Raw genomic sequence first — 50,742 nt, 5'->3', positions numbered from 1 at the left:
GGCGGTGGTGGCGGGGGGGAGGAGGAGGAGGAGGAGTTCGCGGTGGTGTGCAACCACTCGGCACACAGGGACCGCGCGTTTCGCCTTCTTTTCCGATCCCTTTTCACTGAAATTTTTTCTGGGTTACTCCCTTTTCCGCTCCTTCGGCGAATGCTGGTGCTTTTCTTGATCGAGTCTTCGATGCTTTCAGAGATAGGCGTCGTGCAACAAGGAGGAGGAGAAGAAGGCGCTGCTAGGGTTTTGAGAAGGAAAATAAAAGAATAAAAAATTGACTTGGCGTGTTGGAGGGAGGGGGAAGTGACGGGCTGTCAAGTGGTGGGGGAGGGAAAAAAGTGAAAAAAATTGGGGGTGGGGAAAGGGACGAGGGAATTTGGGCGCGGGGGGGGATTTGGGGGTGGATTTCAAAAATAAAAGTAAATTTGGGACAATGAAATAAAAATACCTAGAATCTTACCGAAAGTGTTGAATGATTAGTGTAAATTCATCATATGTTCTTTTTAAAATTAATTAATTATTTATAAATTAGATTACAATTAATTAAAAATAAAAATATTCATTTAATATATAACGTGTCCCAACGTGTCGGAATTTTCTATTTTTGAGAAATAACGTGCCGACGTGTTGTGTCATGTCGTGTCGCGTGTCCATGTCTCATGTCGGTGCAACCTAGCCGACAGGAACTTGTCCAGTTCTAGGTTTAAGATATACAGGGTGGGTTCCAAGTTTAACAAATTGAGGAATCTGTTTCGATGGGTAAGTTCTAACTTCTAAGTTGGTGAAATCTAGAACCTGAAACCTATAACCTAGAGTCTGGAACAAATTTTTATGTTTTTCTTGGTTTATGTCTTCTCGTGATTCTGCGGTATTTCATGCTATTGGATGATGAGTGCATAATCTGAAACCACTAATCTGAGCTTTCATTTTAAGATAGAGACTTTTACTTTGTTGATATTTCATTTTTTTTCGTGTGTTTAAATATAAGTTATGGTCAGTGAATCATAGTAACAAAAGATGATTATTAAAGGTGATAATTCGCTACAATCATTTAATTAATAATAAATGGGAAACTTGGGTAAACTGGAACCGACCTTAGAACCTATGACAAGGTAAGTTTCAGATTCTAAATTATGCGTGGTAAGTTCCAGGTTCAAAAAAATGCGAAACATGTCCAATTGGTAGGTTTCAAGTTTCAGATTTCAGGTTTCAGGTGGAATCTTCACAGAATTTGGAACCGTTCATCCCTAGTCTTCAACCTCCAAGTCAATCGTTAGAGAATCTCTAAGAAAATCAATTAGTAGTTGGAATTTATGAACATAATTACCGTGAAATCCGGTCGTCCATATAATCAAATTTTCGAGGTAATGATGAGGTTTCCCTAAATAAAGTAAGATGTGACTCCTACCAAATTCGAACAAAGATGTGATGAGATAAAACGGATACCCACGAATGACGGACCAAGACAAATGAAAGCTCCAGCGCCATTATGTTCGCAAAAGGTAATCACTCCCTTAACGTCTCTCTTAAGGCCATCTCATGTTCACGTTAGACATTTCAAAGCTAATTTCTCAACCATCCCTTTCCGTTCTTAATAAATTCTTGAATGAATGCCATAAAAGATCCCAAGTTAATATTACTCCAAACTGATTTATAATTCTCCATAAACTGATACGTTTGTGATGTATATACCTTTTATGAATTTATGTCAAATTTTAGTATAAAATTACTGAGTTAGATGATACGTGACATTAACTTAACTGATATGGTAAGTCCACATGGAAATCCATATTAATCTATGATGAATTTATTACTGATGTATCGATTTGAATTTTTTGAGGCGATTTGGGATTTTTTATGATACTAATCCTAAATTCTTCCTATGGAGAGACCAAGAGTGCGCATGATGTATGTGTATCCCTACACATATTAGGCTAACATAATCCTCAGTTTCATGCATTGAAGTGGCACGTTATTTGTGCCCTACGAGAAAGACTCTGCTAATGGCAGTGAACTACATGCAAGTGAGGAGTGTCTTGGTTCCCAAATATTTACTATATTTTATGTCATCATGAAGTGACAAACGCTCAAAGTTAAAAATTTTGGAGCTGGTCTCACACTTAGCACATAAGAAGATAAAGCAAAAGCTTCAATTAGAGATTAATCAAGTAGTCAACGTGAACAAAATCCCCTTCCTTTTTGCAAGAAAAGTGTGTTAACACATGGCAACAGACTGCTGTCTGGCTCTGGCCCGATGTTTTCAATCGAGAATTACTCTATATGCTCTATATCCAACATGGGCTCTTATTGCAAGCATCCCCATGTCAAGAAGGGAGAAGTTGATTGATGGTACACCGGAATTGGACCTTTTCAATGAGAACCCTACTTTAGTCAATGGTAATAATTATTCAGTTGGTCGAAACTACAGCAGATTAGATGAAGGGCATACGTTTAAGAATTGGAGTTCTAATCCCGCAAAACAATGTTAAAACATGATAGGATAAGCTCATACAAAATTTAATAGTGTTACGATATGATACGGGATGAATTATGTAAAGTTTTTTTTTTTTTTTTTTTTGCTAATTAAGATCATGATTCTTAGAAATTTAAGTTGCGAGAAATTGGAGCTTTCTTTTATTCAAGAGGAAGTATATGTTAGATACTATAAAGGAGGAGAGTGACACAAAGCAAACTTAGTAATTTCCAATAAAGCTCAAAAGTTGAAGTTGTCAAGGATTTTTCAATGTACGCGCCGAGTGAATTTATGAAAAACCGAAAGAAGGGCATTTGACATTTAAAATTTCCTATGGGTCGAGAAATTTTCTATCGCCAAATAATGATTTGAAATTCCAGGCATATTACGACAAAAATTGTAGCAAAACTAAGTTTCCAATTACCGTACAAGATAAATAGAACTCGATTATCATCCTGTTGGAGATAAGATGCAACAAGGACCTGAGGCGCCAGGCTACGTGCCTACAAGATTACAGCTAGGCAATAGGAAAGGAGACTTTTGAAGATATTGCAAAAAAGCTTGGCATGAAGGAATTCAAGACAACAGCTTGAGGGGAAAAATTATGAAAGCCCGTTTTGGCTTGTGGGGTCGTACGAGATCGGACGTTTGGCATCCTAACTCCTGCTTTGACTATAGGCTAGGTTCTATAGTGGCCCTTCCACTTCCACTTTGGTGTAGTTTTTGTTTGTATTGACTGCTGTCTGGCTCTGGCCGATGTTTTTCCGACCCAGATTCGCTCTGTACGCTAGACAAACAGCCTACCGTCTGGTTCTATAGGCTCTGGCCGGTTCTCCTTCCAATGAGACAGACCTTTGTCGACCCAGGTTAGGTCAGGTGTCCTCCGAAGAACATCAATTACTAGAAGATGTGGCTCGTACCAATGACCACCCAAACTAGGCCAGGTGTCCTCCTGTTAAAGCCTGCCTCAAGAAACTTTCGTCTCCATTCGAGACACCCTTTGAGCACACAAATCGCTCGCAGATATTGTGGGTTCGTACTAGATTCAGACAATATCTCACTATATAGAGCGGAAAAAGACGCAGATAAATGGGCCCGACAAGACGAATGCACAAGCTTCCATGAACCTTCGGAAAAGAGGGGTCACTCCCTAACGTGCTGTCTCTCTTTACCCTTATTTGATGGATCCTTCTTATGTGATCCCCATGCTTTCCAAATTCTTATGGAATCCATTAATAATATCATGTTGGAATTTTTTTATGACGTAAAGAAAATTTTGAGGTAAAAATAATTTGGGATATTTTATGATTTTTTTTTTTTTTTGCTTTTTTTTTTCTATTGGCTTTGCAACTGTATAACAGCAAACGCCTCCTAGCAATATCAGTTGCAGGACGAAAGAGGGGGATGAACAATACCGAAACAGGTAAGTGTGTACGAAACAAGAACAATTTTTTTGTAAAGTATGCGTGAATGTCACAAATAGGTGCATAAAAACTCTGGGCATCTTGATTGGAAATCACCCAATTTGTCCGTTTATTTCAACACAAGAATCAGCTTTCCTCTAGCATCAACATATCAATTGCTTGAGTTGCATCATTTCCTTTGGCAAAGAAGGACAGTTATTTCCCAAATCCTATTTAACTTGGTTAAATCAGAGATGGGATATGGGTTCTTAGTTTTGAGACTAGCGGTATCACATAGATCGTTCTTCAAATGAGAAATGAACAACCAGTTCATCTGAAAAATTTATCTTGCAAAAGGTGGAGGCACTGACATAAGTTAGTAGATGCCTCTGCTGCCAACTGATCCATTTGTCACAAAACTCAAGCGGTATATATTATATAACAAGGAAAATAACATAGAATAACCTAGGAACCCAACTAAAAAGGCTAAGCTGATAACATTGAACTCAGCAAACATCTAAATGAAACCATAAAAAGGGGGATAACTCGCAAGATCTTCGTTGTCATCCTAATATGATCGATGTGATCATTGTCATGCTAGACACTGGAAATTTTTCATTGAGAAAGTTTCAAGTTGCAAAGGAAGAAATGGAGCCTCAACCAGACTAGTGGTTATATAACAAGGGACTGTTTGAATAAGATATGCTTCAAGAAAGTTCATCTTAGAAGTCACTCTCTCTCTCTTGTTCGCACACAAGCACTCCCCACAAATTTGTAAGATGATGGCCATCGATAGCATGAAGAAAGTGGCAAATGAGTTCCAAAGCACCACTGCTATGTGGATATGAACATCCTGAGATCAATGCCAATGCACCTTCCACCTATGACTCCATAAGGATGTAGGGTATGCAACCCTTTGCTCTGATATTAATTATAGAGTGCACAGTTTATAAAATATGCGGAAGCACTGTGGTGGTTACACAAGAGAATTGTAATAAATAACTCAAGACACTGGTTATATTAAAACTACAGTATAAGTATAACACTCAAAATAAACACTATGACACAACTATTACAATATATTTTCTCTCTCACACCATATACTCAAAATACTCACACTCAAGCACACTCAGCTATTCTATTTTTTCTTCTCGATCACATAGGGATAACTCGCTCTGAAGCTGCAATGCTTCATGAGGCACACACCTTGGTTTCTCCCTGACAAATTCTCTTTTTCTCTGAAACTCTTCTTCTCTTAACTCGTGTGGCCTGCCTTACGTTTGCATTCCCAAGCCCTATTTATAGACTCAAGCTTCACCGCCTATTGAGGCATGACAATTTTGACTTTTTTCACCCTCACGGTACAACTGCAAGACAACTCATTTTCTTCTTCTTCTTCAAGTACTCTTGTTGTCCACGTACAATTTTCTTCTTCAGCCACTATTGTTGACTTTCGTCAAGTTTCTTTTCTTCACCGCCTCAGCCTCTCTTGGACTTCTTTTTATCTTCTTCAATAAGTTCTTGACAGCTGGAGTTTCACGAAGAAACGTGTTTCCCATGCACGTAGACTTCTCTAGCTTGTTCTAGGATTTCTTCGAACCGATTTGGTTCGGCTTTTGAGGAATACATTCATCAAATTATAAATATTTTTGGGTAAAGGAAATTTTTCGAAATGCAAATATCGTTTGATAAAATTTGTATTAAAATACAACTTTGACCAAAATATCATTTGTTGACAACTAAATTTTAACGGCCCGTTTAATTATTAAAATTAGGGTTTAATTTTATCAAAAAAATATATTAATTACATAGCATATAGATTTAGGTGCATTTTATTTTAATTGTCATTTTATTTATTTGGACTGGTACGGATGGGTTCAAATTAATTGGACTAAGTCCATAAAGACTACAAGTTAGCCTGAGCCCGTTTTCTGAAATTAAGATTTGAAATGAGAATTTTTGAAATTTAAGAAAATCTAATTACAATATTATCTTTAAAAATCAGTAGAAGATATTCGGGAGATAAATAAAAGGATTTTTCGTGATCGTAGGGGTTATAAGCAATCTTCGTAAGAGATGAAATATTTACAAAAGATTGCATTTTGTTTTCCTTATACACGGAGTGCACGGAAAAAGTTAAAAGGGGGGCTTTTCGAGGGTTCTTTTCTGTGGAAGTCAAAAAATCGAAAGAGAGGGAAGAGAGTTTCGGTCTAGGGCTTCTCTCCGTTTGGGAAGGCTTAAAAAAAACAAAGAAGGAAAAAGTGCAGCAGGAACAGTGACGAGAGAGAGAGAGAGAGAGAGAGAGAGGGAAAGGTGAAAAGTAAAAAGGCAAAGGTGAGGGGACGTTTACTGTTCATCGTCTCCCTCACGCTCGCCGGCTCTGCTTTGCCCTTCACCCGCAGCCACGAAGCCCGCCGCGCCTGAGCCTTGCTCCGACAGCTTGCTCCGTCCAACGCCGCGCCGCCAAGCTGCGATCCCGCACCCCCCGCGCCGCTCCAATCTCGCCCCTCTGCAACGCCGATAGTCTGCGACCCACCTCGGCCGCACCCTTCGGCCCACCGAAGCTCTGCCGAGACCGGACTCGAACCAGATCCGAGCTCCCACACGCCCGAGTGACGACCGATCGCGCCCACATCTCCGTCTGATGGCCTGCTCCTTTGCCCAGCACCGCGACGCCAGCCTCCACCACGCCTCCTCCACTGCGCCTCTGCCACCGTTGCGCCGGCCACCGATCGCCACTGCAGTTAGTTCACCGACGCCAGCAGACCGCCCTCGCGACCCGCGACCCGACGCCGCCAGAGCCCACATTGCTGTTGCTCGCGTCTCCTCGGTGCTCGACAGCAAGCCCCGCGCCCTGTGACGCCCTCTCGCCGGTGCCCTGCTTCGCCGAAATCCCTTGCCGGCGTCAATTTTCGCTGCCTCGCGCCAGACGCCCACCTGCCTTGCCTCGACGGACAGCCTCCCTGCTGCGACGCCTAGCGAGCACCGCGCCACCACATCGATCCGTGAAGCACCCCGCCATCCTCCGCCCAAGCTTTTTGCCGGCGCCGTGCCTGCAACTCTCCAACCCGCCGCCAGTTTGCCCTCGCCGGAGCTCCGACCGGCAGTGACCGGCTGCCCTTGGAGACCTACGAACAAGCTGTGCTCGAGAAGGCAGAAAAAGAAAACAGAAAAACAAAAGAAAAAGGGAAAATCAATTAGGTAGTTTTTTTTACTTTATTTTTTTATGTTATTTTCATTTATTTACTTTGTTTTTTTAGTAGGATTATTCCTGAATGAATGGTTGAGATTCTGACATGAAAAGTCCCTCAAGCTGAGGGGTTGACAGTCCGATTTTCGCGTCCGAAATCCGATTTGCAATCCCTTATAAAAATCGACAATCCAATTTCAAGCCCGAGATTCGATTCGCGATTTAATTTAAAATTGGCAAACCCGATCTCATGCGCGAGATATGGTTCGTCAATTTTTGGATATCAATCTTATCTTATTTGATTTGCTATCGTCAAGTTAGTTGAGTTAATTTTATTTTAGTAAAAGAAAAATCCAAAAAAATATTTGAGTTAGGATTATATTGCTTTAGAATATTTCTTGTTTAGGATTAAAATTGCAATCTTATTTCGAAATAAGAAAATCCAAAAAAATGTTGAATTAAGATTAGGTATGGTTTGGTTATTATCTTTTATATTTAGAATAAGAATTTTATTTTGAATCATGGAAAAGAAAACCAAAAGAAAAATCACATTCATTTAGGATGTTAGTTTTATCATTATTGCATGTGAGAAATTTTAATTTCGAAATTAATAAAAGCACAAAATGTCATCATGCATATATCATATTGAATTAGGTATTTTTGCACGTCATTGCATACTAGGGTGAAATTGCACTTAGTTTAATTCTAAGTAATATTTTCCTTAATTCATTATAAATTTAGATATTAGATAAATTGCATTTTAGGATTACTTGGATTAAGATAATATTTTAATTTAAATTAGGATTTGGCTTAATTTAATTCCTAATGCAAATTGAATAGAATCTTAATCTAGTTAGATAATTTTCACATTTTACCTAATTCCGAATTTCATGAAAAAAATACAAAAATGTCTTAAGATAAATTAATTTCAATCCCTAGGATAGGTTGCATGCTTTTTTTTAAGAATAAAAATGCCCATGTCATATAGAATTAGGTCCATAAAATGCACGTCATTTAGTGATTGTTGTTAAGTTCATTCTAATTAGAAATTGCCCATCATTAGATTAGGTCATTTAATAAATGTCGCGTGACATATACCTCGCATATTAAATTGCATGTTGCATGTCATTTTGGTTGAAATAATTTTGTACGTCATTGCATTGCATTGCATTGCATGTCATTAGAATTAAGTCATTTTGGTTAATTTAGATTGCATATTTAATTATGGCATGTTCATTAATAAATCACAAAAATTCTTATTCATTCATATAGTTTATGACATATTACCATGCCATATCATTTCATATTAGATTAGAAGCATTGCATTGTATATGAACTATATTTTCATTGAAAAAGAGGAAACAAAAATTGAGTCTAGGGTTGTTGATATGGATTTTAATTTAACATTGCAGATGCTTTCGTAGCTTTGGAGGTAAGTCCTGCATTATTTAATTGTTTCCTTGGGTGTTAAATTGATGGTTTGTGCACCTGCATGAACACCTCACATGTTAGGGAATTAATTTAAAATCAATTCAAGCTGCCTGCCAAACCTTTTTTCAAAATAAAAAGAAAGGTACCGAAAGGGCGTTAGAGAAATCTAACGTAACCAAGTCCCCGTACCCTTAGTCTCTGGTTCGTAGGAGTAAAGTAAATCTCCCGTTATTTTACTAGGGTTTCTAATCGACCCACCAAAAATAGATTAGTGGCAACTCCTAGTTAAAAAAATCAATTGCATGTTAACAATTCAAACCTAAGTCGCGAATTGGTATGGGTTTGGGAGAGCCCGAGTTAAGCCTAGGCTTAACAATCCATTAGCCAAACCATAGGTGGTCCAAATCGGAAAAAAATTGGTCGCGACACCATTTGGTAAAATTTGTATTTGTAAATGACTTTTATTAAATTCAAAAAACAAAAAAAAAATTCTATTTTCTTTTTTGAAGTCCAGCGATCACTAACTACAAAAAGTTACACCAGCATAACAAGCATTTCCAGTCTACGGACTCTGTATTCATCCGAAAGAAGGATGGAACTGTTTCCATCAAATTTGGAAAGGAAAAGGAAGAAAGTCATTCTATCTTCGGAAGTTCTTGTGGCCATGTTTGGATGATTTCTTTATCCAAAACCTCTTGAAGTGCTTCTTTTTCCGGGAAGCTTTTCCACAAGTACCATCGCGGTCTTTCTTGGAACATTTGATTTTTAACTTCTGGCAAGAGCAGGTTGTCTCGAGGCCTTTGTCATCTATGATGTAGGTGCGGACCATCTAGCGCTTTAGGCACAACTCTTCAAGGCATAGATGGATTTCTTGTTATATTTCTCCCAAGGGAATATCTTGTACTCTCCTCTGTCTTCCAAAAAAAGATCTTTTAATCATCTGGGATAGTTCTTTAGGGATGGAAGTTAGGAATACATGCTTCGGATTTGGATCAGCTCCAATATGGTAAAAAAGCTTAAGCATTTCTCGATAGTGCTTATCAAGATATTTCTTCTGGAGGGAGCAACATTTTCTTTCGAAAAATTCTTTTCTTTTCATCTCTATGAGATCAGTGGGTTTTCCCACAAAGAAATGATATAAGAGAGTGATGGCATGGTTGAAATCAGGTGACATGAGAAACTGAATTTGGTCTTGCTCTGACATTGATTTCCACCAAAGTTTGAGACTTCCTGTGAATCTTGTGACAAAGTTGTAAATAATATCATTCATATCATGATTGGTAATGGACTGAGTATTTAGTCAAGTATGAAATTCTTCAAGTCTTTCTGGCCATTTGTGATAGGGGATATCATCAATGGTGAAGAATTGTTTTGATGTCATGGTCACATTTTGTCCAGGATTGTTCTGATTTGGCCGCCTGGGTCACGCGACCCCAGACGACGGTCACCTGGGGTCGCGCGACCCTTGTCCGGTGGTTGCCAGCGCGTCGCCAGCGCGCGTGACCCCTTGGCCGGCGGTCGTCGGCCTCCGATCGGCTTCTCTCCGGTGGAGATGAACAGTGATGAATAGTGGAAGTTGTATTCCGAAAATGCAACTTCCCAATAGACCTCTCCCCCTCCATTCCCCCAAAGGCCTTTCAACCCCCTTGGAGATCTCCCCAAAGTCCTCAAAAAAATGAACCAAACACTGCAGCATTTGGCCAAACCCCTTTAGAGTCCAAATGAGCATTCCAAATGTTGAACCAAATAGGGCCTTCATGCTTATGGCTTCTTGTTATTATATTAGGTGTTGACTCCAACAAAGGAACGCTAAGAGCGCTAAACAAATAATATGCTGGAGCTTGCAAAGAGCATTTATGTAAACAAAGAACTTCTTGGGAGATAGCAATTAATCCAAGGAGGCTATTTACATACAGGTTCTTCATAGGTACATGCACTTTTATTAATAACCGATGGTATTGCAAGGAAAAGAAACTGGGCTTCTCAATCTGCATATTAAAAAGGACAACTGAAGTCGAGGAGGAAAAAATAGAATCCAAGTATCTTACCTCTGTTTTTCAGGATACAACAATCTCATTCGCAGATCATCGCCTGCCGTAGCAAGAGCAAAGGATGCTTCTCCAAGTAATGGTTCTCTTCGTTCGGTCTGTTCCAGTATCTTGACTGTAATTTTTATCTTTTGGTGAAGGCTTTCCTTGCTCGACAGACTTTAAGCAGTCTGCAGCTTTTGTGTGCCTCTTACATAGGTGGAGATTTTCTACCATCCAGCGTGAGATGAGGCGGCTGTGCTTCCTTCGTTAGAAGAGCCAATATAATCTTTGGCTCTTTCCTCATCGCAGCGACGTGCAAAACTGTGAAGTCTATTGCATTTCTACTATTCACATCGGCAATTCCGAGATCAAGAAGTTCCGGTCATGGTCTCCGCATCACAGTATGCACAGGCATAGTGAAGTGCATATGCATCATCCAGAGTGGTATAGCCCTCCTTCGTCAAAGATAGCATGAGGCAAGCCTTTCTCTAAAGTTACAGTTTCGAGATCAGATCTCACAAAAAAACTTCTATACAATGTGCCAGCAATCCGTGACTTTCATCACCGCATACCCGTGCAGCGGATAGCACGAGCAAAATGTCATCTGGGGCAACCTTGTGAGGATGTCAAGTAGGCGCCTCTGCAAACGAACGAGTCTGATTCAGTCATGCTGCATATGAACAAAACAAAAAATATCCAGCATCTCTAGCCGTAATCACCGATGTGGATTTCTTTATCGTAGTCTCCTCAGCTAGTTTCTTTTGCAGCTACTGCTGCGCTACTGAGCAGTTTGACAATGGACAGGATCCCCCTTCAGGCAAATCATCGTATTGAAGGGGATGTCGAAACAAACAATTCTCCCTATGAATAATATCAAATAGGACGGGAACTAAGCAACCGTAAAGTTGACACAACCGACCCATAGAGTCAATTTATACTGCAGAAGGCTAAAATGAAAGAGCTCCAAATTGTCAGGCGCTCTTTACTAAAGTAGGTCATAGATCTAATCAAAATTATCTCACTTTCTAATAGGCCTTAGCATACCATATAAGAATAATTATGGCATACATGATATTATCTAAATACTGAAAAGGCTATGAAAAGTTGCAATTATGAGAAGTTGCAATTTTTATGAAGATAGAATATTTCAATTTTTATGAAGATAGAATATTTTATGATGTGACATCCTGAATTTTGTACGCGCTACAATAATATAATATGATTTTCGTCACCGCAATCACCTGGAATACTTTGCTTTGAGATTAAGAGGATAGATATCATCACTATGTTGGTGAGTAGAATGAAGGTAATTAAATTCCAGCCATAGTAGTTGTAGAGAATGGCCGGTGTACTTTGAGTTTCATATTTTATGATATTCAAGTTTCAATTTCATTGAATTGATATTTTCCTAATTTTTGATATCTTTCATTGATTATTTTAGTGAATTCAAAATATTTTCAAATTCACCAATGTTTAAAATCAAATGTTCAGAAAAAAAATATTAGTAGATGCACAAATTTTTAGAATTAGATGTTCAAAACTAAAATATTTTCAAATGCACGGATATTTAGAATTAGATGTTCATAATGAATATTGGTTAACTAAATCTCTATTTGTCTTCGTTTGCCACACTTATCTTTTCTCTAACAAAATTTTTAACCCTATACTTTGGTTTGAGACATTGAAATTGGTAGTTTTGACGTCATGCATGAAATCATCAATTTCAACTATTGTTCATTAATGTTTTGGGTGACTCATCCCTATAGTTCATCAATGCTTTGGGTGATTCATGCCTATAGTTCATGATTGTCTTGGTGATTCATGCATACACTTGGCCATAGAAGACGAGCTCATCTTCATTTCCATCAAAATATCTTATTGTGGCAAAATTTCATCGGGCCATTTGCGCCCTAGCTACCTACTTAGGGCCACTTGAAGCATTTCTATTGGAACACATAAAATATAATGATTTTTTTTCCCCAAAGTTATCATTTCTTTTAAGTTTGGTTTGTTAGATTCAATTCCTTTGCCCTGTAAAAAGACGTTCTTATGTCTTTAAGCTTGCAAAATGAGAATTCCAAAGAAAGAAAGAAAGAAAGAAAGAAAGAGTGATTTTCTGTTGCTTTCCTCTTTTATTTTCACATTCCAATCTTTCGTACGAAAGGAAATATTCTATTCTTGTGTTAAAGCTTCCAAATTCCATTTTTCAAGAGCTTACAAGGTAAACTTATGGATTATTCTCTTTTATAAAACTAGTTTTGATAAAAGATTAAGAAATGTTAACCTTTGTTCTTGATTATATTGTTTTGAAGGTGATTAAAGTTTTGATTCTACTCAAGCCTTCTATTTGAGGTAAGTGAAAACCCCAGATGCTAAGTTGGATTGATCTACTAAGTGCTTTTGACTTGGATTGATATGTGTGAACTTAGTGTAGTATGTGAAATACGGATGCAAATGTGTTGTGGTGGTTTGATTTATTTTGTGGATTTCATACATGACTAGAACGTGCTTGATTGTTTCTTTTAGGAGTGGTGACATGTGGTATGTGTAAATATGAATATGAATTTGGAAGTGTTATCTTTGTAGTTTCAAATTTAACTATCGTTGGTAATATTCACTTATTAAGTCTAATTCGCTTTTGAGTTTGATATGCTCTCCAAGTCTAATTCATTTTTGAGTCTGATGTACTCTCAGAGTTGATTTACTCTCTAAGCCGATTTGCTTTTTAGTCTGTTATCCTCTATGAGTTTGACTTGCCTTCTGAGTATATTCACTTATCGAGTCTGAATACAATTTCCTTATGTTCAAACTTTTTTGATCAAAACCATCTCCATATGTTCATACTTTCCCGATCAAAAGCATTTCCTTACGTTCAAACCGTCACGGTCAAAACCATTTCAAGCTGTCCGAATCATAACCATTTCCTTATGATCAGACTTTCCCTATCAGAACCATTTCCTTATGTTCATACTTTCCCGTTCCAAATCATTTTATTATGTTTAGATCCATTGTCGAGCATGTTGATTGTTTAGTATTGATTGTGTTTGCGTAAGTAACGAAAAAAAAAGGTAAGCATATGAGTATCACTATATAATCACATGTTGTTACCTTATTTTATTATTTGACTAATGTATTTTTTGTTGAGATAAAATAAGAAAGATTGTGTTGAAGTGCATGAGAAATGGCAAAATATCGTAATGATCATGACAGCTGTTATGTTATATGAATTGCTTGTGAATGATACTATATGATTCAAACCTTTGCCACGGCCTACTCGCCTTCGAGCGAATTCCCTTATATGAGTATGTGGATAACACTCTAGAGTTAGCCAAATGTTCTACTGCATATAACGGTCCTCTACAAGGTTGATATTATATGAAATTATACAATGACATGGTATTGTGGTCATGGTATGACATGGCTTTGTGGTCATGGCATACCATGGACTTGGCTTATATAGTTAAAGTATAACATGGCTCTTATAGTCATGATATGACATGGCCTTATGGTCATGATATGACTTGGCTTGTATAGTCATGGTATGACATGGCTCTTCAAGTCATGGTATGACATGCCTCTTCAGTCCAGGTCCTGGCTAGTGACATGTATGAATTCACTTGTGTGTATAATGGTAAAATGCATGATATGTATGTATTCACTTATGTTTATAATGGTGAAATGCATGACAAGTATGATTTTTTGTGTGTGTGTGTGATGGTGAAATTCATGATAAGTATGAACTTGCCTATGTATATTTTTGTGTATGGTGCTAAACCATTAGGTGATACTAGTGTATTGTGAAATATTATGTCTATGATTACTTATGAGCATATGAACTTGCATTATAGTTAATGACTTGTTATTGGCATATTGTGAACTTGTTTATGCATTATTATTTTGAACACATGTTGTTTGATTTGGTGCCAGGTTGAGTATTAAGATCATCTCCTACCTTAGACCTAGATTTCATTAATTGAGCTTTGGCTCACTCTTTATTTTTCAGTGTGTAGGATGGTCCCTTTGGGATACGTTGGTAGAGGGGACAAGGCAGTGCCTAAAATCATCAGCCTCTAAGTTAGAGGGTAGTTCACTTGTTAAATAGTATGGGAGTAGTGGTGCTAGTTGACCCGACCCAACCTAGGACTATATATTTTGATAATAAGTACTGGTGTTTGTATAAAGAAGAAGCATATATATTAAACTCATGTGACTTTCTTGTATGGTATGTTGTGATGTATTTTGTAGTGCTTTCACATGCCTAATTACAATTACAAGAATAAACGGGAAGAACACATGCCATGCATAGGAGTGTGCCAAAGAACCAGGAACCGCTTGGAACCGGACCGGAATCGGTGATTCCCATTGGGGCCAGTCCGGTTCCCGGTTCTAGGCGTGGAACTGCTCAACCATCCACTCGGACCGGATATATATATATAAATTCCATCTCAATTACTTAATTATTTTGTAATTTTTCAACCAAATATATATGTATATTTATGTAGATTGGTAGTTATTTGACCTTATTGACTAATTTTGTCTCTTGGGTGTGTAATAAGATTAACCCTCCTATTTTTCTTTCCCATTCTAATAATCCATTTACTTGTTTCTCAACCTAAATAAAATAAACAAACGTAAAGGAATGAGAGAATCGATTGGATATGTCCATAAAAGCCAACCGCTCGTTTTAAGATTATAATTAGGTTTCTCCTTAACCATTCCCATGATTAAATTAGGTTGATGTTGAAAAAAGGCAATCAAGCAATTAATAGTTTAAATTTTATGGAGGTTAGGACTTTTAACATGGAGTCTAATTCTCCACATGTTTCTAGTGTCGAAAAACCTTAAAAGGATCACACCACAACCTTCGAAGAAATTAAGTTTTTAACTAACAAGTTTTTAGCTAACAAGTGTTGTATATTTGTTCCGCCTTATAGTTTTCAATCCTTAATTAAAATCAATGGCTTGCAATTAAATCCGAGTATAAGGCCGAACAAGCTTTGTAAGAATTAGGGCTCAATTCCATAGACCCACCCAAGAACCAAACTGGACCGGCGGTCCGGTTCCTAGGTGGATCTATGAAACTAACGGGCGGGTCTTGATTCCAATTTTTTGGAACTAGTCTTTAGTGGGCGGTTCCCAATTCCAAGGTGGGAACTGCCTACCCGGACCATACTCACTCTTAGCCATGATGTCATATATGAGCTTTGATGGAAAGCACTTATTAAATGCATTTATTGATAGCCTATATAAGGAGTCTAGTTGTCTCTCTGCCCACATAGACAATTAAAGTTGTATTTTATCCTTCATCGGATGAAATACGTTAAGAAAAGTGGGTTAAAGAAGAAAATTGGATTTCTTTATCTCTCTTAATTTTGCAACAATCATTTTCTCAAAATTATTACTATGGATAAATATATGTGTATTTATCTCTCTATCGTGAATAAATCATGAGGATCTAAAATTCTTTAATGTTAAATTTCCGCATAATTGAATTAAATCATCGCTAACAATTGGTACTAGAGCATGGTTTAGGATCTTATGATTTTTTCAACTATTAAAATATATTATGACTTCGTTAATTTGTTCCCATTAATGCTTGTTAAAGATATGTACATTGAATTGATTGATACAAGTACTTGCTAAATGAGATCACATGTAAATTATTGTTTGAGTTTAGTGCTCTTAATCTATATATAATTTCACATTTCTAGCATGCTAATTATTTTGCTATGTGTATTCATATATAATTATATATAATCTTCTAAAGTTGATCAAATCCACAAGAACTAACATAATTTTATTCAGTGTCACTTCTGTAATAAAATTGGACAATCTTATTTAGTGTCACTTTTCACTACATCATGGGTACATTATTTCACGGCCCTCAATTTTTTGCTCATTCTATTTTGGGTTTGATAGCTTATTATGATATTGACTCGACTAGTGACCATCAATATTGTCGCTCCACTATGAACCGCCATTTCTTTTTGGGCAATTCACTTATCTCATGGTCTAGCAAGAATCTGGCCATTGTCGTTCACTCTAGTACAAACATCGAACTATTACTAATACCACATCAGAGTTACTATGGTTGCGTCAACTACTAAAAGATATTGGATTGCATCGTAATTCATTAGTTGCAACAACTGTAGCTCTAAATAAATATCACGTAATGACATAGCATAAATGGCTTTGCTTTTGTGCTATTGTTGGTTTAGCTAATCCGAAGGAAGCCAGTATTTCATGCGAGATCCAATTGTTTGTCAACAATCAAGAAATGATAACTCTATAAAAATAGAGTTACTTTACCTATTTTAGGCAGTAGTTAATGCATTATCTGTGAGAAAATATTTGGATTTCCTTATAATTATTTGAATTTTCCTTATTTATGCAGAATAATGAGATATGGAGAGGATAAGGAAAAGAATGGCAACTATCAGGAATTTAAATAAAAGCAGCAGTGGAAGATGGATATCAAATCAAGAAATTCTTGATTTTGTTTCATAATATTATCTGCAAGCGTTGAGAGATAGATATCTTGGATATATCCTATAAATAGAGACAGAGAGAGCAGCTAGGGTTTGAGTTAGATCGATTTTTCATTCTTCTGAGAGTTTTTCAAGTATTTTGAAGAGAAGACAAAAGTAGTGACAGAATTCTTGTTCTTTGATTCAAAATGTTGGGTTTGATTTATATTTTTATTTATTATTCTACTATGTTCTAATTTTCTTTTGTTAGGGCTACGATGTAGCCTAACCATGATGATATGAATTTCATGATTTTTATGTTTTACAATTGATTTCATTTATGTGAGTTATATATTATTGCGTTTAATGCTTTTGAGTGACTGGCCACCACTTGAATGATCTGATGTGCATGTTTGAGACTGAGAGGTGATAATATGCAATTGCTCACAATAATGTATAACCATGAATTAAACGTGGATAGAAAAATACCGCGTTATTTGTATAGCTTTCGGTGATAAAGTGATCCAAAAGACTCATTGTAAGCCGGAAATATTAATAGTTTTTAATGCACTTATGCTTATTTTAATTCACATAGAGATATAATGGATTAATAAGCTGAGTAGGTTTGCTATACCTAGAGATAGAATAGTAAATAGATTAGGAAATTCCGCTATCACATGTTTGATATCGTTATTATATTCACAACAATCTGAAATTAATATCTAGTGGTTATGGTGAAATCAGATACTCTAACATATTTATCTGATTGATTTTACTGCATTTAGTTTTCAAGTTTTGTTTTTAATTTATTATAAATTATATTTTGATTTGTTAGATAAATTTTAGAATTAATCTATTTTAGTATTTAATTAGTTTATTAATCATTGATCTCCGTGGGACGATACTTTTTCTCATCATTATATTACTTGTTCGATACGTGTACTTGCGTTTAGAATTTCACGAACAAGAAACTTACGGTTGTGTAAATTGTTTTTCCTTACATATGGATTTTATATGTTTCACAGCAAATGATGTGGGGATTGGACGCAAAATTGTTGAATCATTGCAGTCAATTTACAATACCGTTTCAAGCATTGGAGGGGAATCGTAGAATACATGGGCGTGTATGGTGTGCAAACAAGGTAAGCAACCAAATGACACAGAATAACAACAGTGTTGATCCTCTGAATTATAACACGAACTTTACAAAATCCCTGTTTGAGGCCGCAAAAGGAATGAAAGATTTTCAGACTCATAATCAGTACACTACAGTTCATAATTAACTTTCTTGTAATTTAGGTTGGGGGTTATAATACTACCCTTTCCAGCGACTTTGACTGAGTGTATTCTCATTGCGAAAATGAGCTTGCTTCCATCCGTTCCTTGCTAAAAAAGTGCGAGGACGTTCCCGTCTAGTCAATGTTCCTAAATTTTCTTGCTGACCCTTGTCACGTCACGTCACGGTCAAACTTAAGAAAGAGAACCCAAAGAACAAGAGAACTAGAATTTCCAAATTGGTCCAATCTTTCGGCCGGAAATTGCGCGATTTTGGTCCTGTGAGGTTATGATTTTTTCGTGTGTTTTGAGAAAGCGTGACCATATGCAAGTAATCATTATTTTCCAAGGCCTTGGGCTGTCGCGTCCTGGCAAGAACGCAAGCGAAGTAGAGACAGATGGAGATGGCAGCAAGAATAAATGATGATTGGCCCACGCGTGGATAACGCACATTAAAGTGATAATTAAGCTATCAGAACGCGTACCAGCAGTCCATCTCCCTTCCCCCAAAGCCTAGGCAAACATCGTAGGGAAAATAAGACAACTTTTTCACTGTTCCTTGCCCGACCTTTCGATATTTTCTGTCTTTTAGTGGTCCTGCGAATGCACCGCCTTTGAGCTCATTCATTGGGCGGCCCGCAATCCCGTCTCCTTGCGTCTCTCCCCCTCACTCTCTTTCATCGGACCACATCAACGTTAGCAACCCGGCATTCTTCATTCAACCCAGCCTTGGAGTATGTCGTAGACAGTTCTAGAAGGAAAAGAGCCCCGCTCGAAATTTTAAACCGATGAAAAGCGGGCCACAGCGAGAATATGGTGTGCATTGAAACTCATCAGACAAGCAATGAGATATCTGTACAAGCGAAATAAACTGAGGCGAAACCCGACTATAACACTGCACTTGAAGTTCAACTCAAAAACTTAAATAGATATATGAACAAACACGATTATGAAGTAAGAAGTCTATTGAAACTCCATTGACAAGTGATATAAGATTCTTTTATAGATAGGAAAACCAATAGATAATAATAAAAAATATTTATATACTTAATGAGAAAGAAATAAGATGAGAATTGGTTAGATAATAATATATTTCTCTCGTCATGTAACGTTAAGAAGCAAATATTGCAATCGAAAATGAGTTATTCTAAGAAGGAATTCATTCTTTTTCTAAATATTTTTGCATGGAATCTTAGAATATTGTGTCGAGTTCTCAAAGCAGGCCTCGATACTTCAAGCACTCCAACTTCTCCAGTTTTTACATGGGTACTCCTTCGAATGGGATTGTGTTTTTTGTCCTTGTTTTTGCTTGAAACTTTCCCCCTTGGTAAGAGCAAACTATTCGTATCAATGTGTATAATGTCTCTATATGTTTATTTTGGTTTCACTCTGTTTCAGCTCTGTTATTTTGATTTGACTCTGTTTCGGCTCTGTTTCTTTTAATGTCGTCCGGAGTGCGATCCTCTTGGGGCATCCAGCTACTCTTCATTGTCCCAACGGATAGTCCCCGGGGCAAAGAGGCTAGGATCCAAGGGACTCCACTCACGGCGGTTTGCTCGTGGCACATGTCCACCAGAATTTGCATCCAGCTGTCAGGGGACAGTGGCTCATCATCATATTCAGGTGATGATGCTTTTGATGGTAGTTTTCAGAAACTACCACGTCACATGACGTCAGAATACCCATTAAAGATTTATCCTTTTACCGGGTTTGTATTTGAGTTCTTTTCTCAAATGGTAAATTTTAATTTGGATTAGAAATGCACTACAGTAGTTCCTTTATAGCTGTTAATATTTTGTCTTTTACTGTTTTGATGCTCAATTTTGCACTTCCTAGCTGAAGATGAGATTACCTGAGCCGTTGCTTTGCTTCTATCCGATGTTTTGGTAAAGCCTTCCGACACTTCTCTTCTTTTTGGGAAAGATCAAAAGCTTAATTCTGCACTTTCGTCTTCTCATATATGAAGTTGACGGATTGATATTGAGTCATTAAATTGACCATACCCTCTGTGGGACTTCTGTTTCAATATTAACTCCTCAACCCAGCTTCCTCCTATTCTTCATGCATCGTGATCCAAGATATGTCGCAGGGTTTTAGGAAGATTGATACCGATCGATGGGAGTTTGCGAACCAAGGTTTTCAGGAAGGGAAGAAGCACTTGCTGAAGAACAAAAGGAGGAGACGCAAACTCCGCGATCATACGAAAACATCGAGAGTAGTATTGTTGCTTCGGATTACCCGGAGGCTGGAAAGGAAGCTGAACTTGAAATGCTTAAGAAGGACCAGGAAGCGTTGAAGGCCGAGATCCTGAAACTAAGAGAAGAGCAAGAGAACTCGCAGCATGAGATCAACCACGTCGCCGAGCAGATTCGCTATGCCGAGTGCAGGTGTCGGCGATGTTCCTCTTCCTCTCCAAAGCAGCCGAAACCCCAAACTTTGTCCAGCATGTAATCCAAGAGAAGAGGCAGAAGAGAGATCTAGAGGCTTGTGAACTCAGCAAGAAAAGCAAATTGCTTGGTCCCGTTAACGAAGCCACCAAATGCTTGCTCGACGTAACGGATCACAAGATTCAAAGCCCGAATGTTGATTGCCTGAGAATCGGTGATGATTTGGCACAGATGGAGTCTTGGCCAAACAATGTTTTACCGGTGGATCTTGAGACCATTCAGATGCACAACCCGTGGCCTCCTCCGGTGGGTGGTGCGGATTTCAGGGTTATGCAGGGTCAGACACCCGATCAGATGGCCGGACCTAGTCCGTCAGATTTGCCTTCGGTTTTCCATGAGATTTCGGAGAAGCTCCTCGGAGACAACATGGTCGTGGGCGACGATGCGATGGATGACCCAGGAATCTAGCTTGAGCTGGAGGGTCTGATTGAGAAGTCCTGTAGTTGGACTGAGTACACAAGTGGGCTGGGAAAGCAAGCAGCAGGACTGACGCCCTAAAATTTCTATGCTGCTCCTGCTCTGTTCTTTCTGTCATATGCTGCCGCTATCTTTTGTGACCCAGGTCACGGAATGCGGCCTTTGCATAGTCAGAGGGAGTATCTGAAGTGACTGAATCCAACCAATGAACTTATGTGTCAATGGTAAATGCTCGTACTTAGTATATATGTTGTAGTTTCTTCCTTTGTCTCCATCGTAACAAAGTGCTCTCTGGGTTCTTTTCTCTTAGTTTGCACTAATTTTTTTTTTGTTTTTTGTTTTTGTTTTTTCCTGTTTCTCCTTTTGTAACCAGTTATATATAAGAGAAGCTGTTTATAGTGCCAAAGTGCAATTTCAGTTTAAGGGTTAATATTGCCATATTGTACACTGTGCCACATCCTTTTCCAATTATTTTTTTCTTAAAAAATTTCAAACCATTACACTCATGTCACATACACTCCAAATGAATTTTCATGTCATAAAAAAATCTCATATAAGTCGGATGATTGGCGTGACGAGGATCCCAATGTGGAAATACAACATAAATGGATCTCATAAATGACGTTATTTTGATTGGAAAAAAAAAAAAACAACAACAACAACAATAACATTGTCATGAGAAAGCTAGATATGAAGAAAATGAAACAAGATTGCATATGATAAAATATGCTAATTTTATTCTTAAAGTACTCTTACGTTTCAAAAGTCTACTAAAATCCCTAAGCTTGTCCCCATTTCACTTTAAGATTTTGGTAATATCATGGGTATGCCGATTTGGATTTTTTTTCTCACGCACAAAGAGTAATTTGGGATGAATGTGATATGAATACATCATAACAATAATATGAGATTAATGTGTCACGATTATACCAATTCAAAATGTTAAGAGATATTAATCCTCGATTTAATGAAAAGAATTTTTCAAAATGTTTGACATGACCAAATTCTAACCACAAGTTGTCCATTTATTCTCTATAGAGAAACATCTCTCTCTCTTTATATTAAATGTGTTTTATTGCAAGCTTATGCTAAGAAAACTAGCCACGGATACTATTCTTAATCAATAAGGTTCTAATAGATTTTGTTGACAAAATTGTTCATAAAATTTTAAGTCTAATAATTGTCTTGAAGTATCTTGATCTAGAAAATTGCTCTACTACGAATTACAAAGTTTACTTCAGATGGAACAAGCTCAGACTTAAAGTCTAGATATTTTATTGAAGATAAAGACCGAGAGAATTACTTTCATTCCCATCTTGATGCAAGTTCAGAACACACAAGTTCAAAATGTGACAAGTTCTGAACGAAGCAAGCCCATAATGTGACAGGTCCAGATTGTGACCAGTCCATGATAAATAACAGCTAATGATCTGGTTTAGATTTCACACTTAGAAAGATTTGATTGACTCAATCTTATTCGATTAGAAAATCAATCTTGAGATAAGTTCGGTCTAAACGGAGAAGCTCTACTTATGGAAATAAAGACTCGTGGCTATACAGACGGCCATAATCAAGTGGGAATCTAGCTTTTGCTACTCAACGGCCATCCAATCTTCTTGATTCAGATATGTCAAACGAGAACATTTGGAAGACAATCCTCTAGAGACAATCCAACGGCTAGTTTGGAGATGGATGACTTGGAGGTGGATGACTATATAAGGAGACCAAGGTGCCGAGAATCATGTAAGAGATGAGACCTAGGATCTAGAATTCCAAAGTCTCACACACTTATCTTTCGCGAGTTTCAATTTTGTGATTGTGAGAGAAATACAAAAAGAGTGATTGAGTGAGATAGTGTGATCTATCACTAAGTGCTTGCACTCAATACTGTAATCTCTTATTGATCATCTAGTGGAACTCAGCCAATAAGCTGTCAGCGTGGAAAAGCGGACGTAACCTTGATTTAAATCAAACCACTATAAACCTTGTGTGCAATTTCTCTTTTCTCTAAACTCTTATTGTTTATTGTTATAATAAATTGCACATTTGTTGGGTGCTTTTAAAGTCTATTCTACTACACAACAAATTCTTAACCTTGTTCCAAAATCTAACCATTGTTCACACTTTAATTTTAACTTGTTCTAATCTGCTTTAAATTGTCAAGATTTCATAGATTCATCTATTCACCTCCCCTCTATGTGATACTTGCTAACTTTATTAGCTTCCACATGTCAAGAAGGGAGAAGTTGATTTTTTTTTTTTTGTTCAAATGAGAAGTTGATCGATGTATACCGTTATTCAAACTTTTTGGTGACAACACTGCTTAGTCAATGGTGATAATCATTCAACTGGTTGAACCTAAAGGAGTTTATTAGACTAAGGGCATATGCTTCAGCATCAAAGTTTGAATCCCTCAAAATGGTGTTAAAATACAACATGACATTGGCTTATACAAAGTTTTTTCTACCAATTTATATTGTGATTCTTAGGATTCATTTATCTAAAAAAATGAATTATTTGAAAGTATTTTTCTAAAAGTGATCGTTCGTATCGATTGAAATAATTAGTCAATAAAATATATTTTCATTATCGATTACAATTTATAGTGAGATATTTTCGTGAATGAAGGGAATATATATCGTTTATTTACTTTTTCAATTAACAAAAGTGATTATCTTTTAAAAAATATTTCTAAATAAATTATTTTTTATGAAATAAGTACATTCTTAGCTTTTCAAGTGAATTTTTTAAGAGAACTAATCTTCTCCCTAGTCTCTGGTGAAGTGGGTAATTCCAAAGTCCCATCACATCAATTGACAAGATGTGTAGTAGATTTGAAGTGAAAAGTCTAAGAAAATACAAATTGCTTACGAAGAAAAATACAAATTGCTTACAAAAGGGAGCTTACTTTCATAATTATGAAAATAAATTCCACTATAATTAGCAGTATGCAACCAAACCGGTTCTACTAGAACCAAGCCGAACCACCCAAAAAACAAGTCCCAGAATTGGGACTTGTTGGAACTGATTCGGGAGTAGTTTCTGAGTAAATATCCCTCACCAAACCACCTTGTTTTCGAAGTTGTTTCGAAATTGGTTTTATAAGCTAAAAAGTTCAAACCGTAATTTTTTTTTTCCCATAAATTCTAACCCCAGCACTCATTTGTCATTTGTCCTTCTTTGGAACTCCTTGCTAGTCTTTCCCCTTCCCTTAAATTTTTATAGATGAATGGAAAACAGAGTTTCATAATTTATGTTTTATGTTATGTGTTTGAACTTTTTAGTGTTTATAATTGTGAGTGACTCCGTGTTCATCTTATAGATTCTTTTTTTTTTTTTTTTTTTGGCGGATAGGGATTTTTGTTGTTCATCTTTTACTTTGAACCATTTTGTTGCTCATAACCTCACATGATTTTACTGTAAAAGATGAACCCAAAAAAGGAACAAAAAAAAAGGGTTCTTGGGTAGACTATAGAACCGGACCTAAAAAACATAGTAGGTTCAAGCAAACAAGGTAAGTTCCAAGGTCTAAAAATTGGGAACCAATTATAACAAGGGAGGTTGGAGGTTCTAGTTCTAGAACCTACCCACCCTGAAACCGATCACCCCTAGGTGACTTAGCTACTTTTTAGGCATGGGATTAATCTGGATTCCTCTAGTTATTATTTGTCACAAGAAAAATATGCTACTGATTTTTTATTTTTTTCGAGTCAGGCAAAGTCGCTACAACTCTTATTGAGACCAAAGCCAAGTTTGATGGCAAAGTCGAGACCCCTCTTTTGAATTCTACACTCTATCAACAGCTGGTTGGCAGTCTTATATATCTCAGTTTTACACAACCTAACATCGCCTGTGTTGTTCACATTGTTAGTTAGTAAATGACCACGCCCTATGCAACCCATTTTGCTATAGTCTTTCGAATTCTTTGTTATGTCATGGATAAATTATTTCATGGCCTTCAATTTTCTACTCATTCTATCTTAGATTTGATAGCTTATTTGATAATGACCCTCAATATTTTTGCTTCACTATGAACTGCTATTTCTTTATGGGAAAATCACTTATCTCATGGTCTAGCAGAAAACATACCATTGTTAGTCACTCTAGTACAGAAACATAATATCAAGCTATTGCTAATACCACATCGAAGTTACTATGGCTGCAACAGCTACTAGAAGATATTGGAGAGTGTCGTAATAGCGGAAAAGTCATTAGTGCAACAACCAAAGTGCTATCTAAATATCACATAATGACACATTCCATCAAAGCACCAAACATATTGAAATAAATTGTCATAAAGTAACTGGCTTCGCCTTTTGTGCTATTGTTGGTTCAGCTAATTGAAAGGAAGTCGGTATTTCATGTAAGATCCAGCGGTTTGTCAACAATCAAGAAGCTTATGCTTGCGTAAATTATTTTTCCTTTATGGAGTCTAACCACGTATATATTTGATAATTTTCCCAGCAAATGATGTGGGGGTTGGTTGCAAAATTCCTGAATCATTGCGGTCAATCTACAATAACGTTTCAAGCAGTAGAGAGGAATGTTGAAATCTGTGGGGGTGCATTCGTGTGCAAACGTGGTAAGCAACCAAGTGACAAAAAGAACTACGATGGCGTCGATCCTTTGAATTTGAACACGAACCCTACAAATAACCATGTTTGAAGCCGCAAAAGGAAGGAAAGATTTTCAAACTCCTAATTGGTACGCTATGCTTCGAAATTAGCTTTCTTGTGATTTAGGTTGTGGGTTATATTAAAACCCTCTCGAGTGGCTTTGACTGAGTGTTTCCTTGTAGGCAAAATACGCTTGCTTCCATCATTTCCATACGCAGAAAGTGGAAGGACGTTCCTGTCTCGTCGATATTCCTAAATTTTCACGCTGACACGTATCACATCACAGCCAAAATCAAGAAAGAGAACCCAAAGAACAAAGGAGAGCTTTGAACAGAGAACTGGAACTTCCAAATTGGTTCAATCTTTCTACAGGAAATTGCACGATTTTGGTTCTGTGAGGTTATGATATATTAAGGTTTGCTTTGACCTTTGTCTCCAATTCACCTTAAGTATGATTGCTCGTGTGTTTTAAGAAAGCTTGACCAAATGCAAGTAATCATATAATTCCCAGAGCTTTCGGCTGTCAACATCCAGGCAAGAACGCAAAGGAAGTAAAATACAGATCGAGATGGTAAGGAAAAGTACATGATGATTGCCCCACGTGTGGATAACGCGTATTAAAGCGGATGATTAAACTATCAAAACCTGTACCAGCAGTCCATCTCCCTTCCCCACCTTGACGAACATCATAGAGAAAAGGGCACTGCTTTTCGACTGTTCCTTTCTCGGCCTTCGGATCTTTTCTGTCTTTTAGTGCTCCTGCGAATGCACCGCCTTTGAGCTCGTTCATTGGGCGGCTCGTTATCCCGTCTTCGTGCGTCTCCCCCCTCCATCGCTCTCTTTCTTCGGACCACATCAACGTCACCAACCCGACATTCGTCATTCAACCCAACCTCGGACGATGCCGAAGACAGTCTTAGAAGGAAAAAAGCCCCGCCTGAAAATTTAAACCAATAAAAAGTGGACCATAATTTGAATATGATGTGCATTAAAGCTCCACGAACAAGTCCTGAGATACTTGTACAAGTGAAAAAAATCTAGGCGGAGCCTAATCATGACAAAGCATTAGAAAGTTCAACCAAAAAAACTTAAACAAATAAGTGAATAGACACGACTATGAAGTGTGAAGTCCGTTGAAACTCCATTGACAAATGATATGAGATTCTTATATAGATAGCAAAAGTCAAAATAGTGATCTAAAAATAGATAATTAATAAAAAAATATTTTTATGTACTTAAAGAGAAAAAAATAAGATAAGAATTATTTAGGTAATAAGATTTTCTCTCATCATATGAAGTGTAACAAGTAACGGCACGAAGCGAATTTTGTGATGGAAAATGAGTTATATTAAAAGGAATTCATTATTCTTCTAAATATTTTGCATGGAATCATTGTGTGTTATTATCAACTTCCTCATTGTTATACTTTTCATAAATTCTCTTTCCCATTTTTTTGACATGGAATTCCTCTAATTCAATGTTTAGGTTTTGACACAACTTCGTCACATTTGGCTTCCCGACATGTTTTCCTACACTAATCCCTGCCAAATGACAACAAATGTTTCTATCAAAAACTCTTAGAACAATGACAAAATAATGTATTTCATGAATACTTTAAAGACACTCGTCTTTCTTTTTGGCTCAATAATTTTAAGCCTCTAATCACTTGATAAAAAAGGTTTGAAATTCTTTCCACGATGTACATGATTATTTCTTTTGGAAATGAATATAATTTAAAAACTGCATTAGCATGAACAAACACGAACCATATATTTTGACTATTATATAAATGTTACATCTAGCTCAACAATTTTCCGATGGAGGGCCAAGGAAAATTATGCAAAGCATCGCTATCCCGGCAGTTCCAATTCGCTGGTCGATGCATTGTATGGCGCGTACAATGAAAACGGCGTACACACAACAAGCCAATTGGAATTGCTGAGATGGAGAAGCAAAAGATGGAAACGTGCTCGCGCGTGGGACGCACTTGTTAGAGGATCAAGATCAAGACCGTTAGAGGATCAAGATCAAGACCGTACTCTGCTACATCAAAACGATCTTACTCTGCTACGCCAAGAGTCAGCCACAAGAGATCCTCAACTATGATAGATATAGATCACCAGAAGACTATTGTGAAGTAAATGAGCTGAAGACATGGATAACGAGTCTTATCAACGGTGGAGATTATGCAAATACCGAAGACGTGGATTGTCAAGACTCGGATTTGCTTTCTGTTATAATCAGCTGTAAAGTTTGTTAGTTGGAGTCATTAATTCGTTTCAGTTGGTTATTAGTCTTCTAGCTTCTATTAGTATATAACGAGAGAATTGAGATCTAAAGAAGGTGTGAAAAACAGAGGATTCAGAATTGATCTGTTGTATTCTTCTTTGATTTCTCTTTGTTCAAAGAACTCATATACAATGAAATAAGAATCAAATACTTCTTGTTTAGATCCTTTTTACAACACTACTGAGTTTATCCTCTATCTTCATCATCATTCTTCATCTTCATCCTCTGTATTCTTGGATTCACAAATTCTCATGGTATCAGAGCAGGAGTTCCTCGTGCATCAGAATAAAGAAAACCGTCCAGTAATCAGTTCGTACATCAAGTCAGAAGAGATGAACGAACAATGAAGCTCTCTTGGATCAAGGTAAACACGTAAGGACTCATAGCATTACTGTTGTCATCTTCTTCAAGCCAAAGGATTGTTATAATGGCAATTAGAACTCCAAAGTACCCTTTCCCGATACATGTGAATATCACAAACTTTGTCACAATCAAACTTGTTGAGGGCAACTTCCTGTTATGGCAAGCTCAAATCCAAAGGTTTTTGAAAAGTCAGGATTTGTTTGGTTTTGTTAATGGAGATATTCCTTCACCTCCTCGAATGCTGCAAACAGAGGATGAAGGTTGCGAAGCCCGATCTTATCAATCCAGATTATGCGATTGGACTAAAAACAGACCGAGTTGATTTCATCATGGATCTCTAGAGCGATTCTTGAAAATATTCTCGAGCACGATACTTGGATTAGAAACATCTTCCGAAGTATGGCAAACTCTTCTGAAAAGGTTTACACAGAAGTCAATTGCTAGAGAGTTCGAACTAAGGGGGAAATTACAAACATGTCAAAAGCATGAACAAACCCTTGCTGATTATCTCAGGGAATATAAATCCATATGTGATTAGTTGAATGCAATAGGCAAACCTGTGGATGAAATAACCAAAATGTTTGGTGTATTGGAAGGTTTAGGTCATGAGTATGAAAACTTTCGGACTACCATATATTGTTTAAAGCCTCAGCCTGAGTATGATGAGGTTATTGCTCAATTAGAAAGGTTTGAATCAAGACTCAAGACCTTTTCCAGGAATCAGTTCAACCCGAATCTTGCCTATTTCGGACAAAGACAGTTTCAGGTACAGTCTAAAGATATCACAAATGAAGACTACATCTCTCAAGCTTCTGGATTTATATCTCAAAGAGGAGGTTACAGAGGTGGTCGAAGCTATGGTCGTGGCAGAACTGGTAACAATAGGGGTCGTGGTTTTGAAAGATATCAGAATTACAGAACATATATCTCCAGTCCAGGACAAGGAAATCAACACCTCAGACAGAGAAATGTTATCTCTACAACAAATCAAGGGTTTAGACCCTATGCCACTTACTCACAAAGGTATCAAAATGTCAAGACTTATCCATCTGCAAACTCAAGTAAGAACTTGCAGGATGAAAAAGAAACAAGTAGCATTCGGCTAGAATGCCAAATATGTAAAAGGTCTGGACATGATGCTCTTCGATGCTGGTATCGGTTTGACAATTCCTATCAAGCAGAGGATATTCCAGCAGCATTGACAGCATTGCATATTGAAGACTCAACGGGAAGTGAGTGGTACCCTGACTCTGGAGCTACAGCTCACATCAGTGCCAATCCCGGTATGCTACATACCCTTTCTAAATATCAAGGACATGATACTGTTATGATAGGCAATGGATCATGTTTACCTGTAACTCACATTGGCAACACCTGGCTGAAAACAAAGAACAGTACATTACCTCTTAATGATGCCCTAATTGTCCCAGAGATAAAGAAGAATCTTCTTTCAGTATCTAAACTCACAGATGATTACCCTTGTTCCTTCATCTTTGATAAAACCGGTGTTTATGTAAATGACAACAATACCAACACAATGGTGAAGCTCGGAAGGAAAACTAGAGGACTTTATCAAGCTAATCCACAGACCACAGAGGCCTTCTTTACTCAGCGGCAAAAGACAGTCGATGAAGACATATGGCACCAGCGTTTGGCTCACACAAATGCTCAAATAGTTAAGCATTTGCAAAAACAGAAGCTTATACAATTTGTTTCATCATCTCAGACTGTTTGCAGCAGCTGTCAAATAGCTAAAAGCACAGCTCTATCGTTTCCTTTATCGGATTCTACATCAAGTTTTCCATTAGAAAGAATTCATTGTGACATATGGGGACCATCACCAGTCTGTTCTTTTCAAAAGTTTAGATACTATGTGATTTTTGTTGACAATTTCTCTCGATATTGCTGACTATATCCCATGAAGTTGAAGTCTGAGTTTTATGACATATTTGTTCAATTCCAGAAGTTAGTTGAACGACAGTATAATCATCAGATTAAAATCTTCCAGAGTGACGGAGGAGGAGAGTTCATAAGCAATAGATTCCAAAATTTTCTGAGACACCATGGAATAAGACAGCTTATATCATGTCCTCACACACCAGAACAGAATGAGGTCTCCGAAAGGAAGCATCGACACATTGTTGAACTGGGATTAGCTATGCTATATCATTCAAAAGTTCCACTAAAATTTTGGGTGGATGCATTTGTGACAGCTACTTACATCATAAACATTCTTCCCACACCAAAGCTGAAGATGGACACACCTTATAACAAACTTCATAATCGACAGCCAAGGTATGATCATTTAAGGGTGTTTGGTTGTGCATGCTATCCTTGCGAGACCATATGCAAGTCATAAACTTGATCCTCGATCTCTCCCCGTATCTTCTTGGGTTATAGCAATCAGCACAAAGGGTATCGATGTCGGTCCCAAGCGATAATCGTGTGTACATCGCAGGCATGTTGTCTTTGATGAGCATTCTTACCCTTTTATAAAGAAGCTGGTCAATGAGTATGGACAGTATACAAACCTATACAAACAATGGATTGAAGGAATACATTTCCTCGAACCCTCAAGAATCAAGTCACCAGACAATGGTTCCTTTCATCAGTCAGCCAAAAACCAGATCCATCCTGATCTTCATGATTGCTATAATCATCATCTATGTCACACACAACAATCTCAGACCATTTCCTCGAGAACTATGTAGAATGAGAGAATAACAGATGAACAATCTGTCATGGCATCAATAGATACTATGCCTACCGATCTATCTACCTCTCAAGGACAATATACTACCAGCTCTTCATCTTCACACAATGATCTACTAGCTGAAAGCAGTTCTAATGAAGGGCACTGCAATTCCAATTCCACTCTGTCTTCTTCTCAAGGTACTGTTAATAATCATCATATGCAGACTCGTCTAAAGTCTGGGATTCGAAAACCAAATCCAAAGTATGCTTATTCAGGCCGACTATCAAGTTCCTATGGAACCACGGTCTATCAAATCAGCCTTAGCCAATGAAGCACAGTACGGGGCTATGAAAGAAGAAATGGATGCTCTTGCTGAAAACCAAACATGGACATTGATCCCTAGAAGCGACCGGATGAATGTGATAGGTCAGTTTTGTAAGTGGGTATATAAGACCAAACTCACACCGGATGGAGGCCTTGACGGACTCAAAGCTCGTCTAGTCGCCAAAGGCTTTCACCAAGAAGAAGGACTTGACTTCACCGAGACTTTTAGTCCAGTTGTGAAACACACAACAATTCGAATAGTGCTATCTCTAGCTATGATAAATCACTGGCCAATACACCAACTTGATGTTAAGAATGCTTTTCTTCATGGAGATTTGAATGAGACTGTATACATGGAACAGCCACCTGGCTTTATCAATCCTCAACAGCCAAGCTATGTTTGTTTGCTTCACAAGTCTTTATATGGTCTTCGACAAGCACCAAGAGCTTGGTTTGATAAATTCAGCAAGTTTTTACTCGAAAGTGGTTTCTTCTGCAGCACATCAGATCCATCATTATTTGTTCTTCATACAGACTCACATACAGTCCTATTGCTCCTATATGTTGATGATAATCTCTTGACTGGCAGTTCACCACATCTCTTAACTACCCTCATTCAGAAACTTAGCCTTCATTTTCATATGAAGGACCTTGGGTATCTTCACTATTTTTTGGGCATCGAGGCCAAACGAACTTCACAGAATCTCTTTCTGTGTCAAACAAAAATATGCCACCGATTTCTGAAACGAGCTCATATGGCCGATTGTAAACCAATCTCAACGCCCCTGCCACTTCGATCAATTTCCATGGCTGATACTGCAAATCAACTCACAGATCCTATGGAGTACAGAAGCTTGGTTGGTGCTCTTCAATACTTAACCATTACTCGACCAGACCTGGCGTTTGCCACTAATCTTCTCTGTCAAAAAATGCAACATCCTACTGTAGGAGATTTTCATCAATTAAAAAGAGTACTTCGTTATGTCAAAGGTACTATACATCTTGGAATCTATCTCCATTCTCAAAGTTGGTGAAACCTCTATGGTTTCTCGATGCGGATTGGGCTGGTTGTCCAACTACACGACGTTCAACAACGGGGTTTTGCACATTTCTTGGATCCAATCTACTATCTTGGTCTGCCAAGAAACAACCCTCTTGTTTCCGGATCCTCAATGAGGCAGTATCGTGCACTTGCTTCGACCACTGCTGAACTCACCTAGATAACGTTTGTGCTACGAGATATTGGCATTTCACTTCAGTCACCTACAACCATATACTGTGACAACAGATCAGCAATCTCTCTCACAGCCAATCCAATATTACATGCTCGAACCAAGCACATTGAAGTTGACTTTCACTTCGTCCATGAGAAAGTTTCTTCTGGATCTATTCATGTTCAGTACATCTCTACTCATCTTCAATTAGCTGATATATTTACAAAGTCACTATCCCGATTGTCTCATCTTACTCTTCGAACCGAATTGGGAATGGGATCTTTTACCCTTCCCAATTTGAGGGGGGATGTTAGAGGATCAAGATCAAGACCGTTAGAGGATCAAGATCAAGACCGTACTCGCTACATCAAAACGATCTTACTCGCTACGCCAAGAGTCGGCCACGGGAGATCCTCAACTATGATAGATATAGATCACCAGAAGACTATTGTGAAGTAAATGAGCTGAAGACATGGATAACGAGTCTTATCAACGGTGGAGATTATGCAAATACCGAAGACGTGGATTGTCAAGACTCAGGATTTGCTTCTCTGTTATAATCAGCTGTAAAGTTTGTTAGTTGGAGTCTGTTAATTCGTTTCAGTTGGTTATTAGTCTTCTAGCTTCTATTAGTATATAACGAGAGAATTGAGATCTGAAGAAGGTGTGAAAAATAGAGGATTCAGAATTGATCTGTTGTATTCTTCTTTGATTTCTCTTTGTTCAAAGAACTCAGATACAATGAAATAAGAATCAAATACTTCTTGTTCAGATCCTTTTTACAACACTACTGAGTTTATCCTCTATCTTCATCATCATTCTTCATCTTCATCCTCTGTATTCTTGGATTCACAAATTCTCAACCAGGCAAAAGGGCGCCCCCTCCTCGTGCCAGGTTCATTCTGAATCAACCTCTCGGTCCCGCTATTCACACACGGTGAGGACCCCAAACCTCGCGGAGAAGCCAAAGTGGGGAGAGACGTGGCGACACTTATGACTTTTTCCCATGCATATAAAGTCGGACACCATCCCCTCCCCCGTCGCTCAAACACTCGACAGTCTCGATGGGCCCTGTCTCCCTCGCTCGCAAATTTCTCATACCATCTCCGCCTTTGACCCCGAACTCGAGGTCAAAATGACGACCTCGCCACCCGGAGGCGGCATTACTGATGAGCCATGCGCGTTGTTTTTCGAGACCCTCTTTCGAGAGTCGAGTGTTGAGCTAGAAAAGGCGGAACCTTTCGCTAGATCACGAGAAGAGATCGGGTCCGTTGCTGTTGTTGGCGGTGGTCACCCCGGCGATGGCGAAACTGATGCAGGGCCGCTCTTGCGTTCGTGCCTGAACCGGCCTGAATCCCATTCGGCTCTGGCCGCGCAGGTGGTGACGATAGAAGAGGAAGAGGAAGATGAGGAGGTGGCGATCATTGCTGATCCCAGGTATGCTTTCGCCGGATCGCCGTCGTGCTTGTCGCGGGCAGCGGCGGACGAAGTGGCGAGACCGATGCAGGGGCTGGGCGAGGTGGGGCCGGCGCGCTTCCTGAGGAAGACGTACGAGATGGTATCGGACACAAGTACGGACCGGTTGGTGTCGTGGAGTTCGAGCCGGGACAGCTTCGTGGTGTGGGACCCACACGAGTTCTCGCAGCAGATCCTGCCTCGATACTTCAAGCACTCCAACTTCTCCAGCTTCATCAGGCAGCTCAACACTTATGTGGGTACTCCCTTCGAACGGGATTGTGTTTTTTTGTCCTTTTTTTCGCTTGAAATTTTCCCCATTGGTAACAACAAACTATTCGTATAAATTTGTACAATGTCTGTGTATGTTTATTTTGGTTTTTATTTAGGTTTGACTCTGTTTCAGCTCTGTTTTTTTGGTTTGACTCTGTTTTGGCTCTGTTTTTTTGGTTTGACTCTCTTTCGGCTCTGTTTCTTTTTACGTCGTCCAGAGTGTGATCCTCTTGGACCAACGGATAGTCCCCGGGGCAAAGAGGCTGGGATCCAAGGGACTCCACTCGCGACGTTTTGACCAGTTATTAATTGTACTTTACCCTAGATTAGGGGACGAGGAACGGAGAAGTCTGGAATGGTGGGCGAGATGTATGGATTCCATGTGAATCATCACGAATCGTATTCAAGTGATGATGCTTTTGATGGTAATTTGCAGAAACTACCACGTCAACCATGACGTCAGAATACCCATTAAAGATTCATCTTTTCACCGGATTTGTACTTGAGTGCTTTTCTCCAATGGTAAATTTTAATTTGGATTAGAATAGCACTACAGCAGTTCCTTTATAGCTGTTAATATTTTACTGTTTTGATGCTCAATTTTGTACTTTCTAGCTGAAGATGAGATTCCTCGAGCCATCGCTTTGTTTCTATCGGATGTTTTGGTGAAGCCTTCTGACACTTAACTCTTCTTTTTGGGCAAGACCAAAAGCATAATTCTGCACTTTTGTTTTCGTATATGAAGTTGACGGATTGATATTGAGTCATTAAATTGTCCATACACTCTTTGGGACTTCTGTTTCAATATAAACTCCTCAACCCAGCTTCCTCCTATTCTTCATGCGTCATGATCCAAGATATGTCGCAGGGCTTTAGGAAGAAGCACTTGCTGAAGAACATAAGGAGGAGACGCAAACTCAGCGATCAAACGAAAACATCGAGTAGTACTGTTGCTTCGGATTACCCAGAGGCCGGAAAGAAGGCTGAACTTGAAATGCTTAGGAAGAACCAGGAAGCGTTGAAGGCTGAGATCCTGAAACTAAGAGAAGAGTGGGAGCACTCGCGGCATGAGCTCAACCAGGTCACCGAGCGGATTCGCTATGCCGAGAGCGGGTATCAGCGGATGCTCCTCTCCAAAGCGGCCAAAAGCCCAAACTTTGTCCGGCATGTAATCCAAGAGAGGAGGCAGAAGAGAGAATCAGAGGCTTGTGAATCGACCGAGAAGAGCAAATTTCTTGGTCCCGATAACAAAGCCACCAAAAGCTTGCTCGAAGTAAGGGATCACAAGATTCAAAACCCGAATTTTGAGTGCCTGAGAATCGGTGATGATTCGGCACAGATGGAGTCTCGGTCAGACAGTGTTTTACCGGTGGATCTTGAGACCGTTCAGATGCACAACCTGTGGCCTCCTCCGATGGGTGGTGCGGATTTCAGGGTGATGCAGGGTCAGACACCCGCTCAGATGGCCGGAGCTAGTCCGTCAGATTTGCCTTCAGTTTTCCATGAGATGTCGGAGAAGCTCGTCAGAGACAACATGGTCGTAAGCGACGATGCGATGGATGACCAAGGAATCTATCTTGAGCTGGAGGGTCTGATTTAGAAGTCCTGTGGTTGAAGTGAGTCCACAAGTGGGCTGGGGAGCAAGCAGCGGGACTGACGCCTTAAAATTTCCATGCTGCTCCTGCTCTGTTCTTTCTGTTATATGCTGCTGCCATCTTTTGTGACCCATGTCACGGAATGCAGCCTTTGCATAGTCGGAGGGAGTATATGAAGTGACTGAATCCAACCAATGAACTTATGTGTCCATGATAAATGCCCATGCTTAGCACATATGTTGTAGTTTCTTCCTTTGTCTCCATCGTAACAAAGTGCTCTCTGGATTCTTCTCTTAGTTTGCACTAAGCCTTTTTTTTTCTGTTTCTTTTTTTTTAACCACTTATGTACAAGAGTAGCTGTTTCTAGTGCCGAGTTCAATTTCAGTTTAAGGGTTAATATTGCCATACTGTATGTACATCATGCCAAATCCTTCTCCAATTATTTTTTTCTCTTAAAAAATTTCAAATTGGTACACTCATTTCGCATGCACTCCAAATTAATTTTTATGTCATAAAATATCTCAAACAAGTCGGATGATCGGCGTGATGAGGATCCGATGTGGAAATACAACATAAATGGGTTTCGTAAACGACGTTATTGTGACCCAAAAAAAAAAAAAAAAAACCGATGTCATGGGAAAGCCGAGTATGAAGAAAATGAATTGGCATTGCAGAATTTGATAAAATATGCTAATTTTATTCTTAGAGCTCTCTCACTTTTCAAAAGTCTGCTAAAATCCCTAAGCTTGTCTCATTTTCACTTTAAGACTTTGGTAACATCATGGGTATGCCAGTTTGAAATTTTTTTCTCATGCAATAAGTTAATTTGGGATAAATGTGGCATGAATACATCATAAAAATTAATTTGAGATAAATGTGTCAGATTGTATTAATTCAAAATGTCAAGAGATATTAACCCTGATTTAATGAAAGGAGCTTCAAAGTTTGACATAACCAAATTCTAACCACAAGTTATAAGCTGTCCATTTATTCTCTATAGAGAAACATCTCTCTCTCTCTCTCTCTCTTTTATATTAAATGTGTTAATATTGCAACCTTCTGTTGAGAAAACTCCTAGTATATTTTGTTGACAAAACTGTCCATAAAATTTTAAGTTTGATAATTGTCTTGAAGTATGTTGATCAAGGAAATTGATCTTGTACAAATTACAAAGTCTACTTTAGATGAAACAAGCTTAGACTTAAATCTAGATCTTTTATTGAAGATAAAGACTGAGAGAATTACTCTCATCCCCATTCTGATGCAAATTTAGAACATAGCAAGTTTATAATATGACAAGTTCAGAACGAAGCAAATCTAGAATGTGATAAGTCTAAAACGTGACCAGTCCAGGCCAAATAACGACTAGTAATCTAGTTTGAATTTCACACCTAGAAAGATTTGATTGATTCAATCTTATTCAATTGAAAAATTAATCCCAAGACAAGTTCTTTCTAAACCAAGAAGCTCTACTTATGAAAACTAAGACTCTGATTGTAAGGGTGACCCAAATCAAGTGAGGATTTAACTTTTGTCACTCAACGACCACCCAATCTTCTTAATATAGATTTGTCCAACGAATAGAGTGAAAGACGATCCTCTGGAGATTGTCCAAAGACTAATTTGAAAGTGGAGGAATATATGAGGAGACCAAAGTGCCAAGAAGCATGTAAGAGACAAGGCCTAGAATCTAGAATTCCAAAGTCTGAGTGAACTTTGATCATACACTTATCTTTCATGAGCTTCAATTTTGTGATTGTGTGAGAAATACAAAAAGAGTAATCGAGTGAGATTATATGATCTATCACTAAGTGCTTACACTCAATATTGTGGAATCCAGCCAGGAGCCTATCAGTATAAAAGAGTGGACATAGGCTTGATCTGAGCCTAATACTATAAATCTTGTATGCAATTTCTCTCTTCCCTAAACTCTTCTTGTTTATTGCTCTAATCTATTGCACACTTACTTGGTGTTTCTAAAGTCTATTCTACGGCATAATAGATTTTGAACCTTATTTCAAAATTTGACCTTTGTTCAAACTTTAATCTTGACTCATTCTATCCTGCTTTAAATTGTCAAGATTTCATAGATTTACCTATTCACCCCCCCCCCCTTTAGGTGATACTTGCTAGCTTCATCAACATCCACAAGTCAAAAGGGAGAGATTGAATTTTTGTTTTGTTCAAATGAGAAGTTGATTGATGGTACACCATGATTGAAACTTTTTCATAACAACATTGCTTAGTAAATGGTGGTAATCATTCAACTGGTCAAAACTACATGAGTATTAGACGAAGGGCATATGCTTTAGCATTGGAGTTTTAATCCCTCGAAACGGTGTTAAATAACGACACGAGATTGGCTTATATAAATTTTTTTGGACTGATTTACATTATGATTCTTAGGATTCATTTATCCCAAACAAAAAGAATTATTTGAAAGGTATTTTCTTAAAGTGATCTTCCTATCAATTGAAATAATTAGTTAATAAAAAATATATCCATTATATTAAGATATCCTTGTGAATAAAAAGAATATTTAATGTTCATTCATTTTTTTCAAGCAGCAAAAGTGATTATCTTTTAAAAAATATATTTTTAGATAATTTATTTTTCATGAAATAAGTGCATTCTTAGCTTTCCAAGTGAATCTTTTAAGAGAACCAATCTTCTCCCTAGTCTCTAGCGAAATGGATAATTCCAAACTCCCGTCATATCATTTGACAAAATGTGTAGCAAATTTGAAGTGAAAATACTAGAAAAATACAAATTGCTTATAGGAGTAAGCTTACTTTCATAATTGTAAAAATACTTTTTATTATAATTAGGAGTGTGCAACCGGACTAGTTCTACTTAGGAACCGAACGGAACCGAACCAAACTACCCAAAAAACAAGTCCAAGAACCGGTTTCCATAGGAATTGATTCGAGATCAGGTTTAAACCACCTTGTTTTAGAACCAGTTTCGGAATTGGTTTTACAAGTTAAAAATTTAAAACCTAATTTTTCCCTTAAATTCTAACCTTAGCATTCACTCGTCCTTTGTCATTCTTCAGAACTTCTTGCTAGTCTTTCCCCTTCCCCTAAACTTTTATGGATGAATGGAAAATAGAATTTCATAATTTATGTTTTATGTTATGTGTTTGAACGTTTTATTGTTTATTCTTGTGCATGACTATGTGTTCATCTTATAAGTTGTTGTTGTTGTTGTTGCTTTTTTTTTTTTTTTTTTTTTTTTTGGTTCATTTTTTACTTTGAACCATTTTGTTGCTCATAATTTTATATGATTTTGCTATAAAAAAAGAACAAAAAAAAATAGGTTCTCGAGTAGACTTTGGAACCGGACTTGAAAAACAGGGTAGGCTCGAGAACCGATTCCAAGAACATGTGGTAAGTTCCAAGATCCAAAAATTGAGAATTGGTTATAATAGGGTCCATGTTCTAACTCTAGTGTGATGCTTAGAACGTCAACCAACACGTATTTCTTATATTATTACTCTCTTTTGGCATGCGGAAGCGTAATCAAACATTTATAAATATTCCTTTAACAATTAAAGCCTTACAGGAATAATCAACATACTTATGCTTCTTTTATTTATACCACATTTAAGTTCATAACTTCATTACATTGCGAGCAAAAGACAAAAGTCTAGGTAGGGGTAGGGAGACCTATCTCGGTACTATATTATATTTTCAAAAGTCTGCTTATATAAACGTCCGTACTGAAGTCACGGGTCAATAATTTCTCCATTTGCCGCATCTCCATCATCAAGATCGAAGCCCCTCAACGGACCGACTAACTCTCAATCAAGGTTTTGTACTAGGCAATGAACCAAAAAAGAACCCACTTTGTGAAACCTTCTACATCAAGCCACACAATAGAACTACGCTTGGTATTTATTATTCCAGACTTTGATTCAAGCACACTTTCATAAAGACCTTCATAATGCATGGGGACTCCATAGCGCAAAGGTTGAGGGGTGTCCATCCTACACATCTAAAAAATAAAAGAAATGAGCCGAAGTCAAGTAAATGAAATCTCTAGTTTTAAGTTACAAAAATCGTCTCACTAGTTCACCTAGTATACACAAAGTGAATGCATAATCATCCGGTAAGTGTGATAAAAATATAAGTAGACTTTATTTTTCCCATGTTCATTTATCACAAAAATCGTCAACCAACAATATGTCCATCAAGACTCATGCATATACACACTATGTTTCACACAAATAAACAAACAATTTAAGCAATGTTTGGTTTTACACATGACAATGTATTTTATTCATTAATGTTTCCTTCTTCCGAACTCTCCTAAGGCATCTCAACTCACGGGGCATCTCAACTTCGAGGCATCCTACAAATTTTCACTATAGGGCATCCCCACCACAAAGGCATCCCAACTTTAGAGGCATCCTTAAACACTCCTCGGGGCATCCCAACCACTGAGGCATCCCGCAAACTTCTACCATGAGACATTGTCACGCACCATTATATGGGTGACAGAATCACATTAATCTCATTTAAAGACATGATATATGCATACTTACAAGCATAGCACATATGTCTCAACTCAAAATGATGTATTAGTCAAATAATCACATATGAAATAACAATTTGTCATATTCTAATCGTTAAAGTCTGGGCATTTAAATGAGTATATTGTAATTTTAGACATTGAGCAGATTCTGAATGAATAAATATATTCTTGATGTCAAGTTTGAACAATCAAAAGGGTAAATTCTGGCTTAATAAAAACTTTTAGAACAAAAAAAAAATAGATCCAATAATGAAAAGATTTACAAATGCACAGATTCAACAATTGACAAAATCAACAAGTAAACATATTCAACAAGGAATAGATTCATACTTAGTAAAGTCTGTTTGAACCAATGGACAGATTTATCAACAATCAGATTCACAAGTTGGCAGATTTAAAAAGGAATAGATTCATACTCAGTAAAATCTGTTTGAACTAATGAACAAATTTATCAATAAACATATTTACAAGTTGACAGATTCAACAAGTGAACGGATTCACAAATGAAAAGATTAGACCAAATGAGTAGACTCATAAAAAGGCATATTCATAAATGGGCAAATTTTGTTATAGAAAATTCTAGCAGAAATAAGTAAAACAAACAAATTCTGACTAGAAAAATTATGGTAGAATGAAGTAAAGTGAACATGCAATAGGTTATCAAGACAAATATGACAAAATGAATAGCTTTTGACTATGTAGAATGAAATAGAACGAAGCAGAACGAACATGTAATGAGTTATCAAGATAAATATGGCAGAACGACTAGGTTTGACTACCCATAACAAAGCAGAAAGAAGCAAAACAAAAATGTAATTGATCATCAAGATAAATGTGACAGAACGACCAGATTTTGACTACTTAGAACGAAGTAGAACGAACATGCAATGAGTCATCAAGATGAATATGGCAAAACGACAATATTCTGATTGTCCAAAACAAGCAGAAAGAAGAACAAATATGAAACGGATTATCAAGATAAATATGGCAGAACGACTAGATTCCGACTACCTAGAATGAAGTAAAAAGAAACAGAACAAACATGCAATGGGTTATCAAAATAAATATGGCAGAACGACCAGATTCTAACTAGGGGTGAGCAGTGGTCTAGGGTCGACCACTGGACCGACCTGGACCGGCCCAACCTTGCCGGTCTGGTCCGATTCCAATGGGGACAGGTTGGTCCTTGGTCTGAAATTCCAAGACTTGACACTGTGCGGGTTGGTCCTCGGTCGAGAATTTTAGGTTGGTCCAACCACTGGACCAACTTTGTATATTATATTATATTATATTATATTATATTATATTATATTATATTATTTATAATTCTTTTATATATTCAAACCTAAGTAAAATGATGCTAAAGCCGTTGACTCCTCAGGCTCAAAGTCATGGATAGATGGCATCTAATTCCAAAAGGCATGAAGTTTACGCCATAAAGGTCTTCACGGCCTCCTCCTCCACAGTCTAGAGTACATTCTTCACCGTGAGGACCAAGGACTCCTTATAGTCACGAACTCGCGACGTCCAAAATGGCGCGAAGTTTACGCCGTAAATCTCCTCACGGCTTCCTTCCTCAAAGTACGTTCTCTTCCATTATGTCTTCTTTGTTCTTCAATTTGCCAAAATCAAAAGTAGCAACATCCCGCTTGCCGCATTGTGGACCCTATCTTGTCCCATATCTCGATGAGCGGTTAGTAAGTACGAAATTTCTATTATTGTGTCATCTTAAATATGCTGAATATATATTGGTATTTATAGGAATTTGTAGGTTTGTTTTTAGGGAGTATTCTAACTACCCTAGAAACGAAGAAAAAGGCTAAAAAGTGAGGAATGAACATGCAAGATGTCATAAATGTTATTCAACAACAACCATATCCATACATATACATCAAAGTTTCACCATTTTAACCAACCAACCAAGTTGAAGTTTTAAGAAGATTGAACCAACTTAATGTCTAGAAACTTCACTTACCTCTGCCGGCCACCAATTGCCTTCATCACCTTAATAGCTCTTGAATATGAAGTTTTATTCTCTAAATTCTTGGATTGAAAAGTGAAAATAATACATGCAAGTTTCTATTTAGACTTTAGAGACTTGAAAGGGGGCTCTACGGCAAGATAGAAAGAGTTTGATCAAAATGAATATAATTTGATGTCTTTCATTGCTAAGTGTAACTATGCATGCTAATCACCAATTTGATATGGCACAAATGCAATGTAAAATTCTTGCACGTGGCCAAAGGAAATGCAAGGAGTGCTTTAATTTGAAGTAATCATCACTTAATTTAGGTGTCAAAATTAGTGTTAAAAAAAGGTTGTTTTGATGAAACACATGGCCATGCAAGAATTCTTATAAAGACATGTGGCACTTATAATTTTAATTAATAAATTTTGTAAGATAAATATAGCAAGAGGAACGTAATCCTATTCTTACAACATTCATTAGCATAAGTTAACCACTATTATTAATAATTAACTAAAATTTACACAATTTATAATACTTGTCGACTATTAAGACGACAATAATTTAATTAATATTGTTCTACTATTAGCGCACACATAATTCAATTCACAAGTCGGACTCAGGATGACTCATGTTTACAGAAATTATCCACTGCATCCCACGAAATTTACGATTTGACTAAGGTTTCCACGTGTTCGTCCAAATACTAAAACAAATAATACTTAGCTTCATAATCTAAGTATCATTATCATAAATCTAATTTCCAAATAGTATAGTATTACAATCACAAAAATTCCGGATGTCACATTTAGAACCCACCCACCATAAAATTGATCATCCCTAGGTGACTTTGCTACTTTTTAAGCATGAGGCTAATTCAGATTCCTCTAGTTATCATTTGTCACAAGCAAAATATGCTACTGATTTTTTTTTTTCGAGGCACACCTTATGACAACAAAGTTGCTACAACTCTTTTTAAGACCAAAGCCAAGTTTGATGCCAAAGATGAGACCCCTCTTTTGTATCCTACACTCTATCAATAGTCGATTGGCAATCTTATACATCTCAGTTTTACTCAACCTAACATCGCCTATGTTGTTCACATCGTTAGTTAGTACATAACCGCGCCCCATGCAACCCATTTTGCTTTAGTCTTTCAAATTCTTTGCTATGTCATGAATAAATTATTTCACGGCCTTCAATTTTCTACTCATTCTATTTGAGAGTTGATAGCTTATTCTGATATTGACTGGGCTAGTGACCCTCGATATTTTTGCTCGACTATGAACTGCTATTTCTTTATGGAAAACTCACTTATCTAATGTTCTAGCAGAAAACAAACCATTGTCGGTCACTCTAGTAAAAAAAAAAAAAAAAACAGAATATCAAGCTATTGCTAATACCACATCAGAGTTACTATGATTGCAATAGCTACTAGGAGATATTGAAGTGTGTTGTAATAGCTGGAAAGTCATTATTGTAGCAACCAAAGTGCTATCTAAATATCACATAATGACACATTCCATCAAAGCACCAAATGCATTGAAATTTATTGTCATAACGGATATCGATAGTTAAAGTCTCAAGCTTTTATAGTCTCAAGACTTTGTTATCTCAAGACTCAAGACTCAAGACTCAAGACTCAAGACTCAAAATTATTCTCACTTTGACGAGTCTTTCTAATCAAGTGTTGAAGAAAATCCAAAGTCGAGGTTTATGGTTGAGGATTTGATTCTATCCTCTGGAATAGATTCTTTGGTTGGATAATCATTTGGATTCTTTAATCTTATCTAAGATCAATTGAAGATCCGATGAGTTGATTTAAATAATCTTGGATTATTCTATTCTTGAAACCGAGATCCGATTGTATGGGCGAACGGGATTGATGGCTATCATCAGATTCCTTAAATAGCTCGGATGATCTTCTTGATTGATTCCGTCCAACGGGTAGATTGGAGGAATTCCTTTGGTAAGTGCCAACGGCTATGATGGCATGAAGGAATATAAAAGGAAGATGTTCTAGTTGTTTTAAGTGTGTGATCGATAGAAAAATTCCAGAGTACGAAGATCCTTGATTGTTAGTCGAGGCGAGCGAAATTGTACATGAGAGTGTTTATACTTGGTAACGCCTTGAGCGAGTGTGGTAGATCATCTACACCTAGAAATCAAGGAAGATCAACACTTGTAACAACTCTTTGATCATAGTGGAATCAGCCAATCGGCTGTCAGTGCGAAAAGAGTGGACGTAGGCTTGAATCAAGCCGAACCACTATAAGCGAGTGTTCAATTCTCTCTTTCCTTTACTCAGTCTTGCGATTGAATTTTTAACTGTTGCAAATTCTTTAATTGTTTAAATATCGTGCAAGCTTCGAGAAATTTTTTTATATACCTATTCACCCCCCTCTAGGTACTCGTACTAGCTATTTCATAACGTAACCAGCTTCGCCTTTTGTGCTATTGTTGGTTTAGCTAATCGGAAGGAAGCTAGTATTTCATATAAGATCTAGTGGTTTGTCAACAATCAAGAAACTTATGGCTATGTAAATCGTTTTTCCTTATTGGAGTCTGACCACATATGGATGTTATAAGTTTCCCAACAAATGATGTGGGGATTGGTCGCAAAATTGTTGAATCATTGCAATCAATTCACAACATCGTTTCAAGCATAAGGGGGGAATGTTGGAATTTGCGGGGTGCATTGGCGTGCAAACACGGAAAGCAACCAAATGACACAAAGAACGACAATAGCGTTGATCCTCTAAATTTGAACACGAACGTTATACCCATGTTTGAAGCCGCAAAAGGAAGGAAAGATGTTCAGACTCCTAATAAGGACACTATGCTTCAAAATTAGCTTTTTTGTAATTTTAATACCCTTTTGAGGGGCTTTAACCGAGTGTTTTCTGGTAGTGAAAATAAGCTTGCTTCCATTATTTCCACGCTAAGAAAGTGCAAGGATACTCCTCTCTAGTCAATATTCCTAAATTTTCTTGCTGACACATGTCACGTAATGGCCAAACCCAAGAAAAAGAACCCAAAGAACAAAGTAAGGCTTTGAACAGAAAACTGGAATTTCCAAATTGGTCCAATTTTTCTGATGATACATTAGGGTTTGCTTTGACCTTTGTCCCCAATTCACCTTAAGTAGGATTGATCGTGTGTTTTAAGAAAGCTTGACCATATGCAAGTAATCATAGTTATCCAAGAGTTTCGGTTGTCACGTCAAGGCAAAAGCGCAAGTGAAGTAAAAGACAGATCGATGGCAACAAAAGCAAATGATGTTGGCCCACGTGTGGATAACGCGCATTAAAGTGATAAATCGACAATCACGCTATCAAAACCTGGGTCCCAGCGGTCCATCTCCCCTCCCCCAAAACCTTGGCGAGCATCATAAGAATAAGGGAACTGCTTTTTGACTGTTCCTTGCCCGACCTTTGGATCTTTGCCCGGATCTTTTTCCGTCTTTTAGTGCTCCTACGAAGTGCACCGCCTTTGAGCTCGTCCATCAGGCGGCTCGTAGTCCCGTCTTCATGCGTCTCCCCTCTCTCTCTCTCTTTCATCGGACCACATCAACGTTAGTAACCGACATTTGTCATTCAACCCAACCTCGGACGATGCCATAGACAGTTTTAGAAGGAAAAGAGCCCCGCCAAAAATTTAAACTGATAAAAAGCGAGTCACAACGTGAATATGATGTGCATTAAAGCTCCATGAACAAGCTCTGAGATACTTATACAAGCAAAATAAATCGAGGTGAAGCCTAATTTTAACACCGTATTATAAAGTTCAACTCTAAAACCTTAAATAGATATGTGAATAGATATGACTCCAGTGACAAGCGATATGATATTCTTTTATAGATAGAAAAGCCAAATTTAATAGATAATTAATAAAAAAAGTATTTATGTACTTAATGGGAAAGAAATAAGATAAGAATTGGTTAGGTAATAATATCTTTTTCTTGTCATGCGACATCTGGTTAGGTAATAATATCTTTCTCTCATCATGCGACATCTGGCGGTAACGGTAAAGAGCAAACATTGCAATGGAAAATGAGTTATTTTAAAAAAAGCATTCATTATTCTTCTAAATATTTTTTGCATGGAATCCCAAAATATTGTGTGGTATTATCCCATTGTTATACTTTTAATAAATTCTCTTCCCCCTTTTTTTTTTGACAGGGAATCCTTGTAATTCAATGTTTAGGTTTGCAACTTCATCATGGTACATCTAGCTCAATGTTTTTCAAAGTATCGCTATTCCCGCAGTTCCAATTCGCTGGTGGATGCATCAATGAAAACGCCGTTCGCACAAGCCAAGCGGAATTGCTGAGATGGACAGGCAGCAGATCGAAACGTAGCACTCGCGCATGGGACCGACCGACCAGGCGAAGGGGCGCCCCCTCCTCGTGCCAGGTTCATTCTCGATCCCGCTATTCACAGAGAGTGAGGAATTCAAAACCTTGCGGAGAAGCCAAAGGGAGGAGAGACGTGGCGACACTAACGGACTTTTTCCCACGCATATAAAGCCCGAAACCCATCCCCTCCCGTCACTCAAACACTCGACAGCCTCGACGCCTGTCTCCCTCGCTCTCTCATTAGAATCGCTCGAAAATTTCTCATACCATCTCCGCCTTTGACCTTGAACTCGAGGTCAAAATGACGGCGGCACCCCCCGGAGGCGGATCATTTTTCAACACCCTCTTTCGAGAGTCGAGTGTTGAGCTAGAAAAGGTGAAACCTTCCGTGAGATCGCGAGAAGAGATCGCGTCCGTTGCTGTTCTTGATGGTGGTGACCCCGGCGAGATAGGGTCGCTTTCTTATTCGGTTCCGTCCCCAAATATAGCCATTGGCGATGGCGAAATTGATGCTGGGCTGCTCTTGCGTTCGTCCCAGACCCGGCCCGAACCCCATTCGGCTCTGGCCGCGCAGGTGGTGAAGATCGAAGAGGAAGAGGAAGATGAGGTGGTGGCGGTCATTGCTGATCCCAGGGAGACTGCCGCCGTATCGCCATCGTGCTCATTGCAGGCAGCAGCGGATGAAGTGGCGAGACCAATGCAGGGGCTGGGGGAGGCAAGGCCAGCACCTTTCCTGAGGAAGACGTACGAGATGGTATCGGACCCAAGTACGGACCCGGTGGTGTCGTGGAGTTTGAGCCGGGGCAGCTTCGTGGTGTGGGACCCACACGAGTTCTCGAAGCAGGTCCTGCCTCGATACTTCAAGCACTCCAACTTCTCCAGCTTCATCAGGCAGCTCAACACTTACGTGGGTACTCCTTCGATCGGGATTGTGTTTTTTTGTCTTTGTTTTTGCTTGAAACTTTCCCCATTGGTAAGAGCAAACTATTCATATAAATGCGTATAATGTCTGTGCATGTTTATTTTGGTTTGACTCTGTTTCGGCTCTGTTTTTTTTCGGTTTGGCTCTGTTTCTTTTTATGTCGTCCAGAGTGTGATCCTCTGGGACCAACGGATGGTCCCCGGGGCAAAGAGGGATCCAAGGGATCCCACTCACGACGTTTTGCTCGGTTACTAATTGTGCTTTACCCTAGATTAGGTGACGAGGAACGAAGAAATCTGGAATGGTGGGCGAGATACATGGATTCTATGTGAATCATCACGAATCATATTCAAGGGATAATGCTTTTGATGGTAATTTGCAGAAACTACCATATCGACCATGACGTCAGAATACCCATTAAAGATTTATATTTTCACTGGATATGTATTTGACAGCTTTTCTCAAATGGTAAATTTTAATTTGGATTAGAAATGCACTACAGCAGTTTTTGTTAATATTTTGCTTTTTACTGTTTTGATGCTCAATATTGCTCTTTCTAGCTGAAGATGAGATTCCTTGGCCATCGCTTTGTTTCTATCCGATGTTTTGGTAAAGCCTTCCGACACTTCTCTTCTTTTTGGGCAAGACCAAAAGCATAATTCTGCACTTTTGTCTTCTTATTTATGAAGTTGACGGATTGATATTGAGTCATTAAATTGTCCATACACTCTTTGTACTGGTGTTTGAATCATTGCAAACGATCTGTCCTTGAGATGCTTTGTAACCCGGGTTCTTTCTATATGGGACTAAATAGACTTCTCGACCTGGCTTCCTCCTATCTTCCATTCTTCATGCATCATGATCCAAGATATGTCGCAGGGTTTTAGGAAGATCGATATGGATCGATGGGAGTTTGCAAACCAAGGTTTTCAGGAAGGAAAAAAGCACTTGCTGAAGAACATAAGGAGGAGATGCAAACTCAGCGATCATATGAAAACATCAAGTAGTACAGTTGCTTCTGATTACCCGGAGGCTGGAAAGGAAGCTGAACTTGAAATGCTCAAGAAGGACCAGGAAGGGTTGAAGGCCGAGATCCTGAAACTAAGAGAAGAGTGGGAGCACTTGCAGCATGAGATCAACCAGGTCGCCTGAGCGGATTCGCTATGCCGAGAGCATGTATCGGCGGATGCTTCGCTTCCTCTCCAAAGCAGCCAAAAGCCCGAACTTCGTCCACCATGTAATCCAAGAGAGGAAGCAGAAGAGAGAATCAGAGGCTTGTGAATCGAGCAAGAAGAGAAAATTGCTTGGTCCCAATAACAAAGCCACCAAAAGCTTGCTCGAATTAACGGATCACAAGATTCAAAGCCCGAATTTTGAGTGCCTGAGAATCGGTGATGATTCGGCACAGATGGAGTCTGGGCCAAGCAATGTCGTGCCAGTGGATTTTCAGACCGTTCAGATGCACAACCCGTGGCCTCCTCCGATGGGTGGCGGATATTTCAGGGCTGTGCAAGGTCAGACACTAGATCAGATGGCCGGAGCTAGTTCGTCAGATTTGCCTTCAGTTTTCCATGAGATGTCAGAGAAGCTCCTCGGAGAGAACATGGTCGTGGGCGACTATGCGATGGATGTAGAAGCAGAAGAAGAACTGGCAATGGATGACGCAGGAATCTATCTTGAGCTGGAGGGTCTGATCGAGAAGTCGTGGTTGGAGTGATTACACAAGTGAGCTGTAGGAGCAAGCAGCGGGACTGACGCCCTAAATTTCCATGCTGCTGCTCCTGCTCTGTTCTCTGTTATATGGTGCTGCTAATTTCTGGGGCCCAGATCACATAATGCGACCTTCGCATAGTCGTAGGGAGTATCTGAAGTGAAGTGACTGAATCCAACCAATGAACTTATGCGTCAATGGTAGATGCTCATACTTATTATATATGTTGTAGTTCCTTCCTTTGTCTCCATTGTAACAAAGTGCTCTCTGGGTTCTTTTCTCTTAGTTTGCACTGAGCTCTTTTTTCTGTCTCTCTTTCTGTAACCAGTTATGTACAAGAGTAGCTGTTTATAGTGCCGAGTTCAATTTCAGTTTAAGGGTTAATATCGCCATACTGTATGTACATCGTGCCACATCCTTCTCCAATTATTTTTTTTCTCTTAACAAATTTCAAACCGATACACTAATATCACATGTACTCCAAATTAATTTTTATATCGTAAAACATCTCAAACAAGTTGGATGATCGCTGTGACAAGGATCCAATGTGTAAATACAACATAAATGGGTCCTGTGAACAACATTATTCTTATCTGGGAAAAAGAAAAAAAGTCGTCATGGGAAAGCTAAATATGAAGAAAAAGAATCGAGACCGTGGATTTTGGTAAGATATGCCAATTTTATTCTTAGAGCTCTCTCACATTAATGCCTACGCTTGTCCCAATTTCACTTTAAGACTTTGGTAGTATAATGGGTATGCCGGCTTGGAATTTTTTTCTCACACAAAAATTAATTTTGGATAAATGTGGCATGAATACATCATAAAAATTAATTTGAGATAATGTGTCACAATTGTACCGGTTCAAAATGTTAAGAGATATTAACCCTCAATTTAGTGAAAGGAGCTTTTCGAAATGTTTGACTTGACCAAATTCTAACCACAAGTTACAAGTTGTCCACCCCCACCCAATATTAAATGCGTTTTTATGCCAAGTTTTTGTTGAGAAAAATCCTAGTAGATTTTGTTGACAAAATTGTCCATAAAATTTTAAGTTTGATAATTGTCTTGAAGTATGTTGATCTAGGAAATTGATCTGGTACAAATTATAAAATCAACTTCAGATGGAGTAAACTCAGACTTAAATCTAGATCTTTTATTGAAGATAAAGACTAAGAGAATTACTTTCATTCCCATCTTGACGCAGGTTCATAACACAACAAGTTCAGAATGTGACAAGTTCAGAATGAAGTAAGCCCAGAATGTGACAGGTCAAAAACGTGACTAGTTCAGGATAAATA

General features: G+C 38.2%; 3 protein-coding genes across 3 annotated transcripts; all 3 read left to right on the top strand.

Annotated features, from left to right (window-relative positions):
- The first annotated feature begins 20,378 nt into the window (after positions 1 to 20,378).
- Positions 20,379 to 21,118, top strand: LOC120292026. Its single transcript, XM_039309896.1, has 2 exons — positions 20,379 to 20,650; positions 20,761 to 21,118. The coding sequence occupies exons 1-2, from the start codon at positions 20,379 to 20,381 to the stop codon at positions 21,116 to 21,118; spliced, it is 630 nt and encodes a 209-aa protein (XP_039165830.1).
- Positions 21,119 to 33,710: 12,592 nt separating this feature from the next.
- On the top strand, positions 33,711 to 35,956 carry LOC104440175 (heat stress transcription factor A-2). Its single transcript, XM_039309895.1, has 3 exons — positions 33,711 to 34,406; positions 34,793 to 34,878; positions 35,225 to 35,956. Exons 1-3 carry the CDS (start codon positions 33,764 to 33,766, stop codon positions 35,954 to 35,956), a joined length of 1,461 nt encoding a protein of 486 aa, XP_039165829.1. The 5' UTR covers positions 33,711 to 33,763.
- Positions 35,957 to 47,075: 11,119 nt separating this feature from the next.
- Positions 47,076 to 48,917, top strand: LOC104440174 (heat stress transcription factor A-2-like). The gene is made up of 2 exons (XM_010053145.3): positions 47,076 to 47,717; positions 48,612 to 48,917. Exons 1-2 carry the CDS (start codon positions 47,112 to 47,114, stop codon positions 48,882 to 48,884), a joined length of 879 nt encoding a protein of 292 aa, XP_010051447.2. The 5' UTR covers positions 47,076 to 47,111; the 3' UTR covers positions 48,885 to 48,917.
- The last annotated feature ends 1,825 nt before the right edge of the window (positions 48,918 to 50,742 follow it).

The sequence above is a fragment of the Eucalyptus grandis genome, chromosome 3 (assembly GCF_016545825.1).
Source record: "Eucalyptus grandis isolate ANBG69807.140 chromosome 3, ASM1654582v1, whole genome shotgun sequence".
Classification (NCBI taxonomy): domain Eukaryota; kingdom Viridiplantae; phylum Streptophyta; class Magnoliopsida; order Myrtales; family Myrtaceae; genus Eucalyptus; species Eucalyptus grandis.
Note: the sequence above shows the minus strand (reverse complement) of the source record. Positions and strands in the feature narration are given on the sequence as shown.

Excerpts from the sequence above, each read along its gene's own strand:
- LOC104440175 (XM_039309895.1), top strand. The coding sequence starts at position 33,764 with ATGACGACCTCGCCACCCGGAGGCGGCATTACTGATGAGCCATGCGCG. Across the intron at positions 34,407-34,792 it reads GCTTGAAATTTTCCCCATTG|AAACTACCACGTCAACCATG; the intron begins GTAACAACAAAC and ends GGTAATTTGCAG. Across the intron at positions 34,879-35,224 it reads TTGAGTGCTTTTCTCCAATG|GGCTTTAGGAAGAAGCACTT; the intron begins GTAAATTTTAAT and ends GATATGTCGCAG.
- LOC120292026 (XM_039309896.1), top strand. The coding sequence starts at position 20,379 with ATGGGAGTTTGCGAACCAAGGTTTTCAGGAAGGGAAGAAGCACTTGCT. Across the intron at positions 20,651-20,760 it reads ATTCGCTATGCCGAGTGCAG|CAAGAAAAGCAAATTGCTTG; the intron begins GTGTCGGCGATG and ends TTGTGAACTCAG.
- LOC104440174 (XM_010053145.3), top strand. The coding sequence starts at position 47,112 with ATGACGGCGGCACCCCCCGGAGGCGGATCATTTTTCAACACCCTCTTT. Across the intron at positions 47,718-48,611 it reads TCAGGCAGCTCAACACTTAC|GGTTTTAGGAAGATCGATAT; the intron begins GTGGGTACTCCT and ends GATATGTCGCAG.